Source organism: Entelurus aequoreus, linkage group LG05, assembly GCF_033978785.1.
Source record: "Entelurus aequoreus isolate RoL-2023_Sb linkage group LG05, RoL_Eaeq_v1.1, whole genome shotgun sequence".
NCBI classification, from domain to species: domain Eukaryota; kingdom Metazoa; phylum Chordata; class Actinopteri; order Syngnathiformes; family Syngnathidae; genus Entelurus; species Entelurus aequoreus.
In genome coordinates this window covers 74,823,158-74,895,246 of record NC_084735.1, presented here as the reverse complement: position 1 = coordinate 74,895,246, position 72,089 = coordinate 74,823,158, and the positions used below count along the sequence as shown (strand labels likewise).

The 72,089-nt window shown below is 38.1% G+C and overlaps 2 protein-coding genes across 2 annotated transcripts; one reads left to right on the top strand and one right to left on the bottom strand.

The window, feature by feature from the left end:
- Window positions 1-29,795: 29,795 nt before the first annotated feature.
- On the top strand, window positions 29,796-32,996 carry LOC133649848 (heart- and neural crest derivatives-expressed protein 1-like). The gene is made up of 2 exons (XM_062046524.1): window positions 29,796-30,498; window positions 32,626-32,996. Exons 1-2 carry the CDS (start codon window positions 30,022-30,024, stop codon window positions 32,719-32,721), a joined length of 573 nt encoding a protein of 190 aa, XP_061902508.1. The 5' UTR covers window positions 29,796-30,021; the 3' UTR covers window positions 32,722-32,996.
- Window positions 32,997-34,071: 1,075 nt separating this feature from the next.
- Window positions 34,072-56,054, bottom strand: LOC133649847 (histone deacetylase complex subunit SAP30L). Its single transcript, XM_062046523.1, has 4 exons — window positions 55,430-56,054; window positions 50,290-50,412; window positions 46,234-46,332; window positions 34,072-35,381 (listed from the first exon to the last, which is right to left on the bottom strand). Exons 1-4 carry the CDS (start codon window positions 55,613-55,615, stop codon window positions 35,253-35,255), a joined length of 537 nt encoding a protein of 178 aa, XP_061902507.1. The 5' UTR covers window positions 55,616-56,054; the 3' UTR covers window positions 34,072-35,252.
- Window positions 56,055-72,089: the final 16,035 nt, after the last annotated feature.

Genomic DNA, 72,089 nt, shown 5'->3' with positions numbered 1-72,089 from the left:
AGGGCTTTATGGGTGGAATAAATTCCAAGCCTCGCCTTTAACATCAATAAAATGACCATAATGTCAATGATCAGACTCAAAATGCACTAACCTGCAGTGGACATTTGTTGTTGGGCTAAAAGGTATATTTTCTTTCAGAATTTTGTAGTTGAAAAAAGAAACTAATGTCCACTTTCAGAGGACGCTTATTCTTTGGAGGTTAAACTGGTATGCAACAGAATTCTGGTGGCGCTAACCAACTTTTTAAAGAATAAACAAAACTACTGAAAGGAATAAGGCAGGAAAACGCCGACCAAGCAGCCTTCACAACAAATGTCCGCACTGTTTAGCCTGGGTGGCCAAGGTGGGCTAACAAGGCCCTCAAACTTGTGTTTTGCTAGACCCCAAAGCACCTAGTTCCAGGTAGAACTAATGGCCGCCTGACTGCACATCTGTGACCCATTCGCCGCTTTAATGAGCGTGCAACGCGACGTGTAGAGCGAGTATGAATGAACAAGCCGGGGACTTTAACTAGCTGCCTCCGCCATTACAGGTCATTACGCTCGCAAGCACAATGACCTCGAGAGTGTTACTACACGAGAGGCGTCACACGGCTCCGGCATTTCTTCCTGATTGGATAAATAACGTTGAGGAAAAGCGGCATCCGACTTCTAAACATCTGCACGGCCAATGACCTCTTAGTTTATTTACCAATTCCTGTTGAAGTCAGCGAGGCAGACCGCTTTTAATTATCTTATAGAATAAACATAAAACTTTCATTTACTGTAAGCTAGTAAGAAAATGCATGAGGATACAAAACACATTGAATGTAAAGAAGTTGCATATTTTTAAATGCTGTGTCAACAAATACAAAACACAAACGTTATAGGATAAAAGAAACAATTCATTTTTCCAGAGTTGCAACTTTTCAAACACTAAAAAGAAAAATTCATACAAAATGTTAACTACCTAAATCAGGGGTGCTCAAATGCTTTGCCTGCAAGGGCCAAAGTAAAAAATGTGCGATTTTTACCATGCAACAGCACCACTAGTGAATAATTTAGCCTTATATAAATATAAGTCACGTGCCTAATTCAATTAACATGTAACTCTGCATCTTTTATCTCCACTTTTAACCTCAAAACATTCAAAAAGGTCATTTTCTGCAGATTTTTGCCAATTTACGGGTGTCGTTCTACAGCCAGTTCCTCCGAGATATTTCATCAGATGGCTTTCAAACTTTACCCAGACAGATTAGACGTACGGAGGATGCAAAATTTCAAAGCATTTAGGTAGGTGTTCATTATAGGACGTGGGCGAAGCATGGTGACCAAGGTGATCCTTTTCTATGGACTGTCAAACAGTCACATCTTTACCGTACAGCAGGGGTTTCAAATCAAACACAACTAGTTAGCCTGTAAACATTTTTTATATATATATATGTATTGGGGAGGGGGGCGTGGCCTGCGGGCCTGCCGCGGAACGGGGTGTGCCAGGACCGGCCTCGAAGACAGCGACAGGTGCGTAGATGGCCCAGGTGGGCCTTGTTATCTAATCACCTGTCGCCTTTATTAGCAGCAGCCGGGATGAGACGCGTTGTTGGAGCTGGAGTGAAAGCGAGAGAGACACGGACACGAGAAGACAGTTTGCTGGAATGCAAAACCCCTGCAGTAATTTATGAAAATAAAACAGTGTTGCAACCCTGATCCGGGCTCTCGTGGCAGTGTTTGGTGGTCTGAGGAACCCACTGGAGGGTAACCTCAACATATATATCTATATATATATATATAGATATATATCAGTGGCGTGCGGTGAGGTTAATGTCTGGTGAGGCACTGCATCATCACAGTCAGATTTACAAACATATGAACCCTAAAGAGTATCTTATTCATCATGTGATTGGCAGCAGTTAACGGGTTATGCTTAAAAGCTCATACCAGCATTCTTTACACAACTGTAGCACACAAAAAAGCACATTTAATTAAAAAAAACATTATTATGGTCTTACCTTTCTTGCTGGACATCAACACAGCCAGCCTTTGCGTGTGTACCACGCCGTTTGAAAAGAACGGGTCTTCTGTCCCGAAGTCAAAAGCAAACCTTTTAGCTCCGGCGTTGGTCTACCTTTAATTATTACCTCCTGCTTCGATTGAAAGTCCAGTTTAGAAAACTGTTTTATTTTAGATGTGTAGTCCTCCATGTTTTTAATAAAAGTCCAGGCGAGAGGAAATAAACAATCGCTTGCAAACTTTTTTTTTTCTTTTTTTTTTCTTCTGCGGCCGAGGAATGATCTCTGGGATCACTACCGCCCTCTACCACCAGGAGGCCGGATTACTGCGAGCCTCAGCCAGTACGTCTTTTGCAGCAGATTTATGAATGCTCAGCACAAGAAATACGTTACACACATACAGTTGTTGACAAAATACACTGTACATTATATACCTCAGCTAACTAAAATATGCCATAGTTTAGTTAGCTGATATAATTCATATAGCAATACAGTCTCACTGCACAGCAGGCCAGCAGTTAGCCGAGTCATTGTGCACATTCCATGTTGAGGCACAACTGAGTGACGTGCCTCAACTGGCTGCTGATCACCGCACCGTCTCTTCTCAGTATTTGAACGGCAAATGTGAAAATAAAAATAAAAATAATCTAAAACTGGTGAAGTTAAATGGAAAATAACTTTAGTATAATCACTGGATACATATAACAATTTAATTTTTTTTTAATTCTTTTTACATTTTTTTTCTTTCCATGATGGCAGGTGAGGCCCCGCCTCCCCTGCCTCTAGTGACTGCACGCCACTGATATATATATATATATATATATCTATATCTATATATATATGTATATATATATATATATATATATATATATATATATATATATATATATATATATATATATATATATATATATATATATATATATATATATATATATATATATATATATATATATATATATATATATATATATATATATATATATATATATTACAAAAAAATAAAAACTAGCAGCACAGTCACCAGCATTTTTTCATTATATGTTGAATGTTTTTTTACACCAAATGACTGTAAATGGAAAAACTGTATCATTGTTGTCTTTACATAAAAATGGTGACTGGGCTGCTAGCTTTTTTTAAAAAATTTTTTACCATGAACTCAATGGTAATTTCTTCTACAGTGCATTACTAAAAATTGAAAAAGAGCACCGATTATTTTTATCGCAAAATTCTGGCTACTGAACTGGTACTTTTTTTTTGTTTTACTGTAAAATCTACATTTGCTGTTTTTACAGTGCATTACTATAAATGGAAAAATAGTACCACCGATGATTTTACGGTAAATTTCAGGTGACTGAGCTGCCAATTTTTTACAGTTAAATCTAATGACTTTTTTTTTTTTTTTTTTACAGTTTAGCCTGGTGAACATGCCATCAATGATTGTGCAGTTAGAAAAGAGGTCAGTATGAATATTTATTAAATTTGGTAGCCAACCTATGGCAGGCCAAATTTGTCCCGCGGGCCCCACTATGGGCATTTCTGGCCTAAATATTCCAAATACTAAAAAAGAAAAGTCGTAGGAAAATACTAGCGATTTATTTCAAAAATCGCAAAGTTTAAATTTAAGTTTTATTAAGGATCCCCATTAGTCTACACTAGTGTTGTCCCGATACCAATATTTTGGTACCGGTACCGAAATTATTTCGATACTTTTCTAAATAAAGGGGACCACAAAAAATTGCATTATTAGCTTTACTTTAACAAAAAATCTTAGGGTACATTAAACATATGTTTCTTATTGCAAGTGTGTCCTTAAATAAAATAGTGAACATACAAGACAACTTGTCTTTTATTAGTAAGTAAACAAACAAAGGCTCCTAATGCAGCTGCTGACATATGCAGTAACATATTGTGTCATTTTCCATTCTATTCTTTTGTCAAAATTATTAAGGACAAGTGGTAGAAAAGGAATTATTAATCTACTTGTTAATTTGCTGGTATTATCTGCTTACTTTCTCCTTTAACGTGTTCTATCTACACTTCTGTTAAAATGTAATAATCACTTATTATTCTGTTGTTTGATATTTTACATTAGTTTTAGATGATACCACAAATTTAGGTATCAATCCGATACCAAGTCGTTACAGGATCATACACTGGTCATATTGAGCGGACCGGTACTTTTCAGAGGCGGTATAGAACTGAATATGATTCATCAGTATTGCGGTACTATACTAATACCGGTATACCGTACAACTCTAGTCTACACCGCAGAGGAGACTATTCTTCCTGGGGTCCCGGCTAAAAACATCACACAATCACAAAACAAAAGATTACAATGCAGTACAACATGATCAATAATAAAATAATGTAATATAAAAAATAGCAAACAACAAAAAACAACAAATAATAACCTTGAGTTTACATAATAATATTCATACCAAATATAAAAAAGATCAATATAAAAATAGATATATATTTTTTGCAAAAATAAAACAAAGAACCAATGGGTTACAATATACACATTAGTGTACCAAAGACAAACAATATTGTAAGTGACGAAAAAGTACCATAATCAATAAAATATGACATAAAGTAAATACAAAATCAAGATAATATGAATATAAAAACGATATCAAGAAACAAGTAAAAATGTTTAGTAGACCTATACAGAAAGTTATTTGATAAATTTTAAGGTGTTCTCGAACACAAAAAGTTAAAACTTCCACTTAAGCTAGCCATTTAAAGGTGTCATGGTATGATTTTTTCTACATTAAAACACTTTCTTGTGGTCTACATAACATGCAATGGTGGTTCTTTGGTCAAAATTGTGCATAATTTATGTTTTGCAGAACATTTTAAAGCTACTTTCTGATCGACTCTTCAGGATGCGCCGTTTTGTTGAAGGTCTTCTTTAAGTGCCTCCATTTTTATTTTTTTTATTTTAGTAGTAAGTAAGCAATCAAAGGCTCCTAATTTAGCTGCTGCCGTATGCAGTAACATATTGTATCATTTTCTATTCTATTATTTTGTCAGAATTATTAAGGACAAGTGGTAGAAAATGAATTATTAATCTACTTGTTCATTTACTGTTAATATCTGTTTCTCTTTTAACATGTTCTATCTACACTTCTGTTAAAATGTAATAATCACTTATTCTTCTGTTGTTTGGATGCTTTACATTAGTTTTGGATGATACCACAAATCCGATACCAAGTAGATACAGGATCATACATTGCTCATATTCAAAGTCCTCATGTGTCCAGGGACATATTTTCTGAGTTTATAAACATAATATGAATTAAAAAAACAAACAAAAAAAGATTTTGTGATGCAAAAAAATAACGATGTAATCATAGTAGTATCGACTAGATACGTTCCTGTACTTGGTATCATTACAGTGGATGTCAGGTGTAGATCCACCAATGGCGTTTGTTGGGAATGGTACTTTTTAGAGGCGGTATAGCACCGAATATGATTCATTAGTATTGCGGTACTATACTAATACCGGTATACCGTAAAACCGAACTATATGTATTAGAAATGGCAACAGCAGAGGATACATGTGCATGTACGAGCCAGTCTGCCCCACAACAAGGGGATAGAGAAAAATCAGGAGCTTATTAAAAACAGCGCAGACTACAATGGCATACTAGCACAAAGTATTTGGGGTAAATTCATACCATATATGGATGACCAGCTAAAGTCACACTAGGGAAAAAAGTTGACAACGGGGAAAATTCCAAACGGCTCATTTCACGGAACTATAAAGGAAGGTAAGATTGTTTTTTTAAGTGCCTCTGCAATGCCTCCACGGTTTGATTTCAATTTCTCTGGACTTATGCCTATCCCAAACACACAACAGCAGCTACTGCACCAATAGGCAAGAAAATTTAGTTTCTTACAAATAAATTGTATGACCATCGTTAAATACGTGTTCTCTGACAGAAAAAGTACAACTATTTGTGATTATTTATAAAATGTAAAAGGCATTGTCGACTACAAAAACAGAAGTTGTACGAAAAGTCGGGCAACTTATGTTATGATGTTATTGCAAAATGACAAAAAGAAAAATAAGCTTGTACAAAAAGTTGTTGATGGTTAAAACTGAATTGTTCTTTTGAAAAAAGTTAGGTGATTATTTGGATGTTTATAAGCGTTTTCAAATACAAAGAAATTATTACTAATTACTCCGATATTGCAACGTGTTCTCAAATGAGTACAACTTGTAAGAAAAAGTTACGCGACATAATTTTACAAACACAAACAGTAAAAAGTTCTAAGAAAAGGTACTCCATTCATTCTTTCAAAAATAGATGTGCATTGTCAAAAACGAGAAAGTAAATGTGGAAAAAATTAAACGTCTTTCTACTCTTTGAAAAATGTACTTAGCCATGTCTAAAACAGAAAATAAAACTAAAGTTGCATGAAAAGTCGGGCGACTAATTTTTGCAACACTGCAACAAAAAAAGTGACAGTTGTGCAAAAATTCAATCAACTAATTGCTCCGATATCGCAACGTGTTCTCAAACGTGTTCTCAAACTCGATTCATCCTTTCAAAATGCACGCACATTTTTAACTATGAGAAAGCAAAAGTTGTAAAAAACATGGGAAAAAAAACGTACAAAAAGTGAAACGTGTTACTTCTATTTGAAAAATGTACTCAGCAATGTCAAATGCCCAAAAAATCTAATGTTGTATGAAAAGACGGGCGACTAATTATTGCAAAATTGCAACAAGAAAGGTAAGCTTGTAAAAAGTTATGGGATCAATTGTTTTAAAAATGGAAAATGTTCTTCAACACAAAAAGTAGGTGAAAAGTTAGGTGATAAGTTTGTTCAAAATGTAAAAACCTTTGTAAGTACAACGAAGTAGCAGTTGTGCAAAAATTCAAACAACAAATTACCGTATTTTCCGGACCATAGGTTGCAACCGGTTTATAAAGCGCACTGTAGATTAGCGGGTCTAGTCAGGTCTATTTTCATACAAAAGGAGCACCAGATTATAGGGCGCATTAAAGGGGTCATTTTTTTTTTTTTTTTTCTAAATGTAAAACACTTCCTTGTGGTCTACATAACATGTAATGGTGGTTCTTTGGTCAAAATGTTGCATAGATTATGTTTTACAGATCATCTTCAAGGCGCTTTCTGACAGTCCATCCCAGATGCGCCGTTTTGTGGGCGGTCGTATTTACGTGGCTCACCTTCGGCAGCGTCTTCTCCCCGTCATCTTTGTTGTAGCGGTGTTGCGTGCAAGGACGGGAGTGGAAGAAGTGTCAAAAGATGGAGCTAACTGTTTTAATGACATTCAGACTTTACTTCAATCAACAACGGAGCAGCATCTCCTTATCCGTGGCTCAATAATGCAACAACAACGCCGGAAATGTGTCCTGTGAAAAAAACGTCCGACCGGAACTCTCTAATAACTAAAGTTCCTTGGGTGAATAATGTAAACTCACTACACCGGTATGTTTTAGCGCTTTCATGGCGAGTTTACTGACAGATATAAGTAAGAACTTGACACTACTTTATATTAGAAATGGCAACAGCGGAGGATGAATGTCCCATAACAAGAAGATAGAGAAAAAGAAGAAGCTTATCGACCACTGCGTCGGCACCGACTACAAAGGCGGACGCACGCAAATTTTCAGGACTTATGCAGATCCCAAATACATATCAGCAGGTACCAGAAGGTAAGAAAAGTTGCTTTTGCATAATATTGCGAAACAAAACGCCAGATAATATGTCTTACCTTATACACACACCATAATAATACTTGTATGTTGAAGCACAGTACAATCCATCAAGCAGTGCAGCTTCATAGCTTACTAAAGTCTAAGTACTAAAACATTTTGATAGATTTGTGAACGCCGTATGTAATGTTCTATATTTTCAATGGAACATATAAAATATTGGTGTTGTTTACTTGAGTCATATTGCAGTCTACACGTATCTCTTATGTGTGACTGCCATCATATTGCAGTCTACACGTATCTCTTATGTGTGACTGCCATCTACTGGTCACACTTATCATTTCACCATGTGCCAAATAAAATAGCTTCGAGGTCGCTAAGCACAACCAAAATTATTCCGTATATGAGGCGCACCGGGTTATAAGGCGCTCTGCCGAGTTTTGAGAGAATGAACGGATTTTAAGTACGCCTTATAGTCTGAAAAATACGGTACTCCAACATTGCATCGCGTTCTCAAAGGAGAAAAGCAAATGCAACGTACGTGTTACGTGTTATCGAAGCAGATTCATTTTTTCCAACCAGATATGCATTTTCAAATAATAATAAGCAAAAGTTGCACAAAATCTTAAGCGCCTGATTATTCTAAATACAAAAAAAGAAAAGTTGAGTTAGCAAACGGAAAACGTATAACCATCCTTATATACAGTACGTGTTCTGGAATACAAAATGTTAGACGTAATTGGATTTACAAAATGTTAATAGGCATTGTCAAATAGAAACTAGAAGTTGCACGGGCAACTAATATTACAAAATTGCAACAAGTAAACTTAGTTTATACGGAAAGTTATGCGATAGATTGTTTTACAACGGGAAAATGTTCTTGAACACGAAAAGTAGGTGAAAAGTAAGGTGATGAATTCGTTAAAAATGTATAAGCGTTCGTACAAAAAAGTAACAATTGTGGGAAAATTCAAGTTACAAATTACTCCCAACATCGCGTCAAGTAACGAGAAAAGCAAACTTGCACAAAAAATGAATGCAACGTACTCTTACAAAAAATTGCAGCGTGTTATTGAAGCAGATTCATTCTTTAGAAGTAGACACGCATTTTCAAAGGAACATTTGTACAAAATACTAAGTGACTAATCATTCCAAATTCACAAAAGATACGTTGTATAAAAAGCTGCGTGACAAATTATTCCAAAATCGCAATATGTTCTCCGGAGGTGGCTCGAGTAGCCGAAAATTGTACTTAAGTGAGAGTGCCGTTACTTTAGAGCAGGGGTGTCAAAGTCACGGCCCGCGAATTATCTATGGCCCCTGGGATGATATTTGATTAGTATTAGAACCAGCCTGCAGGCCACAGCCACCTGCTGCCAATACTCCATCAGTGTTAGTGCTACGAATTTTCAAAATGGGGACCCATTAACTCATAAAAATGGGGTTCCACAGTAAATTTTTGGGGTCCCACTTTTTTGTAACCGTTTTGAAAACAAGTTATAAATGTATGCATTATCCTGTTATATCTCACAATCTATATTGTGCTTTGGAAAAAGGTTGTCATAAACGTTACTTAATTCATTAAAAAAAATAATACAAAAGAAAACACATTTTTATGCATATGTAAATTTATTCCATTATAAATATTCATTCACTTTCTTCTTTCCTTCATGGATCTAAACTTTACCGCTGCCGGTATTTTTTTTCTATATTTTTATTGTAATATTTTCAGAATGTGTTTGTTCTATTTTAGGCCAAAGTAAGACAAAGAAAAGAATCTGAAGTTGTCTTTATTTTTTAGTTTTAATGCCATGATTTTAATAGTCCGGCCCGCGTGTGCACAGATTTTCCTCCACGCGGCCCTGGAGCTAAAATGAGTTTGTCAACCATGATTTAGTGTAATATGACTTAAGTATAAGTAAAAAGTCATCCGAATAAATACTTGAGTAACAGTAAGTAAGTATTCTGTAAAAACACTCCTCAAGTATTGAGTAACTTGTGAGTAACATTTGATTTATTGAGTAGCTGTTTTTTTAATGGTTCTTGGACTGCAACCGTAGTTGTGTGTGAGTGTGTGTGCATGTGTGTGTGTGTAAAACATACAAAACATCAGTAAGTTACTGCAAAGTGTTTTCTCTAGTGGAATTCTTGTAGGCTGAAATGTGAACATTTCTATTCTAGACTACTGCAACGCACTTCTTGTCGGGATCCCCAGCAAGAACATCCAGAAGCTGCAATACATACAGAATAGTGCTGCTAGGATCCTGATGAGAGTGCGGAAATATGACCATATCACACCAACTCTCAAATCCCTTCACTGGCTTCCTGTTCCACTCAGGATTGAATTCAAAGTCTCCCTACCAACCCACCAGTGCCTCCATGGAAATGCCCCCCTCTACCTCAAATAACTACTCACCCCCAAATCCTCCAAACGACACCTCCGCTCCAAACAGGCTAACCTCCTCCAACTTCCAAGGACAAAGCTACGAACAATGGGAGACCGGGCTTTCTGCTCCGCCGCTCCCAGTCTGTGGAATGCTCTACCTGACCACCTGAGGGCACCACAGACTGTGGATGCTTTTAATAAAGGCTTAAAACCCCTTCTTTTTAAAAAAGCTTTTTTTTTTTAGATATATGCATACTAGTTCTAGCTATTTGGCTGTTCTAGATTTTATTTTTATTTATTTTTTTATTATATTTTTATTTTTATTTTTTTAATACACTATAGCACTTTGAGGTTATTTACTAAATGTAAACTGCTTTTTACAAATAAAATCTATTATTATTAATATTATGCTACTGACCCAGGTGACAGCGCAAGACAACATTTCCTAAAGTAAACATCAAAGAGTTGTCTGACGTCATGTCACTTTTTACAGTCAGTGAGTTTCCATGCAATAAGTTGGTCTGATTTGTCAAATATTTCAGTTTCTTCTATTTTCACACCCACGTGTGAAGTTGTAGTTTCCATACTCTTTATCTTTAATTCAAATGTAGGTCATACGCAGTGTGCCTCTCGTACACTAGGGGGCGATTGCGGTCATTTCAGCTTGATGAGCTGTGGGAACGTGAATACAGTAGAAGAAGAGAAGGCTACATGCTAATGAAGTAGCGCAAGTAACTGTCAAGCTCCGGATTGAACAGATAAGTACAACATTCCATCTTTTAATGAGTTTAAACGACTTTTGTGGTTATTATGATTGTCGGACACATATAAAGATTGCTATTTTGGTGAACTGTTTGACTACCGTATTTACTGTTAATTCTAACTACAAAGCGAATTCTTTACATGATAATGACCTTTTCAAAATTGTTGTATTTGAACGTTTAATTAACACTAAATCAAGTATGAATAACGATGTTTTTGTAGATTATATGAATTAATGAGATTAGTAAGTAAATAAGTTTTAGTGTCAAAACACGGCTGTTGAGAAGTTGCTGTCTACTGGTTGTCTTCATCATTAGCAGGGATGTGCTGGTGTCACGTCACATAATTAAAGTCTCTTCTTTCAGAACATTCTGACAATTGTTAAACAAGTCAGTTTTTACTTTGTCGTATACTTTTAAATTATTAATTTATTTCAGCTTCTATATCTGTACTTGGTGCTGAAACACTTCCTCCATCCTCTGGCTTATTCTTCTTCTGCGCCTGCGTATAAAGTATATAAGGCTGCGTTTGATTGGTGAAATGGGGTCACGTGTCACTAGTGCTTAAGTTTGATTGGTGAAACCGAGTCATGTGACAGTGCCTGCCTGAGGAAGGCTCGCTGACGAGCATTGTAAATAATATTATTGTTGTACTTTATTATCTTACATGTACTATTTTGGGGCCTACACTTATAAGCTATTACAATTTCCTGGGAGTTTCCCTTTTACAAAGCACTTACAAATCATATAAAATTGTTAAGCGTATGGACTTTTATAATGTTTTGTAAATAAAGAGAATTTAATTGAATGTAATGGAATGGAATAATAGTAATACAAATAAATGTAACGACTGGAATAAAACTAGTAAAAATAGTGGTTCGTCTTCACAAAAATAGTCAAGTAAAAGTAAAAATTATAAATATAGCGCGTTAACACCCACGTCTGATGTTCTTAAATGGAAAACGGAAACTTATACATTAAGTTATGTGATCGGTTGTTAAGAAACTTTCAACTTTCAAGCCTTTTCGAATGCAAAAAGTAAAAGACGGTCAATTAAGTTTTTCAAATTAAATTGATAACCATCTTCAAAAAACGTGTTCTTGGACACAGAGTGAAACGTTTTACAATTACTTAAAAAAATGTAAGTTTTACAAAAAGTTGGGTGACTATTTCATTGCAAAATCGTAACAAGAAAAATAACGAAAAGATATGCAACACGAGATGTGAGTGAAAAAAATTAGGTGATTAAATATTTTAACATTTATAAGATTGTTCAAATACGAAAAAGTAACCGTTGTGCAATAACGTAAGCGACTCATTTCTCAAACGAGAAAAGCACATTTGTACAAAAAATGTATGCAACGTACAAAATTACAGCGCGTTATCAAACACCAAAAGTAAAAAGTGCCACGAAAATTGCCGCTTTATTCTTTCAGAATAGATTAGCATTTTTAAATACGCAAAATGTTAAGTCGCTAATAATTCCAAACACCAAAAAAGAAAAGGTGTACAAAAAGTTATGCGGTACATTGGTCTAAAACTGGAATATGTTCTTCAAAACAAAAATGTAGGTCCGAAATTGTTCAAAATTTATAAGCGTTTTGAGAAATTTGAAGCAACAAATTACTCCAACGTGTTCTCAAACGAAAAAAGCACGGTTGTACGGAAGAATTACGCCATGTACGCTTGTAAAATTTCGGCGTAAAAGTAAAAAGTTGTTTGAAAAAATAGCCGATTCATTCTTTCAAAATATGCACATATGAATAAGCAAAAGTTGTACAAAATGTTAACGGTTGTTTTCAATTTAGTTATACGACAAATTTAACACGTAAACTACACTTAAAATGCTTTTAAAAAATAGCAGAAAAATGAAAATTTTACCTTTAAAACATATATTTCATTTAAAGATTTCCTGTAAATTTTTTGTTTACATGTACTAAAAAAGGACATTTTTGACCTTATCTATACAGTATACAATAAATAGATGAATTTTCAAACAACAGCAATATGTTAATTGCATTTTAAAAACGTTAAAAAAAAGACTTTTCCTGCTTGAATTGTTGTTAGGTTTGAATGTCCACTATAGAGGACGCTGGCTCCCAGGAGGCTATAGCTGAGAAATAAAATAAATAATAATGACTTTGATAGTTTGTTTCTCTCAAAGGTCGCCGTCCACCTGACAGACAATTGGCGCCCCTGCAGAGTGTCCAAGCTTTCTTCGGCGCTAAAAATGCTTTTAGGGACGTGGAGTCCCTGAACCGTCTCCACCTGGAGGTTTTGTCAGGGTCAAGCCTTTATGCTCGTGTTTTGACTGTCAGTCTCTACGCAATCCTCGGGGGTCGCCTGACACAGAGCAGCCACCCTCTGTTAAATCTGCTGCTGTGAAATCATTAGAGAGACCGACCCGCCGGTGGTCCACGGGACCCGGGCATGGACGACCTCGACGTGCATGTGGGACAAAACACGTGGATAACTACAGCTTGTCACTTTTACTGGAACTCAAACATTATACGCCGTTTTAGTGCCTGTTTATAACTTTCTACTTTAAACGCCTGTAAATATGTCACGGTTATTTATTTATGAAATGAAACATTAAACAAATCCTTCCACAATGTATACGTAGTAGCACAAATAAAAGCACAACATCTATGATACATTGATTTAATTATCCATTGTAGACTTTTTAAAGCATGCGCAGACTGAGGACACTGATCTTTTTTTGCGTGGAATTTGAACTAATTTCTAAAATTTTTCATTAAATTTTCATGCCAAACTAATAATTGTTATTCATTCATCACATCACATACTGTATTCAAAGAGACAATGTTATGCAGGTTAAAATATACAGGCAGTGATTTAAAGTGCCAAATTCGCCTCAGACTTTTTTTTTTAATCACATTTTTAAAATAAAAAACCTTACATTGTTTCAACTTGCCATGTATAGCCTGATTTTATTTTATTTTTTAAACTTTTTTCAATATTTTACTCCAAACTTTCTGAATGTGAGAAGTCAATGGATTACACCAGGGGTGTCCAAACTTTTTGACTTGGGGGCTACAGTGGGCTAGAAAAATTTGGCCGGGGGCCGATGCCAACTGCATGTAAAGTAACTATACAAATCTATATATATATATATATATATATATATATATATATATATATATATATATATATATATATATATATATATATATATATATATATATATATATATATATATATATATATATATATATATATGGTATAACTATATATATATAACTATATATTCACATATAGTTATAATATATATACACATATATATAGTTATAATATATGTATATATATCCATTAGGGCTGTGAATCTTTGGGTTTCCCACGATTCGATTCGATATCGATTATTGGGGTCACGATTCGATTCAAAATCGATTTTTTTTTTTTAATTCAACACGATTCTCGATTCAAAAACGATTTTTTTTCCCGATTCAAAACGATTCTCTATTTATTCAATACATAGGATTTCAGCAGGATATACCACCGTCTGCTGACATGCAAGCAGAGTAGTAGATTTTTGTAAAAAGCTTTTATAATTGTAAAGGACAATGTTTTATCAACTGATTGCAATAATGTAAATTTGTTTTAACTATTAAATAAACCAAAAATATGAGTTATTTTACAAACCCCGTTTCCTTATGAGTTGGGAAATTGTGTTAGATGTAAATATAAACAGAATACAATGATTTGCAAATCCTTTTCAACCCATATTCAATTGAATGCACTACAAAGACAAAATATTTGATGTTCAAACTCATAAACTTTATTTTTTTTTTGCAAATAATAATTAACTTAGAATTTCATGGCTGCAACACGAGCCAAAGTAGTTGGGAAACGGTATGTTCACCACTGTGTTACATGGCCTTTCCTTTTAACAACACTCAGTAAACGTTTGGGAACTGAGGAGACACATTTTTTAAGCTTCTCAGGTGGAATTCTTTCCCATTCTTGCTTGATGTACAGCTTAAGTTGTTCAACAGTCCGGGGGTCTTCGTTGTGGTATTTTAGGCTTCATAATGCGCCACACATTTTCAATGGGAGACAGGTCTGGACTACAGGCAGGCCAGTCTAGTACCCGCACTCTTTTACTATGAAGCCACGTTGATGTAACACGTGGCTTGGCATTGTCTTGCTGAAATAAGCAGGGGCGTCCATGGTAACGTTGTTTGGATGGCAACATATGTTGCTCCAAAACCTGTATGTACCTTTCAGCATTAATGGCGCCTTCACAGATGTGTAAGTTACCCATGTCTTGGGCACTAATACACCCCCATACCATCACTGATGCTGGCTTTTCAACTTTGCGCCTATAACAATCCGGATGGTTCTTTTCCTCTTTGGTCCGGAGGACACGACGTCCACAGTTTCCAAAAACAATTTGAAATGTGGACTCGTCAGACCACAGAACACTTTTCCACTTTGTATCAGTCCATCTTAGATGAGCTCAGGCCCAGCGAAGCCGACGGCGTTTCTGGGTATTGTTGATAAACGGTTTTTGTCTTGCATAGGAGAGTTTTAACTTGCACTTACAGATGTAGCGACCAACTATAGTTACTGACAGTGGGTTTCTGAAGTGTTCCTGAGCCCATGTGGTGATATCCTTTACACACTGATATCGCTTGTTGATGCAGTACAGCCTGAGGGATCGAAGGTCACAGGCTTAGCTGCTTACGTGCAGTGATTTCTCCAGATTCTCTGAACCCTTTGATGATATTACGGACCGTAGATGGTGAAATCCCTAAATTCCTTGCAATAGCTGGTTGAGAAATGTTTTTCTTAAACTGTTCAACAATTTGCTCATGCATTTGTTGACAAAGTGGTGACCCTCGCCCCATCCTTGTTTGTGAATGACTGGGCATTTCATGGAATATACTTTTATACCCAATCATGGCACCCACCTGTTCCCAATTTGCCTGTTCACCTGTGGGATGTTCCAAATAAGTGTTTGATGAGCATTCTTCAACTTTATCAGTATTTATTGCCACCTTTCCCAACTTCTTTGTCACGTGTTGCTGGCATCAAATTCTAAAGTTAATGATTATTTGCACAAAAAAAAAAATGTTTATCAGTTTGAACATCAAATATATTGTCTTTGTAGCATAGTCAACTGAATATGGGTTGAAAATGATTTGCAAATCATTTTATTCCGTTTATATTTACATCTAACACAATTTCACAACTCATATGTGAACGGGGTTTGTATCTTTGTGAAAATATTGGACACAGTGTGTTGTAAAGCTTATGAGATGCGATGCAAGTGTAAGCCACTGTGACACTATTGTTCATTTATTTTTATTTTTATAAATGTCTAATGATAATGTCAATGAGGGATTTTTAATCACTGCTATGTTGAAATTGTAACTAATATTGATACTGTTGTTGATAATATAAATTTTTGTTTCACTACTTTTGGTTTGTTCTGTGTCGTGTTTGTGTCTCCTCTGGGTGTTTGCTGGGTCGGGTTTGGTTTTGGAATTGGATTGCATTGTTATGGTATTGCTGTGTATTGTTTTGTTGGATTGATTAATAAAAAATAAAAATAATAATAATATTAATAATTTAAAAATAAAAAAAAAATTAAATAAAAAATGGATTTTTAAAAAATGAGAATCGATTCTGAATCGCACAACGTGAGAATCGCGATTCGAATCGATTTTTTCCCACACCCCTAATATTATTTATAGTATAGTTATAAAATATATATACATATATACATATATATAGTTGTAATATATACATATATATATATATATGTGTGTGTGTGTGTGTGTGTGTGTGTGTGTGTGTGTGTGTGTGTGTGTGTGTGTGTGTGTGTGTGTGTGTGTGTGTGTGTGTGTGTGTGTGTGTGTGTGTGTGTGTATCTATTAATATGATGGATATCTAATATAATGGATATATAATTAATATAATTGGATTTTAAGAGTATGTGAAAGTTTGACTTGTTTACTTCCGTCAAACAGCTAAAATACACCAGACAAGGATAATCGTGGAGAGAGTGTTTTACATTTTTCCCATCATGCACTCTAATAGATTTAAAGGGGTGTCATTTTTTTATGGTGTTTGGACGTTTTTCATAATATCCACAATGTTCAGTGAGCAGGTTGTGTAATGACCTTTATGTTATTTATTTATTTATTTTTGCACCAGGACTAGGGAAGGTTGTTTGGATAGTGGCATATAAGTGAATGCTGTGCTATTGTTTAAAAGTATCCCCAAGGGCCACAAAATGGCAGCAAATATGGATCAATCAGAGACCGCCTGGTAATTAAGATTGATTTGAAAACTATGCGTTGTTGAGCTTTAGACATCTTGCAGGCCCAATTGAAGAGGCTGGCGGGCCACACTTATTCCACGCCCCGCAGTTTGGACACCCCTGGATTACACAATGCGACAAGTATTTTATATGGCCATAATTGATCAACTAATAACGCAACTTTTAAGGCAAATGTGTCCCATGTCATACAATGCGCACATGCTATAGATGAGCCTATGTTGAACTGAATAAGAATTATGTTGATCAAAATTAAGTGCATTACTTTGCTGCAACCAGCAGAGGTGCTGTTGATTTAGTCTCAACTAGGTTACTTTTCGAAGAAGGACATGACATTTTTACTATTGGAAATAGTGTTGAGTAATAACAAAAAACGATAACTGATTTATTAGTTTACGCCATAATTGGCTATTTCCTCCTGAGACCCAGCATCTTTGTTTTTGGTGTATTTCTTTTCTCAGAGTTACTCATCTTGAGGAAGAAAAAAAAACCCAGCTATTTTCACATAACACCAGTGTCCACTGCACAGGACGTTGGTTCTCAGGAGGTTATTTTAAGTGAAATCTAGCAAAAACAATCAAAAAAGTCGTTAAATTCAACGTTGAGCCGCGCTTTACATGCCTGCTAATGACCACAAACACACATAAAAAGCTTCGACGAGGCGGTTACGGAGCGCGTTGCATTTTATGTGTCTTTTTACATTCCTCCATCTCCTCACTGTCACCTTCCTGCAGCGCATTCCAGCAGGCCGTCTGTTATCTTTATTGGCTGCGGACGGGCAGAATTACAGCAGCCGCAGGACAGTTCCTTGGAGGATCAGAAAGACAGACGCCAAGCCCTTATCAATGGCCCGCAGAATGAAATATACGGAAAGGAGAGATGATCCGCTGGACGACGTCGTTGATAGCGAGAGTGGCCTCGAAGGTGAGAGATAGCTGAGAGTGGAGTGGAGTGGCTGCAGTAAAACTAAATGGTCTGGTAAAGCCGCCAGATGAGCAACAGTCGAGCCTTTACGTTTCTCTGGAGAAGGATCAATCATGTGCGGACGACAGGACGTTAGCTTAGAAACACGTCCCAAATGCGACATAGTCCTAAAATATTGATATGACCGGGTGTTAAACGGCATCAGAATTTAGTAGGACGTCGTATGTCAGGGTGTCATAACTTGACTAGGTTTTGGTGAAATACTCAGTAAACGGGACAGAAAGTGCAACATTTTGCAACAATTCTCCATTTTAAAGGCACAGTGGAACCTCCATTTACAAACCCCTCTATTTGCGAACTTTTAGATAGCGCTTAAAACTGTACTTACAGTAGGTTTAAAGCATCCCAAAACTTAGACTTGGACAAACTTTAATGATCCACAAGGGAAATTGTTCCACACAGCAGCTCAGTTACAAAGGATGGAAAGGATAATGAACACAAGGGTACAAGAAGAGGGCGAAAACAAAAGGTATAAAGTAGATTAAAAATGTACCATAGTAGCACTATAAAATATAACATATATGTCATATTTACATATTATATATACAGTATATAATATATACTGATATATTATATTATATTTTTATATAATATATAACAAATCCCAGTTATCATGTACTATATTACAGTATATGTAACAGCTGCAGCAAAAAAAAAGGGCAGCATAAAATAAAGGATATTTCTCAACCCCCGTAGTCTTTTTTGAGTAAGCCTAAACAAAATACCCGTTTTTCAGTGAAAGCAACTTTTTGTACAAACTCTCTCTCTAAAAAAAAAAAAAAGTTTTTGGTCATTTTTAGTTTGTTAGGTTCAGTGGATTTTTCTTGAATTTTTTGAAGAAAACCCCCAAATTGGACTATCGGTGGCAATGTAGCAAAGCACTGGATCCGTGGTTCTCAAACTTTTACCACCTCAGAAAAAACACTTGGCTCTTCAAGTACCACCATAATGACCAACATTAAAATACAGTAGCGTAGTAGGCCTAAGTGTTCATTAAAAATGAGGCAGAGTTTTTATTTAACAAGTACATTTAATATTTTTGACCACTGTAAGGGTAAAAAATAACAGTAATACTGTGTTTGAACACTGTACCTAAATAATGAATCAAATACAATGATGGCACAAAAGTTAAAAGAACAATGTACTAAAATAAATATTGAAATAGTTTTTAAAGATTAAATAAAATGTACTTAAAAGTAAATAAAACTTAAATATGAAGTAAATAAATTACTGTACTTGATGTTGTCTACGACTTCCATTCAAAGCTGATTAACCTTTGATAACGGCTCCAGTCACTTCATTACAATAATTAAGTGATACTTTAGCGTACCACTAGATGGAGCCCATGTACCACTCGTGCTACAGTTTGACAATTGCTGCACCAGACAACCCTCTGCCAAAAATGCTAAAGTTAGCAACACAAACACTGCAATTTGCAGACATTTAAAGGTTGCTTAGTTTGAGATGCTTACAGATTTTTTTATTTAAAAAAATAATAATTTCGAGTAAGTTCCCCCAAAAATGCCAGTTTTCCAGTAAAAAAAAATCTTTCGAGTACAAAATTCCACTAAAATGTTCTGTGAGAGACTACTCTGTAACGTTACAATTTTATTGTGCTAATGATGCACAAAATTATGGCAATACACTTGACAAACATGGCTCAAATGTAATCATACAATTTGCCGTAAATAAGAATTTGTTTAGTTCAGGTGTCCAAAGTTTTTCGAGCAACTTTTGAAGAAAAAAAATTAAACTTAAAAACAGACAATACCGTATTTTTCGGACTATAAGTCGCAGTTTTTTTCATAACCATGGGTGCGACATATACTCAGGAGCAACTTATGTGTGAAATTATTAACACATTACCGTAAAACAGTGGTCCCCAACCACCGGGCACCGATTGGTTGTGCAAGAAATTAAAAAAAAAAAAAAAATGTATTTTTATTTTTTATTAAATCAACATAAAAAACACAATATATACATTATATATCAATATAGATCAATACCATCTGCAGGGATACAGTCCGTAAGCACACATGATTGTATTTCTTTATGAAAAAATTTAAATTAAAAAAAAAATTTAAAATGTTTTTTTTTAATTCCTCGTGGTCTCCTGCCGCCCTAGACACTTTCCTACCTTTTTGATTTTTTTGTTAGATTTTTACGTTTTTTTTGTTGTTTTATATTTTGACAATATGCTTTTTTTGCCCAACACAATTTGAGTTGCCCACTTTGGACACCCCTGGTTTAGGGGGTTAAGACATACATTCTCAAATAAACAAAAAGCCAGTTTATAGGTACAAAACCCCACTAAAAAACACTGGGAAAAGGCTACATCCATTGTAAGGAGTAGTTTGTAGCATCATGAGCGGCATGTCACGTTAGTTAGGCACAAAAACAGACAGATTTAACTTGGCAGAGCAGTTTCATAACATTACTCAAACATATTTTTTGAGTAAATCCAACAAAATGACAAATGTCTAAAAATAGCCTTTCCTTTTTGTACAAAGTCCCAAAGACACGTTGCGGCTGGCATGGGAATGCCAGTGGCTAGGGAGAGGGAAGTCTTAGGCTGCTGCCCCCGCGACCCAACCTTGGATAAGCGGAAGAAGATGGCTGGATGGATTTTTTAATGTTTTTTTAATCAATTAAGAATAGTTACAAATAAAAATTGTGATTTATTCGAAAATCTTTTTTTTTTTTTTTTACATCCCTATTAAAAACGTTACATTTTGTGTAGAAATGAGTCACAAAATGCGTCGTTATATCCTTGACTGCCGCGGTTGAGTCGTCAATATCACGGATGTTGAGACAATGTTGAGATAAGCAGCGCTCATGTTGTAGCGACGATCTGTGCAGCATCAAGGAGTTTGATATTCCCTTTGCATAATATTTAATCTATTGTTACTTCTTAAAAGTTGACATGGAAAGCTCATATATTGCATGTGAAAAATAAGGTATCTAAAAGCGTATTTATTTTGAACAAGGTTAAATACAGTTTCCCGTATAATACAATGAGAATGTTATATTGCTCAATTATTCTACCTTATTTCAATTATTGTGCAGAAATATGGGGAAATACATACAGCATCACAGCAACATAATGCCTTTATTTCTTTCACAGAAAAGAGCAATTTGTATCATTTTTACAGTAGGATATAGAGACCACACGAATCCACTCTTCATTACGTCAGGATTATTAAAACTAAAAGACATTGTAGAATTGCATACTCTATTAGTGATGTTCAAAGCTAGAAATAAAGTTCTTCCAAAGGACTTACAAAAGTTATTTGTGTTCACGTCTGAAGATGAGAACCACAGAAGGCCGTATGATTTTAAACATCCAAGAGTGCGAACAAATTTGAAGCAAATGTGCTTGTCTGTTGCTGGTGTGAAAGCATGGAATTATCTAGACAAAGACTTAAAAAGTGGCAAGAATATCTTTGAATTTAAAAAGAGTTACAAAAAGAGACAACTGGAATTATATCAAACTGATTTTTGATTTTGATTGAACGTGTCATTGTGCTTAAACAAAAATTAAAAGTATGTTGGGGTGTTGGTGGAGGGAACAGTGATAAAGTCATCTAAAATAATTTGTGTTAAAAAGGGGACAGATAAATATAAGAATAGTGTTCTTCCATCTGCTCCTTTCTGATCATGGAAATGTATAAGAAACAAAAAAACAATGAAAGGTACTTTAAGGATACAATGTTATGCAGAGGTGTACTTATAACAACTTCATAGACAAATGATACTATTTATCCAATGTTTTCTGTATTCTGGGGGGGCGTAACAGAAAATAATTGAGAAGGACTGAATTACCGTATTTTTTGGAGTATACAGTAAATCGCTCCGGAGTATAAGTCGCACCAGCCGAAAATGCATAATAAAGAAGGAAAAAAAACATATATAAGTCGCACTGGAGTATAAGTCGCATTTTTTGGGGATATTTATTTGATAAAACCCAACACCAAGAATAGACATTTGAAAGGCAATTTAAAATAAAAAAAAGAATAGTGAACAGGCTGAATAAGTGTACGTTATATGACGCATAAATAACCAAATGAGAACGTGCCTGGCATGTTAACGTAACATATTATGGTAAGAGTCATTCAAGTAACTATAACATATAGAACATGCTATACGTTTACCAAACAATCTGTCACTCCTAATCGGTAAATCCCATGACATCTTATACGTCTAGTCTCTTACGTGAATGAGCTAAGTAATATTATTTGATATTTTACGGTAATTTGTTAATAATTTCACACATAAGTCGCTCCTGAGTATAAGTCGCACCCGCGGCCAAACTATGAAAAAAACTGCGATTTATAGTCCGAAAAATACGGTACTGGAATTACAAAAGGTACAATACCAATTAATCAATAAACCTTACGAGCAAACAAACATTGCATCCCCATTAACCGCCCGTTCGCCACTCTTCTAAACTCCCCGTAGCTTTATTGGTTGTTCCTAAGCGGTCCGACAGCTCCTGTTGACCGAAGAAAAACGGCGCCACGAATAATCATCCCACGAGAAGTCTGAAAGTTTGCGACATTAGGAAAGATCTTCTCCTCTAAGGGAGCACCAGACGACCACCATGACGACATGACCCGCGTTTCCCAGAACGAGGAGGTAGCCGCCGCCGCCGCCATGTCTAATTGGACATATTGGATTGAATTAGCCTTTACGTGGCCCGGTGGCGACATACTGTAATAGTCGCCTCCCCCCCTCCTCCCTTGCCTAACTCGCACAATAAACCCCCGGGGGCTTGACCGCCTTTGAATCGAGGCCCCGAATATTTGTTTGGAAAGTGGAGGGTAAGCACTCTGAAGAGGAGGGAAGCGGCGTCCATTGAAAAATCGACACGATGACACAAACAATTAGGAGGGGACTTCATAACAGTGCCAAGATGGCTCCTCGTGGCCTATTTTGGTCAGCGGTTTGGAGCGAGGGGGGCGTGTGGGGTTGGAACTCTTTCAGCACCTCGGACTGATATCAAACCCAAAAAGATCAAGAGCGGTTCTGGTTTAAGTTTTTTTGGGGGTTTTTTTTGGTTGTTGGAGAAAGTGACGTAATCGGACAAAGAATCAAAGATTTTCTTGGGGGAGCGAAGGGGGTGAAGGTGGTGTTGTCGAGGGTACGACCAGTGTTGTATTTCATCCCTGCGTAGTGGACGTCTTAATCAACAGTGTCAGGTTTGCTTTCTGGACGGCCTCATGGAGTAGCTCAGCGCCTGACAAACGAGGAACGGGGACCACGCTGCAGCGGCGGGGGACTTCGCTCCCCAAAAAAAAAAGCTAGAAAAAACTTGTCGAATTTGACACCGAGTGTGCTCGCGTCCGAGTGACCTGCAGATTTGACCCCAGTGTTTGATTCCGCTGCCGTTTTAACAGTTGCGGCAACAAGTAGGACATGTCGTGTGGAGGCAACATGACTTTCACTAACTTCATTAGGAGGTGATTATGGGGGAATTGTGGATATAAAGAACACCACCGGGGCAGATGGTGGAAAATAAAACACATTAAACCACCACGGAGTGATTTGTGTTGTTTTTTTCTTTGGCCGACTTACTCAGTTTAGAAGCTTGGATGCACTTTTTAGTGCCTGTTGTCACGCATGGAGATAATTAAACCTTTAGTAATTAAAGCAGCGTTATTTGTTTTTAAGAACAGCAGCAAGGTGCTATATATGAAGAATGGCTTTGGCGTGTTAAATTAACGGTGCATTAAAGTGAAAGCAGCACTTGTGGAGCTTGTTAGTACAAGTGCAGTCAAGCACAGCTGTGCATTTCATGTTTCATTTTCATTTCATGAGGGGCGCTTTGAGCAGAATATTCACGTTTTGAATAAAAAATAAAAAAGTGGTGTCACAATAAAAACATGCAGTAAAAACATGTTGTATATGTTTTGGACTCTCATTGACTCTTAACTATACGATGTTTTGTTTATGTATCATTTTATGTATTTGTTTTTGTATGTTGTCACAGTTAAGTAGTAAAAATAATTACATTTATATAAAAAAAAAAAAAAGGAACTTATTAAATTGTATATGTTGACTATTTCTTCTGTTTGGGTTTAAAATTGTTTTTAATAATCACGTTTTGGGGGGTAAAACAAGTCTTTATACTATATGTTTTGTTTATGTATCTTTTGTTTTGTATGTATTTGTTTTTGTGAGTAGTACAAACAATTACATTTAAAAATAATACTTCATTAAAGTGTATATGTTGGCTATTTATGCTGTTTTATATTCATGTTTTAAATTATGTATTTTTTTTAAAAATTTTAAATATTCACGTTTTGGGGGTAAAACATAAAACAAAAATAAAGATTTAACTGGGTGTTGTCCCAGTAATGAAACAGTAAAACTAGGGATGTCCGATAATATCGGCCTGCCGATATTATCGGCCGATAAATGCGTTAAAATGTAATATCGGAAATTATCGGTATCGTTTTTTTTATTATCTGTATCGTTGTTTTTTTTTTAATAATTATTAAATCAACATAAAAAACACAAGATACACTTACAATTAGTGCACCAACCCAAAAAACCTCCCTCCCCCCATTTCTTTCTGTTATCAATATTCTGGTTCCTACATTATATATCAATATATATCAATACAGTCTGCAAGGGATACAGTCTGTAAGCACACATGATTGTGCGTGCTGCTGGTCCACTAATAGTACTAACCTTTAACAGTTAATTTTACTCATTTTCATTAATTACTAGTTTCTATGTAACTGTTTTTATATTGTTTTACTTTCTTTTTTATTCAAGAAAATGCTTTTAATTTAGTTATCTTATTTTATTATTATTTTTAAAAAGTACCTTATCTTCACCATACCTGGTTCTCCAAATTAGGCATAATAATGTGTTAATGCCACGACTGCATATATCGGTTGATATCGGTATCGGTTGATATCGGTATCGGTAATTTAAGAGTTGGACAATATCGGATATCGGCAAAAAGCCATTATCGGACATCCCTAAGTAAAACAACTTTTTATATATTTTTTTGACTGTACACGTTGACTCTTTATACCATCTGATGTTTGGTTTTATGTATCATGTATTTGTGTGTTGTCACGAGTAGTAAAAACACTTAAATTATTTGAGGAAATTACTTGATTGTGTATATTGACTATTTATGCTATTTTGTTTATGTATCAACTGTATGTTTTTGTTCAAATATAGATATGTGTGTGCGTGTATATATATATATATATATATATATATATATATATATATATATATATATATATATATATGTATATGTATATGTATATATATATATATATATATATATATATATATATATATATATATATATATATATATATATATATATGTGTGTGTGTGTATAAAATATGTGTGTGTATGTATAAGTATATATGTATGTATATACACACGCACACACACACACCTTTTTGGAATATTCACGTTTTGGGGGAAAAAGGCAAAACAAAAGGAATAACTAATGTGGTGTTGTCACAATAAAGTAGCACAACTGGTATAAGACCATGTTACATATGTATTTTATTGTATTGAATATGTATATTTATATATATATATATTTTTTTATCAAGTTATTGGCCAAGTCTTGAACATAACTGAGTTAATGTACTTTGTTTTTACTTATTTAAAAATATTTAACTAATATTATAAGGCTTTTATAACAGAGAGTCACATGCATGCCTTATTAAAACATGGCAAAGTTTAATTATTAGGAAAACCCTTCAGAATGACGCAATGCACTTGCTTCCACTACAATAATATATACATAAATGTTAAATATATTATTTCTGCGCCTAATTTCGACATCGGGTGTAATGTGTGCACTGCGCATGTGTTTATGACAAAACGCGTGTAAAACATGTAAACAAGAGTTGAAGCGCAGTTCTTCTGCAGGCCAACAGACGGTATATACATTATAAAAATAGTGACAGATGATTATTTTAAGGATAAAAAAACGTGTCTGGGACGCTGCGACCCGCGGCAAAGTGGCGCAGTGTAAACACAGCACGGCGTCTGCAGTGCTTTTATGGAATATACGTGCATGCATAACTCTGCCGGGGCTGATTTATGGCGGTATTTAGATAAAGCTCGGCCCCTAAATGGTTTCAAAATAGCGTCAGGGTCACGCAATGTAATGGGATAATGTTTTTTAGGTGGACGGAGATAAGGCGGGGAGCTGGAATTAATGCTGATAATGTTCAAAGACACTCTGTCAGAGTCCAATATTGTATTATTGTTGTCATTAATAAGCACGTACGGCTACAGAAAGTGCAGTTAAATAGTTTAGTGCTATAATAAATGGCTGATATGTAGACACAAATTATCAACATTTTTAAATGTTTAAAAAGGTGCAAATAATAATAATAATATAATAAATAAATAAATAAATTCCCTTGTGGATCAATAAAGTCTAAGTTTGTCTAAATCAGGGGTCCCCAAACATTTTGACCCGGGAGCCGCAATGGGTAAAAAAAAATGTGGCCAGGGGCTGGCTGTGTGCAGGGGCGCCGAAAAGGGGGGGTAAAGGAGACGGATTCTAGGGGCCCCATGATGGAGGGGGGCCCAGAGAGGCCCCTAATGATGATGAAATTATAATAAAGAAAAAATAATGACACTAAGTAATTAACTAACATATAATCACACATGTTTTATTTTCCATGTCCTGGTAACAATACATGCATCAAAAAATGTTGCCGCTGCGTTGGGGGCCCTGTAAAGATTCTTTTCATGGGGCCCAAAATCCCTAGCGGCGCATATATATATATATATATATATATATATATATATATATATATATATATATATATATATATATATATATATATATATATATATATATATATATATATATATATATATATATATATATATATATGTGTGTGTGTGTGTGTGTATATGTATGTATGTATGTATATGTATATGTATATATATGTATGTATGTGTGTATGTATGTATGTATATATATATATATATATATATTTCCCGGGCGCGGCGCCGCTGCTGCCCACTGCTCCCCAAGGGGATGGGACAAATGCAGAGGACAAATTTCACCACATCTAGTGTGTGCGTGTGACAATCATTGGTACTTTAATCTAAATCTTAATCTTTAATATATATATATATATATATATATATATATATATATATATATATATATATATATATATATATATATATATATATATATATTTATATTTATATATATATATATATATAATTTTTTTTTATTTTTTTTTTACTTAGGTATGTGTAATACTGTAAATGTGCTTTTATTGAACTCCTTCCCCACGCAGTTCTTTATTTTGGCCGCTAGTCGGCAGTGTTTACTTTTTGCATCTTATATTGAGTAAGTGCTATATAATTAGGGATGTCCGATAATGGCTTTTTGCCGATATCCGATATTCCAATATTGACCAAACCCTTAATTACCGATACCGATATCAACCGATACCAATATGTACAGTCGTGGAATTAACACATTATTATGCCTAATTTGGACAACCAGGTATGGTGAAGATAAGGTCCTTTTTAAAAATTAAAAAAAATAAGATAAATAAATTAAAAACATTTTCTTGAATAAAAAAGAAAGTAAAAAAATATAAAAACAGTTACATAGAAACTAGTAATTAATGGAAATTAGTCAAATTAACTGTTAAAGATCAGTACTGTTAGTGGACCAGCAGCACGCACAATCATGTGTGCTTACGGACTGTATCCCTTGCAGACTGTATTGATATATATTGATATATAATGTAGGAACCAGAATATTAATAACAGAAAGAAAAACAACCCTTTTGTGTGAATGAGTGTAAATGGGGGAGGGAGGTTTTTTGGGTTGGTGTACAATTGTAAGTGTATTTTGTGTTTTTTATGTTGATTTAATTAAAAAAAAAAAAAAAAAAACGATACCGATACCGATAATTTCCGATATTACATTCTCAAGCATTTATCGGCATCTCTATATATAATGATAGTGTGTATCTCTTAAAAAAGTTCAACTTTGACTTTCACTGCCTCAGGGTATCTGCGGGGTCTTAAAAAGTCTAAAAAAAAGTCTTAAATGCAATCATTTGAATTTAAGGCCTTAAAATGTCTAAAATGATCCTAAAATCTCATACAAGGTCTTAAATATGATTTTGAAAGGTCGTAAAAATCGATTGAGGTTACTTATATTTAAAACATGCATACATTTCAGTCTTTGGCCCTGCGATGAGGTGGCGACTTGTCCAGGGTGTCCCCCGCCTATACCGCCCGAATGCAGCTGAAATAGGCTTCAGCACCCCCCCCCCCCCCCCCCCCCACGACCCCATAAGGGACAAGCGGTAGAAAATGGATGGATGGAAACTTGGTTTCCCACGGCCCGGATTTTGGACACCGGCTGGCTGGATCCGGCCCGTGGGCCGTAGTTTCGAGACCTTGGTCTAAATAGTATTATATATTGACTATACTGTAATAATATTGGTGTTAAAAGTGCAACTTTTGAATCAAAGGGCAACAAGTCCACTTCATTATTATTATAATGTATATTATGATGTATATTTTTATGTAGAAATTAATGTATGCTGCCGTGCATAAATCAATTATTATTTTGTTGTTTTTTCTGTGTGTAAACATATTTTGACACTTTCCATAACCTACAGGAAGGGAGGAGCTGACCTGCACGCAGGTGCCATTTTAAGCCCTTCGCATATTCCAAAAATGTAATGACTTGATTATTAACATGAACTTTTATTAGATTTTACACTATAATAACACATAATCCGTGTTTTCTTCAAGTAGTTTAGCATTGACCTTTTTAGGATGGACAAAAGTGCTACCTTTTTTGTGTAGTAATTGATTATTATGACCAATATTGATGGAATAACCATACGGATCAAATATAATATATGGCGCGTTTGGGAGAGTGGCAGTGCCAGCAACCTGAGGGTTCCTGGTTCGATCCCCAGCTTCTACCAACCTAGTCACGTCCGTTGTGTCCTTGAGCAAGACACTGCACCCTTGCTCCTGATGGGTCGTGGTTAGGGCCTTGCATGGCCATCAGTGTGTGAATGTGTGTGTGAATGGGTGAATGTGGAAATAGTGTCAAAGCACTTTGAGTACTTTGAAGGTAGAAAAGCGTTATACAAGTATATAACCCATTTTAAGTGCTGACCTGCACGCAGGTGCCATGTTCAGCCCTTTGCATATTCCAAAAATGTAATGACTTGATTATTAACATGAACTATTATTAGATTCTACACTATAGTAGCACATAATCCGTGTTTTCTTCAAGTAGTTTATAGCATTGATCTTTTTAGCATGGACAAAAGTGGTCCCTATTTTGTGTGATAATTGATTATTATGACCAATATTGATGGAATAACCACACGAATCAAATATAAAGTCTGCCAAAAAAAAAGTCCTAAATAATTTTTTATTCAGATTTTTATCAAAAGTCTAATGTCAAAAGCAAGGTGCAGGTTGAACCCCCATTTATTGTGCGTAAAAGCAGTGCGTAAAAGCCCGGCCTCCACGCTGCAGCTTCCACTTGAGTCCCAATACGCGCGACTCCTCCCACCCCAAAGGCGCACTCTCCCTCCCCATTGGTTGGCTTCCGCACCAGGCTGACGCGCAACATGATATAAACCTGGGGGCCCTCGCACCTTCGCCGGGGTCAAATTTCTCGGGCTAATCGCTGCAGGATCGCCAAGAAAAAGTGGAGCTCAAGCGAGATTTTTTTGGGGGGGGATTTATGAACTTTTGGTTTGCGTGTGTTTTCAAATTAGAGATGTAAAAAGGGTATTCAAGTTGGATAAATACCTGAGTGAGTGGTGAATGACTTCCGCTGGCCGTGCGTCCTCCACCCAGCGACACCCACGGAGAGCGGCAGCAGCATCAGCCCGGCCGACATGAACCTGATCGGGGGCTACCAGCACCACCACCACCTCATGCACGAACCTTTCCCGTTCGTGCAGCGCTGCCACCAGGACGCGCCTTACTTCCAGAGCTGGGTGCTCAACCACGGCGAGGTGCCGCCGGACTTCCAGATCCAGGCTCCGTACGCGGCCGGGGAGCTGGCGCCGGCCGCGGCGCACGATGCCCGCCTGGAGAGCCTCCAGGCGGGGATGGCGAAGCGGCGAGCGTCGGGGCCCAAGAAGGAGCGCCGGAGGACGGAGAGCATCAACACGGCGTTCGCCGAGCTGCGGGAGTGTATCCCCAACGTACCGGCGGACACCAAACTGTCCAAAATAAAAACGTTACGCTTGGCCACAAGTTACATCGCCTACCTGATGGACGTCCTGGCCAAGGACTCTGGAGAGACTGAGGGCTTTAAGGCCGAAATTAAGAAATTTGAGAACCGGGATCTGAAAAGGAAGAGAGAGCTGGTAAGTTAGGACGTTTGTAAGATCCACATGTTAAAAAAAAGCATTGCTTTTTTCGATTAATAACTTTTTAAGTGAGGGTGTTCCTTAAATTAGCAGATTTTTAAAGGAAGTCTGGCATTACAATTGACGGTGTTCATTAATTAGCAGAATTATAAAGGACGTCTGGTATTACATGGTAGTGTTCCTTAAATTAGCAGATTTTTAAAGGAAGTCTGGTATTACAATTGACGGTGTTCTATAATAGCAGATATATTAAGGACGTCTGGTATTACATGTTAGTGTTCCTTAAATTAGCAGATTTTTAAAGGAAGTCTGGCATTTCCATTGACGGTGTTAATTAATTAGCAGTATTATAAAGGACGTCTGGTATTACATGGTAATGTTCCTTAAATTAGCAGATTTTTAAAGGAAGTCTGGCATTACAATGGGCGGGGTTCTATAATAGCAGATGTATTAAGGACGTCTGGTATTACATAGTAGTGTTCCTTAAATTAGCAGATTTTTAAAGGAAGCCTGGCATTACCATTGACTGTGTTCATTAATTAGCAGAATTATAAAGAATTTTTGGTATTACATGGTAGTGTTCCTTAAATTAGCAGATTTTTAAAGGAAGTCTGGCATTACCATTGACTGTGTTCATTAATTAGCAGAATTATAAAGAACTTTTGGTATTACATGGTAGTGTTCCTTAAATTAGCAGATTTTTAAAGGAAGTCTGGCATTACCATTGACTGTGTTCATTAATTAGCAGAATTATAAAGAACTTCTGGTATTACATGGTAGTGTTCCTTAAATTAGCAGATTTTTAAAGGAAGTCTGGCATTACCATTGACTGTGTTCATTAATTAGCAGAATTATAAAGAACTTTTGGTATTACATGGTAGTGTTCCTTAAATTAGCAGATTTTTAAAGGATGTCTGGCATTACCATTGACCGTGTTCATTAATTAGCAGAATTATAAAGAACTTCTGGTATTACATGGTAGTGTTCCTTAAATTAGCAGATTTTTAAAGGAAGTCTGGCATTACCATTGACTGTGTTCATTAATTAGCAGAATTACAAAGGACGTCTGGTATTATATGGTAGTGTTCCTTAAATTAGCAGATTTTTAAAGGAAGTCTGGCATTACAATTGACGGTGTTCTATAATAGCAGATGTATTAAGGACGTCTGGTATTACATGGTAGTGTTCCTTAAATTAGCAGATTTTTAAAGGAAATCTGGCATTACAATTGACGGTGTTAATTAATTAGCAGAATTACAAAGGACGTCTGGTATTACATGGTAGTGTTCCTTAAATTAGCAGATTTTTAAAGGAAATCTGGCATTACAATTGACGGTGTTAATTAATTAGCAGAATTATAAAGGACGTCTGGTATTACATGGTAGTGTTCCTTAAATTAGCAGATTTTTAAAGGAAGTCTGGCGTTACAATTGACGGTGTTCTATAATAGCAGATGTATTAAGGACCTCTGGTATTACATGGTAGTGGTCTTTAAATTAGCAGATTTTTAAAGGAAGTTCCGTGTTACAACTGACGTGTTCTATAATTGGCAGATGTATTCCTTAATCATTAGGAAATTTATAAAGAACTTGATCAAATGTTACAAACATTTTTCAGCAAGTCTTCAACAAGATTATTTAAATTTACCGTTGCTAGAAAATTCCAATTCAGACTGCAATGCATTTATGGAAACTAATAAAACTGTGGATGTTGTTTTATTTTTTAGTAAACTTTATTTTAATTTGTAATATATATTTACAGTATAAAGCGAGACTGTAACTTAAACTGTTTAATTGTTAAAAAAAATGAAATTTGTGTAGTTTCATTCCAAAAAAAAAAAAAGAAAAACAACAATTTCCACTAAGATGTCAAAATTAGTTAATAAAAAATAGTCTTATAATTTTGATATTTTCGTGCATGTTCTTTACTTTTTCCCCCTATACTATACGCTAAACTAATAACATAATGCAATTGTAAGATAAATTAATTTATGTAAAATAAAAATAATTTCTTGCATATAACATTTGATAGAACGTTTGCGGCCGTGCAGGTAAAAAATTGTTTATTTTGTCAGTAAAAAAAATCACGTGGGACTATGATTGTGGTTTTTGGTGTTTTCCACAGAATGAAGGCCCACAGGACTCCTTCGGTGCCGAGAAGAAGGTAAAGGGCAGGACCGGGTGGCCACAGCAAGTTTGGGCTCTGGAGCTCAACCAATAACGTAAAAAACCCAAAAACAGACAAAACCACTTGACTGTACGTGAACGCATCATCTGTTGGATCCCGCAGAAAAAAGTAAAGACAAAAGACTTTTTCCCTCTTCTTCTGGTGTTTATTAAATGTATAATATTTATCCCCTCCATGTTGTCGTCTTGGTGTCGCAAACATCCATTGCAAAAACTATATTTGACACTAAGTTTAAATTATGGAATAAAGTGGCGTGGAAGTGCATCAGTATATGTTGTAAAATGAGAAATTTAAATTATTTTTTTCCAGGTGCAGATTTTGTTTGTTGTTGCTTTTGCATTTTTGTTAATGCTGCATCACATTTTACTGTATTTTTTTGCAAAATAATTTGATGCTTATCTTGATTTTTTTATTATTATCCAATGGTTACAAAATTTGTGTTGGAACGAAAACTTTGTTTCATAAGTCAGGAACGACTGGTTATTGATTTTAAAGGTAAATGCAAAATATATTATGGCAAATCTGGGTCAAAGTTCATTAACCAAATAGCAGTAATTTAATTGACCATAATAAACATTGACTTTTTGTGTGAAGCCATATTGAGGCATAAACATATATTTTTAGTGGCTGAACAATTGTTAAATATGTGTAATAATATGTTCTTTGTTGTTGACTCAATCTACCTCAAAGTTTATATCCTGAAGACACATGAGAATGTCCCACTTGACGCACAGCAGCCTTTCACTCCAAAAAGGGCAAACGCAGAAACAAAAACATTTCATTAAATGGTTTATTATGTTAAATGTGGATGAAATGTACATTAGATGTGAAGCTATTATATAGAGGTCCGTAAATAAATGAATTATTTTAAGGCACCAAGGTTGTGTTTAAGTGTCTTGTTGTGAAACTCGGAACGTTTCAGATGTCAATATTTTAGGGATAAAAAAACCCATATAATATCGATACACCATTGCTGATTAGTTGGTTTATGATGTATAAATATGTGTGGTGAAATATAATTTGAATCGTGATTCACACAACTATGTTTTTAAAAAAAAAAAAAATAAGTCAGTGAAGTTATTTGCATAAAACTACTGACTTTAGAATTAAAAAACTTCATTTTCAAACCATCTCTTTTTAAGTATACTTTGAAATTATGTCCAAATATTCCATTTTAAAATGAGTTTTTATAATGTATTTGTCAGGTCGAACATGTGTGCTGACCTCTAGTGGCGATTAGCATTTAGCACTGCAATTAAAAACAGGTAAGTAAAAATCTAAATATATTTTTATAGGCTTGTAAGAAAATATATCTGAGTAAGCAGATTTTTAAATAAACGCCAGTCCGGTAAACCTCCGAGTTGTAGCACCCTCTGCTGGGCAAAGAGAGTAATGTTTTGATAGCGCTTGCACAAAGTAACTGTAGTGTAACGTAGAAGTGTGGTAAAACAAATATAACAAATGTATCACATTTTAGGCACAAAAAAGACAGACACAATGTTAGGCCTGTACATTTTTTATTATTAATATTAGGAGCAATACGCAGCCATATTTAAATATATGTAATTTCTAATACAACCGTTAGGACCTACAAGTGAATAAAAAAAAAAAAGGGTGTTACCTATGTGACGTTAACAAACCTACGAGCAAAAACTGAACATATGAATAAAGGGGGAGGAGAAAAAAAACCTGTGAGGTGGACGCATTCAAATATAAAATGATGCACAATAAAATAAGTGCCAAATAAACCAATGATATTAAGTGTGTCGAAATCATGCAGTCAACGCCATCAAAACACACAAGTGGGAGTTGCAATTTGAGGCTGCTACAGCAGTGCAGTGACATTTTAAATGCTTATCATGTTGGATGTCAAGGTAAAAGGGGCCCGCTTATCGCTCGTTTTTAAAATAAATCATTTTTTTTAACTAAATCAAAAGAAAAATGTTCTTAAAGAGGGAATAAAATAAAAGCATCTCCCAACACCTGCAAAGAGTTTGTGGAAATGGAATTGGACATCTGACGATGACAATCGCGTCGCTTGTGGCGCCCTCTGTTGGCAAAAATGTTTTGAATCGGTTGGATTCATTTACATCAAGGTTGTTGCTTCAAGGGCTAAAAAAAAAAAAAAAAACATGTGGTGAAGAAAACGTTCACCTGATTTGTTATATTTAATTTGAATCTGCGTTTTCGTGTAGTCGAAAGTACGGGGCGACAGCGTACTTCTGGTATCTGGTCCTTGGGTGCTACATGTTGGCAACTCATTGATCTGATCCTCCACGAGTTTGTTTGGAGAGGTCTTCCACATTTTTCTGTGGACAGCAAAAGGGACATCAAGGGGGTTGACTCTTAAGGCAGCTCTTCTATGTTACAGTGTGATCAAGTCAGTGTGGCGAAGTGAGTCCTGGTGCACAGTCGCCAAGACAAGGACGTCCGTGGAGCGTCGGTGACTATCTGGTAAAAGTCCTCCAAGGAGACCAAAGAGTCTTTGGTTTGCTCGGAGATGTGGGGCTGTGGGGTGTTGCAAACTTTTGCAGTTTTGTTTGTGGGGTTTTTTTTGTTTTTTTTTAGTCCAGAGGTTTGCCACCGTCTCCTTTCTGGTCCAAGCGGCTCTTGCTGCTCTTCACCATGTAAATAAAGTAGGTGAGCGTTTCCTTCTCGTTCACCGGAATATTCCTGAAGTGCCGACTCACCGTCTGCAGGGAAGACGGGTTGAAAGGTGAAAGGTTGATCTTCAAAGACATGCTGAAAGCAAAGAGCGCTCACTATTTAGTTTTGTTTTTAGATGGTGATGTCGGGCCAAAAATAATAATCACGATTCCATCCATCCATTTTCTACCGCTTATCCCTTTTGGGGTGGCGGGGGGTGCTGGAGCCTATCTCAGCTGCATTTGGGCGGTAGATCATTTTTTAAAATTAATTTTGAAATCACGATTATTGATAAGGATGATTTACTATGTTATGTAAAACATTTTTATTGCACTTTCTAATTTAAACAAAAAGTATGTGAACTTTAATTTCAAAATTAAATTTAAAAAAAAGCATCGGTTATCAAATAAAATTTACAAAAGACAAAGGGCTAACTAAAAATAAATATGCCATTGCACAGTGCGATCATAAAGTGCAAACAAGTGAAAAAATAGGATCATGCGAACAAAGCACATTACTACAAGGATTACAAGAGTACTGCTCACAGTAAATATAGGTGGGTTGCAATCACGTGACCTAGAGGCACATCCGGGCGTCTCCGGGTTTCAGGCGATGGTCTAGAGCAGTGGTTCTCAACCTTTTTTCAGTGATGTACCCCCTGTGAACATTTTTTTAATTCAAGTACCCCCTAATCAGAGCAAAGCATTTTTGGTTGAAAAAAAGAGATAAAGAAGTAAAATACAGCACTATGTCATCAGTTTCTGATTTACTAAATTGTATAACAGTGCAAAATATTGCTCATTTGATGTGGTCTTTCTTGAACTATTTGGAAAAAAAGATATAAAAAGAACTAAAAACTTGTTGAAAAATAAACAAGTGATTCATTTATAAATAAAGATTTGTACACATAGAAGTTATCATCAACTTAAAGTGCCCTCTTTGGGGATTGTAATAGAGATCCATCTGGATTCATGAACTTAATTCTAAACATTTCTTCACAAAAAAAGCAATCTTTAACATCAATATTTATGGAACATGTCCACAAAAAATCTAGCTGTCAACACTGAATACTGCATTGTTGCATTTATTTTCACAGTTCTTTTTGACAGACATTTTTAAAAAAATTCACGTACCCCTTGGCATACCTTCAAGTACCCCCAGGGGTACGCGTACCCCCATTTGAGAACCACTGGTCTAGAGCCCCATTAGGCTACTGTTTATTTACCGGAATCAGTTAATATATATTTTGAAAAGTTTAGAGGCAAATATGTAAGCGATCATGAAACAAATATTTAAAATGGGATGCAGTGGATCTTTACACGCTTAAGAAAAATATTTTTTCAAAAGATTTAAACCATTTATCATCACCAAGACGTTACTGCTCGATATGACGTCACTTCATCTGACACTCAGAGAAGTCTGAGTCTAAGTCTAAAAGATTAGAGGCACATCATGTCTTTACATCTCAGGGGTCCACAAATTAAGCATTAAGCGTATCGAATAAAGCACTTGGCTTTCCTGCACAACAACAACTAAGCTTATAGTTTCTGTTATGAAAATGGACAATGAAAATATGGTGGATTGGACCAACAATCACAATATTTATTACCAGGACTTACCACAACGTTAGTTTATTTGCACAAGTAGGTCTTCGTAATTATATTTAGGCATAGCAACCACAAAAGAACACAAACTAATGTGATCTATTGTCCTTTCTTTACGTGTAGTTCTGCTATCAAACACTACTAATATAGTAGGGAATAAACTTGATTGAATCACAGAAAGTTTCTCAAGCAAATCAAATGTTCAAACAAACATTTTCAAAGTGATCGCTGCAGACACAAGCGGTCCGATTGTGTTCCACAAGATGATAAAAGTGATATTTTTAAGAAACATTTCCTTCGACGCACTTTTCGGTTTTTTCTATGACTTTATAACCTTTATGAACCACTTATTTTGGGACTCTATGAAATCTATTTCATATCTCTCTATTTGAACAACTGGAACACCCAAGATCAGAACAGTAGTACGGCATTTTCTGCTCAAACTCTACACTCACGCGCACTTGTTTTAATGCTACGCTCAATCTTCTTGACCATCATGTCAATTAAACCGCAAAGATGAAAAACGGATGTGACGTCATTTGCAACCCAGCTATAGGACATGTCTTTGCCAAATAAAACGTTATTACATCCATTACGCGTTTCGTTGAGAGGTGGATGGCTCAGTGCACGGTTGATGTTACAGTAGTCTGTACTTTTGGGCACCCTCGCTTTCGCGCGGCTCGTTCTCTGAGAAACCATAACTCAGATTATTGGCTTTACGTCATGGGCAAACGATGGCGGTTGAGGAAAGAAGGGAAGTGTTTTTAATGCAAAACTTCTCTCCGCAACTCGATACTTTGTTTAAATGTGCACACCAACGCAGCTTTGCCGTGCAAGTTGTTGTAGCGTTTGTTGTTTTATACACGCACAAGCACTTCCGGGTTTGGGGGAACGAGCAGGAGAGTGCCTAGAGAGTGGTGAGGCATGCGGGCGTGTTCCAGTGTTAAAATGCGTACCTGTTAGCACCCTGTGGGTCACTCTACGGGAGTGGAAGGCACCGATGTAATAATGTATCTATTTTTCCTAATATTTTGGGAACTACAGGCAACCAGCTGATCAACTGTGACTGTCAATCACCCTCCGTTCTCATTCACTCCCACTCACATGAGTTCACCGTCTTTCGGTCGCCCCCTGGTGGTTGGCTGACTGTTTGTTATGAAAGTGCTTGAATCGATATGCAGTGGTAGCGGTCAAAATCGCGATAACGGTTAAAATTCAATTAATTGTGCAGCTCTATGAAGATGGCAGCCTGTTCAATGGGAACATGGGATTGTGGACATGCTGTTCAAATAAATCACTTAGATACATGTTTAGGTTATTGGCTGTTTGGAGGCTGGGAGTTCAAGTGTTTCTAATATTTGCTCAACAGTCAGCAAGTAATTGCCAAAGCTTAGCGGACAAAGTAGTTGAAAGAAAACCGTGCTTTCTGAACGGGACAGGGACACTGGGACAGCTGTGACTGGTTGTCGGCTGTTGACCGCCACTTTATTAATGACGTGGGGGTCTCATTAGGACTTATAGAGTCTGGAGAAAATTTTTACTTGCATTAATGCTCAGCTCACATAGGACGCCCCCACGCGAGTCCCGTGTCGCATACAGGAGGTTTTTATAAGAAAGTCTGGGCGCAGCTGCATAAAGTCCACCTGTCGATTTGGCAAATTAGTCCAACAATATCTCAGTTAGCAATTATGGCCGAGTAGGAGCTGCAACACTGCATATGTCAAAGCAAATGAGGACAGCGAGTCTACAGTTGACAATCGGGTAACACCTATAATGAGGTCAATGTCAACATGGCAAAACGTCCAATAATATGACTGTGTTGCCAGGATTCAAAAGGAAAACCCTGTTTATTGTGGTTCTTTATGACATCAATTAGCCTTAATGCTAAATTAAAACTATCGTAAATTCCGGACAATAAACCGCCACTTTTATTTCCCTAAACTTTGAACCTTGCGGCTTATAAGACGAAGCGGTTATTTTCTTCGCAGTAATAAAAATACTTTTGTTTAAAAAAACAAAAAAGCAAACACACTTAGCGTGTGTTTTATTGTTTGTAGCATGGTGCCATCTTTTGGACAAATTCGCTCACTGCAGGTGCTTGCTTTATTTTTCCCACCCTCAACCGGCGTGCCTTTCAGTCTTCTAGCCGTCCATAGTGTTTCTAATCCTATGGATTCTTCATTTATCACTCTAAGCAACGTTTGTAAGTTTAACAGTATAACTAAAACTGTTTATACTTACTAAATCGTCCTATGTGTGATGTCTGTAGAAGTGTCTTCATGCATATTTGTAAGTGCTATCATAATGTAATAACACTAGCATTAGCTAATAAGCCAACACATATATGATTGTCTGTGTTAGTATTATTAACTTACAATGGCATTCTTTTGGTATTGTTCCAGTTTTACAAACTCTTCAGTAAACTCACCAAAACGCCATCGTGGAGTTATTGAGTCTGTTTAGCTGATAGGAGAGCTAGCTTCCGCAGCTAGTGGGTCCAAGATGACTTCCGTTTTGTTTGATAAGCCCTTTTACTGCCGCGTTACAGGCCCAGTTTGGAAACAATTAAGGTATAAACATTTACAGAATCTTTCCGTGTAAATAACTAATTTTACAACGTATATATCTGGGGCTTACAGTCCGGTGCGGCTAATATACGGAAATATTTTTTTCTTCTAAAATTTAGTGGGTGCGGCTTAGATCCCGGTGCCCTCTATTGTCAGGAAAATACGGTTAATATACAATAAAACTACAGTAGCATCAACATTCAAACCAATGACTTTTAAATCTCTAGACCGCAGCTTTCTGAGCATCTAGTGATATTAACCATGTAACCAAAAATGTCCCAAAAGCGGACATAAACACTAGTAACCAGACCGAAAAAGAAGCTATCGGTGCTTAATTTTGTTGCTAAATGAATGCACTCATCCACCGGCATTAATAGTTTGAAATAGTGTAACTCATGTCCTCTAAGTAATGTAGCGTTCCGAACGAGGATCTATACAGGGCTCGAAAGGTCACGTGGTTTCGTACTGCGTTGTAGGGCCACAGTAGCCATTTTTGTTGGCTAAAGCTTTTGTTTACAAGGCTGTACTGTACCCGCCGTAATGGGAGAAAGAGCAACAAACTGGATTAAAATGGATCTTACGAAAAATAAATCAAGGGACAGTACTGTAACAAATTGTATCCTATTCCAAAGGCTCGCTACCTCAAAAAAATACGGTATTTTCCGCACTATAAGGCGCACTTAAAAACCTCCAATTTCCCCAAAAGCTGACAGTGCGCCTTATAATCCGGTGCGCCTTATATATGGACCAATATTGAACAGGTCTCGCAACTACGGTAAGCAGCCGCCGACTTCATTTTGCCCCATAGAAGAAGAAGCGCTTCTTCTTGTACGGGGAAAATGAAGTCGACGGCTGCTTACCGTAGAAGAAGAAGCGCTTCTTCTTGTACGGGGGAAAATGAAGTCGGCGGCTACTTACAGTAGATGCGAGACCTAAACTTTATGTAAAGACCCAAAAATGGCTCCTATTAAGAGACACGCTTACGACGCGCAGTTTAAACTCAAGGAGATCAGTCACGCAGTAGAACACGGGAATAGAGCAGCAGCGAGAGAATTTAACATTAACGAATCAATGGTGCGGATGTGGAGGCAGCAACATGATGACCTGCGCCAAGTAAAGAAGACTAAACAGAGTTTCCGAGGGAACAAAGCGAGATGGCTACAGTTGGAGGACAAACTCGAACAGTGGGTTGTTGAACAGAGAGCAGCAAGTAGAAGTGTCAGTACAATCACTATTTGTTTTGCTGACATTCCCTTTAGCGCAGCTCCATCTAATGGATGCATAACGTAACCCCAGCCTCTACTGTAGCGTCTATTCCAGGGGTCGGCAACCTTTACAACTCAAAGAGCCATTTTAGAAAGTTTCACAAATTAAAGAAAACAATGGGAGCCACAAAAATGTTTTGAAAATTTAAAATGAAAAACACCGCATGCAAAGCTTAAATTGTTTTGCGCTATGTTAACCAGGGGTAGGGATGTGCGTATCAATCCTGTGGTATCGATACTCACACGCTACTCATTTGGCATCACTTTTCTGAAAAAAGTATCGATATAAACCAAAAAACGGCGTGTGGGGGGTGCAAGCATCACTTTCAGATGTTTTTGATGACTTACTTAACTTACTATGTGCTGGGACACCCCTGTACCTGGCAGAGTATAGAGCTGGCCCAGTCACGTGACAGGAGACAGCGAATGAGCGTCGTCAACGTGCAACACACACACAGCCAGCCGACAGCGATGCAGCCAGGCATATCCAGTGTTGTCCAATTGTTGACTTAAAACAGGCATTGTTTTTTTTTTTTTTAGTAATGTTTACTGAATATTTTTGTTTTAATGATTATCCTAAATTCAAATAATTTCCACACAGGGGAATTTACTGTTAGTTGAAAATTGCTTGAGTATTTAAAACAAGATAAGAAAGAGATACAATTTGGAGATTCTTCATCTTTGCGTTACAGTTTTATTTTTTTCCAAGAAAATCTTGAATATATGATTGAATGTGATTTTGGTTTTAATCTGTAACATGATTTCTTACATTTCGAAAACATTAGCCTAATTATATCACAAACTTTAAAAAATAACTGCAGCTTCTTGCAATTCGGATTTGACTGTTAATTGGAAAGCCCTAATATTTAATTATTATTACATATAATATATAGTTATTATTATATATAATATTTAATTTATTTTTCATATTTATGTTATTTATTTTAATTTTACTTTTATTATATATTGACCATAATAAATGTGGTATAAATGGTCTGTATTTGTCTTGTGATTTGTCTTAAATAATAACAATAGTAATAATATTTTTGACTGACAAAAAATTGCCAATAAGAAATTATTGGTATCGGTATCGATGAAAATGCAAGAAAAAGTATCGGTATCGTATCGAATTCTAAAAGTGTGGTATCGCCCATCCCTAACCAGGGGTCTCTGACACAGGCATCGGCACGCATCTTAATATGGAAATTTAATGTTAGTGCGGCCCGCGACTTTTAATTGAATGGCGCTTGATAGCGTCTTTCTTGCCAAACCTCTCAATTTTCCGGGAGACTCCCACATTTTAGGACGTGCTGGCAGTGCTTTTAGCGCGCTCTACAGCCTGCCCAAACAGCGTACCTGCTTGGCCACATGTTGAATGCAGCTTTTGCTTGCTCGTAAGTGACAGCAAGGCATACTTGTTCAACAGCCACACAGCTTACACTGACGGTAGCCGTACAAAAACAACTTTAACACTGTTACGTTACAAATATGCGCCACACTTTGAACCCACACCAAAAAAGAATGACAAACACATTTCTGGAGAACATCTGCACTGTAACACAACATAAACACAACACAACAAATACCCAGAATCCCATGCAGCCCTAACTCTTCCGCTCAACCGACGCACAGAGAGGGGGGTGGGGGGTTGATGTGTGGGGGGGTTTGGTGGTAGCGGGGGTGTATAATGTAGACCGGAAGAGTTAGGGCTGCATGGGATTCTGGGTATTTGTTGTGTTGTGTTTATGTTGTGTTACGGTGCGGATGTTCTCCAGAAATGTGTTTGTCATTCTTTTTTGGTGTGGGTTCACAGTGTGGCGCATATTTGTAACGTAACAGTGTTAAAGTTGTTTTATACGGCTACCGTCAGTGTAAGCTGTGTGGCTGTTGAACAAGTATGCCTTGCTGTCGCCTACGTGTGCAAGTAAAAGCAACATATAACATGTGGCCGGGCTGGCACGCTGTTTGTAAATGCTATAGAGGACAATTAATGCAGTGCCATTAGGGCATGCCCTTGATTAAGTAATTAGAGTGAAAATAGGATAATATTTGCCCTGGGAGATTTGTAGAAGAGGCAGTCTCCTGGGAAAATCGGGGGGGTCATTACGTATACTGGGAAAACCGGAAGGGTCGGCAAGTATGCAGCTGAGCCGCATCAGAGTGGTCAAAGAGCCGCATGCGGCTCCGGAGCCGCGGGTTGCCGACCCCTGGTCTATTCTATGCGCCTTATAATGCGGTGCGCCTTATATATGAACAAAGTTTTAAAATAGGCCATTCATTGAAGGTGCGCCTTATAATCCAGTGCGGCTTATAGTGCGGAAAATACAGTAAGTAAAATTGGTGGAATTGATCTATATGAGCACGTCCAATTGACAAGAGGTTTAAGGAAGCTGCCGCCATTGTCGAAGACAAACGTGTGTATATCTTGTCAACGGAGTCAGTTTTTATACCGGTGAAGAATTTCAGAATGCAAAGTCTGTTAAGGCTAACTGTCCTCCATTCAAATTGTGTTTAATCTATGGCTTTCATCTCTTAAGTGTCCAAGATGGAGCGAGGGTGCCAAACCTAATTTCACGAGCGGGTTTCCCTGAAAAAACAAGCCCATTATTACTTTCAAATAATTTGAACACTGCGCTACTTCTCCGAAAATATTAATTTTTGTGCTTACTCATGACTAAAAGTAAACAGACAGCATTTTTTCCCAAAATACTGTATGTTTGTAAACCGCCACTAGCTTGACTAATGCTAACAGCCGATTAATTGCTACATCCATCCATCCATCTTCTACCGCTTGTCCCATTCGGGGTCGCAGGGGTGCTGGATGTGCATGTGTAACTGGATAGAACAAGCTTTGATTCAAACTAACCAGTCTGAAAATGCTGTGAAGACACCAACATGTACCAGGTGATGGCGTTAATAGTGATATCTGATTGTCTTGCGGCTGCTATCTATTTATTAGTTCCTTGGGTGTGCCTTCATGCTGGAAATGAGAACAATCACTCCAAATCGTTTTTTTGTCCTGAAGTGATCATGACAATTGTGGCAGTTAATGATGCTGCACGTTCGCGCCATGTTTTGAACTAGTTAAAAAAAAGAACTAAACTTTAGCACAGTTTTGCATTTAGCTGTGTAAATAAGCTACTCAGAGGCCTGCGAGACCCACAATGTATTGCGTTACTACGACACACTTTCAAGCCCTATTCGACGCGCTTTTAAAATGTTATTGCCATATTCAACACGGCAACAGCAGTCTTTAGGTCGAACAGCGCAAACATATTTTGCCATAGTGTTTGCCAGACCCAACCTTTGCTTGTTCTGCACCAATAACGGTCAGAGCGGTGCCTTCATAAACCTTCGAATTTTTTACCAAGAAATCTGCAACAAAAGAAGATAGTGGGTTTTTTTGCACATTCTCTTTGTTTTATATTGCGGCAACAAATTGTTGTGGATTTAAATTTATATTTTTGAAATTCATTACTTGTCTGTTCAACTTGCATGTCACAAAATTCAGTAAATATAAAAAGTTATTGTTTTTAAACAAACTTTGTATGTTTTCCATTTCTTAAGTAACAGTTCTAATGCAGTTTATGGACCGGCACCGTTTCATAAGTACTCATTTGGCATCAGTATCAGTATAAAATAGAAACGATAACCATCCACAATGAAAAAGGTGAGATGTCTCCTGGGACATAACTGGTTTATGGTGGCAAAGGTATGAACGTGTGTTCAAGTTAAAGAACACAGCAGTTTGTTTTCCATTTGGTAGATTTCATAAGCTGTGGCAGCGTCGGTGTAAGTTATGAATCGGTTTCACTTCTGCTTTTAATAGCCCAGGGGTCGGCAACCCGCGGCTCCGGAGCCGCATGCGGCTCCTTGACCACTCTGATGCGGCTCAGCTACATACATGCCGACCCCCCCTATTTTCCCAGGAGACTTATGGATCTCAGTGTCTCTCATAGATTACTCCCAGGGAAAAAATAATCCTATTCACACTCTACTTACTAAATAAAGGGCGTGCCCTAATTGCACTGCAGTAATTGTCCTCTATAGCATTTACATACAGCGTGCCAGTCCAGCCACATGTTGCATGTTGTTATTACTTGCACACACAGGAGACAGCAAAGCATACTTACTCATCAGCCACCCAGCTTACACTGACGGTAGCCACATCAAACAACTTTAACATTGTTACGTTACAAATATGCGCCACACTGTGAACCCACACCAAAAAAGAATGAAAAACACATTTCTGGAGAACATCCCACCGTAACACAACATAAACACAACACAACCATTACCCAGAATCCCATGCAGCCCTAACTCTTCCGGTCTACATTATATACCCCGCTACCACCAAATCCCCCCACACATCAACCCCCCCCCCCTCTCCGTGCGTTGGTTGAGCGGAAGAGTTAGGGCTGCATGGGATTCTGGGTATTGGTACCGTCAGTGTAAGATGTGTGGCTGCTGAGGTAGTACGCCTTGCTGTCACTTACGTGAGCAAGCTGAAATTGCATTCCACATGTAATCGAGCAGGTACGCTGTTTGGGCAGACTGTAGAGGGCGCCAGATGCAGTGTCATCACGCTCTGATATTCGGGAGTCTCCCGGGAAAAATGAGAGGGTTGGCAAGTATGATGCCATCAAGTGCCATTCATTCGAAAGCGCCATTCATTCGTAACTCGCGGTCTGCACTAACATCAAATTTCCACATTAAACGAAACTCGCGGTCTGCACTAACATTAAATTTCCACATTAAAGTGCGTGCCGGTGCGTGTGTCGGAGACCCCTGGTTAACATAGCACAAAGCATAAAGCATTTAAGCTTTGTATGCGGTGTTTTTCATTTTAAATTTTTTTTGTGGCTCCCATTACTTTCTGTAATTTGTGAAACTTGCCAAAATGGCTCTTTGAGTGGTAAAGGTTGCCGACCCCTGTAATAGCCCATACAACTGTGATGCGCTCAAAGATCGCTGACCAAACTGAAATCCTAATGCTTGACGAAAACCATATCAATGAAACAAAGACAAACATGAAAAAATTGTGGGCTTTCCAACCGAAACTCTGACATACAGTAAATTCCTGTATCGCTCTTATCAACAAGAGAGTTCCTCGCCCATTTAAAAGCATTTAAAGGCGTTTTTATGACATAAAAAAAAGACGAGAAGTGACAGAAGAAAGTTAAGCTGTAGTTTTAAAACATATTTGTTGGGCTTTTTATGTTTTTATTCACTTCCTGTTTCCCAGAATGTTATCCCTTCTCTCTACAAAGTATATTATATGTAAATATGTCAAGACTAACTATGCTAATAAGACGATGACGCCCCCGCCACATATAGATTGTAGCTTTGTGGGAAAAACTCGAAGGTACTGGGCTTCATGTAATCAAGCAGTATAAGCCGTACCCTTTAGTTGCCAACAAAATTAAAAGATGCACCACTAGCGCAGAAGGGGTGTGTCGTTACCTCAGCCAGCTGGGCCTTGTTGAGGCCGGGCCTGGTCTGAAGCTTAAAGTGTCGCTTGTAGCGCCGCAACGTGTTCACCTGCAGCTGGAACAGGTCCACCTGGAAAGACATAAGGAGTCAGTCTGTTAGTTCTAAGTAATCGATCCATGCTATAACACCGTTTAGGATATTTCTGTTGATGGCACAAAAGAAAGTAAAGTAGTCAACCAGGTAGTACAAGCGTACCATAGCCAAGTACCGTATTTTTACACAACCGTATTTATACACAACTATAACGTGCACTTAAAATCATTTCATTTTCTAAAAAAATCATCAGTGCGCCTTATACACGGATTAATTCTGGTTGTGCTTACTGACCTGTGTTGGTGTAAGAGTGCCTGCTGGACACGAAACACTGCACCAGCAGAGTGTGTCAAATACAGCAGCACAATTCTACTTTCACAAAATAAAAGCATGTTTTATTGTAAGTTTATGAGCTTGAGTATGTTTAGGACTATATACAGTAGGGCTGGAACAAAAAATTATTTTGATACTCGATTAGTCAACAATTATCTTAATGATTAGTCAACTAATCAGATAATAAAGCGTACACATATTTCATGGCTCTAATTTTTCAATCAACTTCCAAATGCAGTGTAAGTTATTTTAGGCAAGTGTTTACTAACAACAAAGATGACTAATTAATTAACTCATGACTAATAAATATTTATTTATACTGTAATTGTGCTGCTCATTCAGCTGTTCAAAAATGTAAAATGACTTGATAAAATGTTGTCCATTTAAACCAAAAAAAATAGGCAAAGTGCTAAAAAAAAACTATTAACCTTTTTATGTATCAAACAATTCAAATAGCAGAAACAAACAACAAAACACAAAATCTAAATTCCTCAAAAAGAAATAAAACATTGTGAGATATTTAAAAAGCTGCACATTGGTATATTGACTATTGATTAAGTTTTAGCACTCTAATAGACTCAATGTGTTGAATTGTATCTTTGATTAATTCGTAAAATGTTGGTGCCTGTCTATCGTTATGTTTGTGTGCGCAGGAGTTTGTTAAAGTGCCTTTTTGACGGCATTGCAAATAGACTCAATGTGTACAATTCTATCTTAGATACATTTTTAAAATGTTGGCTATTTAATAGATTGTATGTTTAATCTTGTGAGGCCCCCGCATTGGTGCCCTTATGAGTATATGCGCGCTTCGTGTTTGTTAAACTGCCCTTTTTTCGGCATTGCAAATTGACGCTGCTTTAAAACTTACTTAAATTGGTGTAGACAAAGTTTAACTGGCTAACTTTGGCTAAAGTGATAGTTAAAGTTATTTTTCACACAACTTTGTCTCACATTTGTTAGCTAGCTATCAAGGTAGACGCTAACACTCTTACCGAGGCTGTGTCCGCATCCTCCCTCCAAATGTCCAACATCATGTCTCCGCTTTAAATGCTCGCGTATTACAGATGTACTGCCTTAAAAACAAGGCCCGCTTTGCAAAATGAGCATTGTATTTATGTTTTTAACAAGAATATTAGGATATATCCTCACAGTTTACATGTTATCACTGGCGATGTTTTAGCGAATGACCCACTTTCGCCTAGAAAAACAGTTGTAATGACGTCACAACTATTGTCGACAAATTTTAGTCGACGACAAATTTTATTATCGACAAGGTCGACTAATCGTTGCAGCCCAAATATATAAAACATATTATTTTTGGTTTATTTAGTAAGAAAAAACTAAGGTCAAAACAACAACAATTGCATGCATCCGGGCACAGCTGCACACGTCCTTGGTAGAAGTCATGGCGCCTGTTTTTTAGTTGGCCATACTCTCTTTATACACAACTCAGACATGTGTGGACTAGGGATGTCCCGATCCAGGTTTTTGCACTTCCGATTCGATACCGATGTTGTTTTTGCACTTCCGATCCAATACTGGCCGATACTGGCCTATCTGAGCATGTATAAAGTTTAAAGTTTTTTAGCCTACTTAGTTGTCAGATTCATGTTGAAAAGGGTTTTAGTACTATTAATAACAACTAGCCAGCTGAATTAGGTGAGTTTGAATAATACACAATGGAAGGTAACGAGAAACTAACCTGTTTATTCAAGGATAAACACAAAATAGACAAAATTATACACGACAGAAATGGCATCATTGAACTAGGGCTGGGCGATATGGCCTTTTTTTAATATCACGATATTTTAAGGCCATATCGCGATACACGATATATATGTGGATATTTTGCCTTAGCCTTGAATGAACACTTAATGCATATAATCACAGCAGTATGATGATTCTATGTGTCTACATTAAAACATTCTTCTTCATACTGCATTAATATATGCTACTTTTAAACTTTCACGCAGAGAAGGAAATCACAACTAAAAAAAAATCACAATTTTTTTCATAAGGTGTTGATCTGGAAATGGTTGCCTCTGCATTTTGATGGTGTGGGTGTGTGGCACCGAATGGAGATGTTAACATGCGGAGTTTCAAACACTCTTCATTCTTTAGCGGGGGACTTTTCAAATGATGCTACATATTATTTTATAGCAACGCTTTTGCCCCACACTTGACAAATTACGGTTGTCTGTTCGACATATTCCCACTTGAAGCCAAACCACCGCCAGACGATGGACCCCCTGCTGTTTTTCTTGGGAATTAATTAATTCTTCCTTCATTATTACCGCTCACACGGCTACGCTAGCATCACAGCTAACGTTAGCCATGCTGCTACCTCTCTGCTGGGAGGGGGCGTATACGTATTTGACGTATGACGCGACAGTATGTGACGTATGACGTGACAGTATGTGACGTGTGTAAGAAGGTGCGCTTGCTGTCTGTGAGAAGCAGACACAAAAAGGAGTGAGAAGAGCCTGTCGTGTAATGCCAGCAGCTAAAAGCAACTGCGTGAGAACGTATACTCTAATATCATGATATAGTCATTTTCTATATCGCACAGAGACAGCTGACATTTTTACCGGTAACTTTTAATTCACATGGCCGTCTTAACGGTTAGGACACAGACCTGTGGATGTGTTGAAGGTGTGCTGGAAAATGCGGAACGGAAATTAGGGAGCAGCAGAAAATGGGAATGTATTATTTAAATCGGTGCGTTGGAAAACACGGACCGTAATTTTTTTTAAAACTGGATCTGGATCGGCATTTTCTCATGCCTTGCCGATACGCATTTTTTGGCAAATATCGGCGGCCGATCCGATCCAAATATCGTTACGGGACATCCCTAGTGTGGACTGCGGGCTGATGTCTGTTCAATAAATGACTTGGGCAAGTACAGGTTAACAAGCAAGCCTAAAACGTTGATGTTTAATTGAGAATATAGAACATTACACAGAGCAATCAAAAATATGTCAAAATGTTTTAGTACGACTTTGGTAAGCTACAAATCTGCACCACTTGATGGATTGTCGGCACATTACGGCTAATGTAGTCAGACGTGTTGTGCTTCAACATACTAGTATTATGGTGTGTGTATAAGGACCCCACAATGGAATCTATTAGGAGACATTATCTGGCGTTTTGTTTCAACCTACTATGCAAAACCAACTTTTCTTACGTCTTGTATCTGCTGTATTTGGAATTTGCATAAGTCACGAAAATGTGCAATTGTAGACCGCGCCATAGTCAATTAGCTCCTTCTTTTTCTCTATGCTCTTGTTTTGGGGCATTTATCCTCCACTGTTGACATTTATAATACAAAGTAGCATAGGTGACGGGGAAAATACGCTGTCAAAGTGGAGCAATGTAAATAAGAGTGCTCACAAAACGGCGCATCCTGAGGAGACAGTCAGAAATCAACTTGAAGAAGGTCTGTAAAACAATCTATGCAACATTTTGACCAAAGAACCACCATTACATGTTATGTAGACCACGAGGAAGTGTTTTTAAATGTAGAAAAAATAATAATAATATAACCCCTTTAATGTGCCTTATAAAACGGTGCACCCTATGGTCCGAAAAATACGGCAAGCAAATCCCCAAAATGTTCCTATTGGTAAGAAAAGTGGCTTAACACAAGATTTGATAGATTACCTCCGGCACCTCCACGTCATGATCCGGGGACTCCCCTCCATCATCACTTGTCTTCCTCTTCCTTTTATTACGCACACTTTGGATGAAGTTCTTGTGAAAATCGCAGATATACAAATGACGCACCTACAAAAACACAAAGAAAAAATCTGTTCAAGTGCAGTTCACATGAATGCTACCATCTTTTTGGATGACTAATCCACACATTTAACACTGTAGGTGTACTCAGACTGCAGCAGCACTGAAACATTATCATGCACACTTAAAGCAAGAGTTGTAATACAGTGGCTTTAGCAAACAAGCTCAAGTGTCTGAAGTCATGGTTTTATGTGTATACACGTGCTTAAGCTAAATACCTACTAGAATGTTCCTGTAACACTGTCCTCCTGCAAACTTGTATGTGCATGTTATTTCTCCAACATGGCTGATGGAGCTCATGTTCTTCAAAGTTAGCAGGTCTGGAAAGCATCTGGTCTGCAGAGAGACTCTCGGTTGAGTCTTTGAAAGTAGGCGAATTTTGGGAAAAGCAGCACAAATGTGACCCTGAACTACAGAGCACATACGTGTGTTCATGGTGTTCTGAACCTTCCCTATGTATGTTTACAGCAACGTTGTACTTATTTCTACATACGGAGGACAACTCTTCATATAGAAACAATACCTGACAACATTGACTTACAAAAATAAAATATTGGAAAAGTGATTTGCATGCCAGGTTACTTGTTAAAAAAACTGGAATCAAATCCAAACCACACGAACATTAAACCTGACCACCAGCCGGTCGTGACAGTATGAATTGATATATATATATAGCCTATTATTTGCGCACTATTGACAAGTGATGTACCGAAAACTCGACCACCGAAAAGACTGATTACAGAAAACATTGCAGCCGAACCTGGACATAAACAAGACGCACGCCACTGTCTGGAGCGTTGTCAGCTATACGTAACCAGATATACCCGTGGACAGAGATCTACAAAATGTGCAAATATTAAGAGGACAGCGGCGGCGGTCCCCTCCAAGGTTTTTCATTGTATCCCATCGGGCTGAGTTTTTTCTTGCCCTGATGTGGGATCTGAGCCGAGGATGTCGTCGTGGCTTGTACAGCCCTTTGAGACACTTGTGATTTAGGGCCATATAAATAAACTTTGATTGATTGACATTGCCCGCATTTAAATCGGTGTTTAGAAGGAAATGACACAGGCTAAAGCACAACAATGAATAAAGATGAACTCGTAATTTTCTCCATATTTATTTCACTTTGCTACGAAGCAGCTCCAGTTGCCACAATGTGCCATCTCAGCACCAGCCATGTACCCAAAGTGAAAACCTTCTCATTTGCATTAAGGTCTATCTTGATGTAATTTTCCTTTCAAAGTTTGAAACCTTTGCCAACCTAAACCAAAGTATGTCATATTGGTCCCTTCTTCCTAGAGCTAACTTTATGATGGATTTGTGCTGCAAGTTTGTTGTGATTTCTCCCTAAACTGTCAATTTATTTATTTATCTTGTTTTTCATTTGCATATTTATTCCCCTGAAGAAAAAAAATAAAGTATTATTCAGTAAACACACAAGAACGTTGCTACTAAAAATATTGCGAGACTATCATAGTTACGTTACCAAACTTACCTTGTTGGCAATAGTTAAATACAGTTTGCGTAATGATAAAAATTTGCTTTTAAAACGCTGCGCAGCAAAAAAACAAACAAAAAACAAACACTTGAAGTTTGCTTAAGACAGCAAAAATGTAGTAAATGTCAAGTTAGTGTTGAGTCGAGTTTGAGTTTATTTCGAACATGCATGCATACAACATTATACTTCACAATTTCCAGTTTCTCTATTCAACATGTTCGAAAAGGAGTAGGAAGAAGCAGAGCTTATTTAATCCTACCCCTTTTTCCTTTACATAGCAGTTGCTAAAACGTTTGTTCACTTCCTGTTCTCAATTTATTCACAATATACTCCATAAGTAATAACAATAAAAATAAATAAATAAATAATACTCAGTGAAGTAAGTTACATTTCATATAGTGAGATGAGCAAGATTATCTTGAAAATGAATGGATGGATGAGATAAATTCAGAATGTTTATCATGGTTCTTCTTCTTTGTAAACACTTTAAGTTTGAAGAGTTTCTTGAAGTGGATTATATTAGTACATTGTTTTGATTTATTTGCGAAGGAGACCCTTCCCCTAGTGGAGGAGTTTAAGTACCTTGGAGTCTTGTTCACGAGTGAGGGAAGAGTGGATCGTGAGATCGACAGGCAGATGAGTGCGGCGTCTTCAGTAATGCGGACGCTGTATCGATCAATCGTGGTGAAGAAAGCAAAGCTCTCAATTTACCGGTCAATCAACCTCATCCTCACCTATAGTCATGAGCTTTGGGTTATGACCGAAAGGACAAGATCACGGGTACAAGCGGCCGAAATGAGTTTCCTCCGCCGCGGGGATCTCCCTGAGACATAGGGTGAGAAGCTCATCCACATCGAGAGGAGCCAGGTGAGGTGGTTCGGGCATCTGGTCAGGATGCCACCCGAACGCCTCCCTAGGGAGGTGTTTAGGGCACGTCCGACCGGTAGGAGGCCACGGGGAAGACCCAGGACACGTTGGGAAGACTATGTGGCCTATGACCATTCCACTATGTACCTACTCAGTGGCCTAGTGATTAGAGCAGGGGTGGGCAATTAATTTTTACCGGGGGTCGCATGAGCAACCCGAGCACTGCCGGAGGGCCACATTGACAATATTTCAATTAAATTTTGTTCAATATTATTTTTGATATATACCGTAAGATAAATAATAATAATAATAATAATAATAATTAATAATAATACTTTCATTTAACCTAACTTAACTTTATACCAAAAGCACTACTTTGGAAATCATTTGTACCCCTTTCAGAGATCACATTGAATTCCCCTTAAACATCCTCATGTTGCACAATGAAATGTAAGTATAGGATGAAGTGTGCATTCCTGTAACTTTCTCTAGTAACAGCCTTCCATAATTAATATCAATAAATTAACATTAATAATAAATTACAGTAAAATAAGCACACGTATGACTGAGGAGTCATAGTGTAACTGTGTGGTGTTTGAGTTGTCCGACTTTTTGTGTGGCCATAAACGCACCAGTGGTTTAGTGGTATGCGTATTGGTGACAGATGACAAGTTGGTTTTGGCCTGGTTTGTACGGCAGAAAATGACTAGTTTTTCAAGATAGAAGTTTTTTACTCATGTTTTTGGTGTGGTTATGGCCCAATATAAACAGTTTTGCTCAATAAAGTGATCGATATAATTCCTGTCCTCCAAGCATCTCGATAGACGTTACAATAATTGAACGGTGTTCAATTGAACGGTGTTGACGAACACCGTTAGGGCCGCTTGTTGTCACTGTCACTCAGAGTTGCATTGCAAAATTACACAGAATAAATGTAAACGATAAATGGGTTATACTTGTATAGCGCGTTTCTACCTTCAAGGTACTCAAAGCGCTTTGACAGTATTTCCACAATTCACCCATTCACACACACATTCACACACTGATGGCGGGAGCTGCCATGCAAGGCGCTAACCAGCAGCCATCAGGAGCAAGGGTGAAGTGTCTTGCCCAAGGACACAACGGACGTGACAAGGATGGTAGAAGGTGGGGATTGAGTCCCAGTAACCAGCAACTGTCCGATTGCTGGCACGGCCACTCTACCAACTTTGCCACGCCGTCCTGTGTGTTTATTTTGTTTAGAATTCAGGTGGGTTTGATTTGGTGCGCGGCATACATTTGCTGTGCGCAGAGGACGCTTGAGCAGTGCGCAATTGCGCAGGCGCGCACCTTAGAGGGAACGTTGCTTGGCAGTCCATGTCTTGTTGAAAACACGCCATTCGTCATCAACTTTTCTCTTTTTAGCGTCTCAGGAGTAACCGTGCATCACTTGTCGCTGTGCACCTTCACTCACAGGTTACACCCGGACATACGCCCATAAATAACACTTTTCAAAATAAAAGCAGCACAGTTGTATTGCGCGCACGACATAGATATTTTTTCAACTTTATTTTGTAATTTGTGATTGCAGCTGTTCCCATTCACTCACAATCGCGCACGCACGCGCATACGTCCACACGGAAGTAATACAAATAACGCTTTTCAAAACAAAAGCAGCACCGTTGTATTGCACACTCGACATAGATACTTTTTTAAATGTATTTTCTAATTTATGATTGGCCTCACACGGGCCGGACAGGGACGCACAAAGGGCCGGATGTGGCCCGCGGGCCGCAGAATGCCTAGGTCTGAGTTAGAGTGTCCGCCCTGATATCGGTAGGTTGTGAGTTCAAACCCCGGCCGAGTCATACCAAAGACTATAAAAATGGGACCCATTACCTCCCTGCTTGGCACTCAGCATCAAGGGCTAGAATTGAGGGTTAAAACACCAAAAATTATTCCCGGGCGCAGCCACCGCTGCTGCCCACTGCTCCCCTCCCAGGGGGTGATCAAGGGTGATGGGTTAAATGCAGAGGACAAATTTCGCCACACCTAGTGTGTGTGACAATCATTGGTACTTTAACTTTATGTCTACCGGCTGGCCTGGGAACGCCTCAGGATCCCTCTGGAAGAGCTGGACGAAGTGGCCGGGGAGAGGAAAGTCCGGGCTTCCCTGCTTAGGCTGCTGCCCCCGCGACCCGACCTCGGATAAGCGGAAGAAGATGGATGGATGGAATTAATTCCATAATTTAACGACACATACTGATACACTGAAGGTCGTAAGTGTTGTACGTGCGTACAAATGTTTTAAATTACATTTTTCTCTCAGATTATATTTTAGTGTTGGTAAAAGCCGGGGTGCCCAGCTGCCAACTCCTCCTTACTTCAAATCACGCAGGGTTGTCCCATGCGAGTGCTAACGCGGCTAACTCTAGCATAGCGTCTAAAACTCTTTAACTTGAGGAAATGCGAGAGCTTAATACGTGAAGAAAAAATAAATGAAAGCAAACATGCGAGCCTAGAACATACACAGAATATCGGAACGCAACACGGTAACTTGTGAGGCTTTTAAACTGCAACCGAGCTAAATTAGCATTAGCTGTCAGCCGGGGGAGTGACATGGGTCACAGCGAGAAAGTTCGAGAAGAAAAAGTCACTCACGCTCTTATCGATGTCGAGCTTGAGCTTCTTCTGGGAAATGCTCTTCTGGATCCTCTTGCTGAAGGAGGCGTTTCCAGCCGAGCGGCCGCAGCGCTCGCCGTCCTCGATCAGGCAGCAGCTCTGGCCGTAGAAGGGAGGAGCGGGCGGGCCGTCATGGCTGTCCTCCTCGGTGCTGAAACCATTCATCCTTGGGGAGAGCCTTTACCCCAGGCGGTAAAAACAACCAGTTAAATTAATTTAAAAAAAGACTTCTCCTTGGAAGGTTGAGAACCTTCTAGATGTTTAAAGCGGACTTATTCCGAACCGAATCGACGTTAAAAACATAGTTCTGCTGGTGCCCATTGGATTTTGAAGGCTAGCTAACGTGTGCTAGCTGGCTAGCATAAACGCAAGGTGGATACGCCAAGCTACCGACAATCCCTTGTTTGAACAGCTTTGTTGGATATGGCAGCGACGCCGAACGGCTACTGGCTGGAGGCGAAACGCGATAAAGCAACTTTTAAAAAACCCCAAATGTGTAGTTTTAAACAGATTAAGTCTAAACAATCGGTAATTTCGCCGAAACGTCGTACAATGGACGAGTGCTGTGAGTGTCAGGGACGGAAGTTTCCCTCCTTGCCGAGGATTGGACACTTCCAAAAGAAGGCGGAGTTAGTTGGGGATTTCTGCTATTTGATTGGCTGTGAGAAACGCCGGTCTTTTAGTGGGTTGCAGTGTTGCCTACATGTCGTCGTAGTTAGACAGCAGCTAGACATTCAACTACACACCTCCAGCTAATGCACTATGGAGGTCATTTGTGTATTCTATATTATTTATTTATTCTTTTTGACACTGAATTTATGTTACTGAATTTTTAGCGTTTGAGTTTTATGAACTGAATATGTTTTTTATTTAAAGGCCTACTGAAATGAAACTTTCTTATTTAAACGGGGATAGCAGGTCCATTCTATGTGTCATACTTGATCATTTCGCGATATTGCCATATTTTTGCTGAAAGGATTTAGTAGAGAACATCGACGATAAAGTTCGCAACTTTTGGTCGCTGATAAAAAAGCCTTGCCTGTACCGGAAGTAGCGTGACCTCACAGGTTGTGGAGCGCCTCACATCTGCACATTGTTTACAATCATGGCCAGCGGCAGCGAGAGCGATTCGGACCGAGAAAGCGACGATTACCCCATTAATTTGAGCGAGGATGAAAGATTTGTGGATGAGGGAAGTGAGAGTGAAGGATTAGAGGGCAGTGGAAGCGATTCAGATAGGGAAGATGCTGTGAGAGGCGGGTGGGACCTGATATTCAGCTGGGAATGACTAAAACAGTAAATAAACACAAGACATATATATACTCTATTAGCCACAACACAACCAGGCTTATATTTAATATGCCACAAATTAATCAGCATAACAAACACCTGCCCCCTCCCGTCCATATAACCCACCAATACAAATCAAACACCCGCACAACACACTCAATCCCACAACCCAAAGTACCGTTCACTTCTGCAAAGTTCATACAGCACATATATTTCCCCAAAGTTACGTACGTGACATGCACATAGCGGCACGCACGTACGGGCAACCGATCAAATGTTTGGAAGCCAAAACTGTACTCACGGTAGCGCGTCTGCTATCCAACTCAAAGTCCTCCTGGTTGTGTTGCTGTAGCCAGCCGCTAATACACAGATCCCACCTACAGCTTTCTTCTTTGCTATCTCCATTGTTCATTAAACAAATTGCAAAAGATTCACCAACACAGATTTCCAGAATACTGTGGAATTTTGCGATGAAAACAGACGACTTAATAGCTGGCCACAATGGTGTCCCAATATGTCCGCACAATCCGTGACGTCACGCGCAAACGTCATCATACCGAGATGTTTTCAGCAGAATATTTCGCGGGGAATTTAAAATTGCACTTTACTAATCTAACCCGGCCGTATTGGCATGTGTTGCAATGTTAGGATTTCATCATTGATATATAAACTATCAGAATGTGTGGTCGGTAGTAGTGGGTTTCAGTAGGCCTTTAAAATATAACTTCCTCTGATTATAATCCCTCAGCTATCAAGGCAGAAAGGAAATGTCAACACAAGCATGGAAAACACTCAAACAATGTCAACTAAATAGTAAAATTACATTGAAGACTTAACAATAACTTCTTAAAATGAAGGAATATGTAAGAAATGCTTCATAAAGTGTAAGAAAATAGTGCTATGTGTGAAAATGTAAAGATGTGGAATCATGAGAAGAAGTATTTTCTGCAGGTTTAGTGGCAGGAAGTTACAGCTGTGCTCTAAAGGGTGAGCTAAGGTGGTGTGGTATTAGGGCTCTTGCCTTGCATCATGTACAGACCACATTGGTCTGACTACGGTCCCTTTGAAAAATACAAAAAAGTGACTTTTACTCTTTTATCCACAATTTCTTCATTTTGACTTTCTCTTCTCACTCCATGCAAAGAATCAACCAAACTTGATAGTATATATTTGTACCATAAATTGATTAACGTGGACCCCGACTTAAACAAGTTGAAAAACTTATTCGGGTGTTACCATTTAGTGGTCAATTGTACGGAATATGTACTGTACTGTGCAATCTACTAATAAAAGTTTCAATCAATCAATCAACCAATCAATCAATTTATGCTGACAATTTGATTGTGTACCAATTTTGTCAGCAGTTTGTTAAAATGTGTTTTTAAAACTTATTGTGTTATTTAGCAGAGGTGTGGACTCGAGTCACATGACTTGGACTCGAGTCAGACTCGAGTCATGAATTTGATGACTTTAGACTCGACTTGACAAAATGTAAAGAGACTTGCAACTCGACTTAGACTTTAACATCAATGACTTGTGACTTCACTTGGACTTGAGCCTTTTGACTTGACATGACTTGCTACTTACCCCAAAACCTAAAGTTTAAAAAGTTATTTGGGAGCGCTCCGTATCTTTCATTTTGTACGTGTCTGTCTATCAGCGTGTGTGCTGCCTGTCAGCGTGTGTGCTGTCAGTACAACAGCCAATCAAATTAGATCTACATTGTTTTCATCACACGGCATTCAGCCAATCAAATTGCAGGACAACCAATGAACAAGAGTTGTCAAACAACGCGCCAGTGAGAAAGATTTATAACAAAGTTGGTTTCGTTCGGGTATAAAAACTACGACTTGGTCAACAAAAAACGAATTGCCGTATGCAAATCACGCAGTTCGAATATTACAGACGGAGACGCAACAACTTCCAACTTCGTTCGACATTTGAAGTTGCACAAAGAAGGGTAAGTTTTGAATGTAAGCTAACGTTTATTGGCTAAGTAACATGACTTTTATGTGCTGTGTAGTTAAATCAGTGAGGCTGTAAACTCACTGCTAACGTCATAACCATAGACATCTTATAAGTAGACGCAGCATCGAGCGCTACTGCCTACTGGCGCAGACGAGACGCGGGGCCGCCATCTTGGAGTGGTGATCCGCTCCACTCAGTGCAATTCATTTGGCAGGAGCAATGAACTGTCAGCGCATTTAATTCATCTTACCTCACTGAATACCACTCATTTTCACGCGCTTTTTTGTCATACGCTATGATAACGGACACATGTTTTATTATTCATAGTTTGCTTAACAGTAATATAATATTCTTATATGCTATAAGTGACCAGACGTCCGAGATCAAAACTGGGAATATAAGCCCAGAGAAGGGGGAAAAAATCGGTCAGCTATTTTTAAGTTGAAGAAACAATATAATTACGTTATATATACATGCGTATATCCTACATAAACAATGTATGAATACATTAGATATCTATATATCTTATAGACCGTATCTCTGTTGCTGCAGCAGCAGAGAGTTTATTCTGTCTTGACACTTTGTATTGATATTTTGTATTACATTCTTCCCTTAAATGATCATGTTTACAGTGATTGTTATACATGTATTTTTTATGTATGTCGCTTTGGATAAAAGCGTCTGCCAAATACTTAAACATATATAAACACCTGAAAGTCTTTATATCAGCTAAAACCACCAATCTGTTTCACTGGATTCAGAATAAAACCAAATGCTGTCTTACCCAACAATGTTAGTATTTGAATATTGTTACTTGAAGACTTATTCCTGGTTACAATTATACTGTTAAGAAAATATTGTCTTATATTTTGCCTAAAATGAGAATGCATCATAATCAGTGGCGGCTGGTGAATTTTGTTTTAGGTGGGGCTGAAAGTTTGTAAACCAAACCCCTGTAGGGGCGTCATCCTCCCCCAGAAGATTTATTTGTGATTTTCACATACAAATATTGAAGATCTTTGCTCCTTCTTAACTCTGTGGTAATGTTATTTTCATAAAATACAACCAATAGTACATTAATGTTAAATCTTACTTGTGAAAAGTAATCCCCCGATTCCTATTTTCAACAGTCCGCTCATTTGAGCAGGAAAACGCTGAACACCAGCCCGGCATCTTTGTTTTCTACCTGTCAACTGTCAGTTTAGGCTGCTCGCCGGCTCCTCATCACCACTTCAAGATGCAATTTGCTCGCGTCACAGCAACCAATACTGCGTCTACTTATAAGATGTCTATGGTTATAACATGATTTCAAACACAGCTATATGTTGCGTCCACTGCAGTTTTCTACCTTATTCATACTTTTTGTCAAGTGATTTTTTTAAGCAGGGTTGCATGAGGTACCTATACCTAACGTTACGTTAGTCAATGTATCACACACAGTAACATAACGTTAGACGGCGGTCAGCAGCACCGCGTATTTTAGCCACCTACAAAAAGACAAACATAGTCAAATAAAGGTCAGTTAAAATGTATAGTATATTAAGAATATGTGTACATATTGCATAGGGCCCTGACATCTAAAAAGTACAACTCTGTTCATTGTTATGTTCATGTATTTGTTATGTTTTTCATGTGTACGCACACATCAACACACATACAGTATGAGATGAGATCAATGAGATAAGGTAAGAACAGAATAGAAACTGCTGTGGAACTAGTTACAATGCAATATGCCATGGAAATACAATGTTAACACTTTTGTACAAATAAGTACAGTTGCACTTGTTTTTGCAAATGTGTTTATTCTGTAAAGGAATGAGTTAAATGTTTAAAATTGTTTAAACTATTAAAATGACTGGTTAATAGTGCTATAATGAATTGCAATGTCAGTACTATTTTTTTTCCTGCTATTTCAAATGCACTTGTTTTAATAAATAAATACAGCGGTTTAAAAGCATACACAATCTGTGTAAAAATATTAGTCTGTGGTTAAAAGGACTTGAAAGGACTCGAAACTCAAAATGCAGGACTTGTGACTTGACTTGAGACTTTCCAGTCTTGACTTTGGACTTGACTCGGGACTTGCCTGTCTTGACTCGGGACTTGACTTGAGACTTGAGGGCAAAGACTTGAGACTTACTTGTGACTTGCAAAGCAATGACTTGGTCCCACATCTGTTATTTAGAGTAAAACAGAGCAGAATATTTTTTTAACACACAGACCGTACGCATTGAAAATATACAAACAAATTAGGGCACTTCCAATTCCGTACAAAACTTTAAACATTAACAAGGTTGAGCAATCAACATTTTTATGTAAACAGATACAACATTAAAAAGTAAGACACAACACAAGTAGATTAACAACATGAAAATAATAGGTTAAAACTGAAAACAAATATATATATATACAATTGGCGTATCTAAAACATTCCTCTAATAAGGATAATCATTTAAACATGTTTCTACTTTTTACCATCTTCCAAGATTTTATAAATAATTTGAACTCAATAAACTCTTTAAGAAATCGAATTCTATGTATGAAAAATTTAGCTCGCCACATAATATTAATACTCATTTCAAGGATGCTATCTTTTATAAATATTCCAAATAAAAAACTGCAGAAAAATTCGTTGCTTCAAAACGTAAAGATTCACTTCCGGTAAATGAAGGAATCGCGCTTGTCTCAGAACCAGCCAATTAGGTGCTTTAGCCTTCAATTACCGGAAATAGGTCCTGAATTTGGAAGCAGTATTTCTGCACTGAATTTTTATGCACTGATTTTGTTTTTACACTGAAAGTGTCACTATAATTTGATGGACAAAAAAATCAGTTCACACAATTCAAACACAAAAATTCAGTTACATTAATTTAGTGTCCAAAGAAAGCTTCCGTATTAAGGACACAAATTAAAGTCCATAATAAACGTTTTCACTTTTCAGAAGGCTCCAACTATATATTATATAGTGCACAAACATATGATCATTATTTTATATAGTTTATAGAGCACAAACATATGATCATTCCAACTTTAAACAACCTAATTAATGCAACATTGACATTTTCAACCACGATCGTAACCCCTTTATCTTGCCTCAATCCCCATTTACTAAAATGCCTTCTTGAAAATCCAACTGGAGAGACGTTTTAAAATATTATAATACTACACGTACTGCACACATGCGCTGCTGTTGACATACGTCATGACGTAGTGCTACGTTTGACCACACGGGGGTGACAGAAACCAACATTTTGACTCCTGATGCTCCATTTTGAATCAGCTCGATTTGCTTGACGTCATTTATCATCTGTAATATTCCAAATAAGAACACACATTATAGGTAATATTTGAAATAATGCTCTTTCAAAATAAAATACTAGCTAACATAATGCTGGGTTGCAACCACGTGACTTAGAGGCCGCCCCCCCTTTCTTGATGAATGGCAAACCTTCACACTATTGGCTCCTCCTATTTACCTTTAGCAGCGCTGATGTGAGTGCATTTAAACGTTTAGTGACGAAATACAATACGTGTAAAATAAAAAGTAGCTGAATATGATGGAGTGGGTACATTAACATTGTGCGAAACCCAAAACCAGTGAAGTTGGCACGTTGTGTACATTTTAAATAACAGAATACAATGTTTCGCAAATCCTTTTCAACGTATATTCAATTAAGTAGACTGCAAAGACAACATTTAATGTTCGATCTGAGAATTTTTTTTGTTGCAAATAATCATTAACTTAGTATTTAATGGCAGCAACACATTGCAAAAAAGTTGGCACAGAGGCATTTTTACCACTGTGTTACACCACCTTTCCTTTAAACAACACTCAGTAAACATTTGGGAAGTGAGGAGACCAATTTTTGAAGCTTTTCAGGTGGAATTCTTTCCCATTCTTGCTTGATGTACAGCTAAGTTGTTCAACAGTCCGGGGGTCTCCGTTGTGGTATTTTAGGCTTCATATTGTGCCACACATCTTCAATGGGAGATAGGTCTGGACTGCAGGCAGGCCAGTCTACCCGCACTCTTTTACTATGAAGCCACGCTGTTGTAACACGTGCAGAATGTGACTTGGCATTGTCTTGCTGAAATAAGCAGGGGCGTCCATGTAAAAGAAGTTGCTTGGATAGCAACATATGTTGCTCCAAAACCTGTATGTAGCTTTCAACATTAATGGTGCCTTCACAGATGTGTAAGTTACCCATGCCTTGGGCACTACTACACCCCCGTACCATCACAGATGCTGGCTTTTGAACTTTGCGCCTATAACAGTCCGGATGGTTATTTTCCTCTTTGGTCCGGAGGACATGACGTCCACAGTTTCCAAAAACAATTTGAAATGTGGACTCGTCAGACCACAGAACACTTTTCCACTTTGCATCAGTCCATCTTAGATAAGCTCAGGCCCAGCGAAGCCGGCGGCGTTTCTGGGTGTTGTTGATAAATTGCTTTCACTTTGCATAGTAGAGTTTTAACTTGCACTTACAGATGTAGCGACCAACTGTAGTTACTGACAGTGGTTTTCTGAAGTGTTCTTGAGCCCATGTGATGATATCCTTTACACACTGATGGCGGTTTTTGATGCAGTACCGCCTGAGGGATCGAAGGTCACGGGCATTGCCGCTTACGTGCAGTGATTTGTCCAGATTTTCTGAACCTTTTGATGATATTACGGACCGTACATGGTGAAATCCCTAAATTCCTTGCAATAGCTCGTTGAGAAATGTTGTTCTTAAACTGTTCGACAATTTGCTCACGCATTTGTTCACAAAGTGGTGACCCTCGCCCCATCCTTGTTTGTGAATGACTGGGCATTTTATGGAAGCTGCTTTCATACCCAATCATGGCACCCACCTGTTCCCAATTAGCCTGTTCACCTGTGGGATGTTCCAAATAAGCGTTTGATGAGCATTCCTCACCTTTCTCAGTCTTTTTTGCCACTTGTTCCAGCTTTTTTGAAACATGTTGCAGGCATCAAATTCCAAATGAGCTAATATTTGCAAAAAAATAACAGTTTACCAGTTCGAACATTAAGTATCTTGTCTTTGCAGTCTATTCAATTGAATATAGGTTGATAAGGATTTGCAAATCATTGTATTCTGTTTTTATTTACCATTTACACAACGTGCCAACTTCACTGGTTTTGGGTTTCGTAGAATATTACCATAATACAACTACACAGTACAGTAAATCTACTGTAACAACACATATTTTGCTAAAGACATACTGTACATGACAATGTAGTGTTATTTTTGACCACACAGGGGAGACACAACCCAACATTTTGACTTGTGATCTTCCATTCTGGCCCACAAGTATGCACAGGCGCATTCCTTATGAGACTTATTTGTGCTCCTTTTATTTGTTGTTATTTATCTCCTTTAATATTTGCTCTGCCTCATCACGTTCTCGCAATAGCTCACATCAAAGATTCTGGAGGATGAGTTGATGCAGAAGGAGAGTGCACTGCAAGGACACCGTAATAAAAAATAAAAAAAAAGTACCATACAAGAAAAGTAAATTGGATTGTTTTTTTGGTGATGTTCTCGGCTTCTAATATAGTACTGTAGTGGCTCGGAATAAAAGTGATGTTGTGAGGGCTGATTGTAAAATGAGGCGGTAGGATATGTATCCATCCATTCATCTTCTTCCGCTTATCCAAGGTCGGGTCGCGGGGGCAGCAGCCTAAGTAGAGAAGCCCAGCCTTCTCTCTTCTTCCAGGTCCTCCCGGTGGATCCTGAGGCGTTCCCGGGCCAGCCATGAGACATAGTCTCTCCAACATGTACTGGTTCTTCCCCATGGCCTCCAACCTCCCCAGGGAGGCGTCCGGGGGGCATCCTGACCAGATGCCTGAACCACCTCATCTGGCTCCTCTCGATGTGGAGGAGCAGCGGCTTTACTTTGAGCTCCTCCTGAATGACAAGAGCTCCTCACCCTATCTCTAAGGGAGAACCCCGCCACCCGACTAAGGAAACTCATTTTGACCGCTTATACCCGTAATCTTGTCCTTTCGGTCATAACCCAAAACTCATGACCATAGATGAGTATGAGAACGTTGATGGACAGAGAGCTTTACTTTTTGGCTCGGCTACTTCTTTACCGCAACGGATCGATACAGGGTCCTCATTACTGCTGACGCCGCACCGTTCCGCCTGTCCATCTCAGGATCCACTCTTCCCTCATTCGTGAACAAGACTCTGAGGTACTTGAACTCCTCCACTTGGGGCACGATCTCCTCACCAACCCGGAGATGGCACTCCACCCTTTTCCAGGCGAGAACCATAGACTCGGACTTGGAGGTGCGGATTTTCATCCCAGTCGTTTCCACACTCGGCTGCCAGCCGATCTCGTGAGAGCTGAAGATCCTCGGGACCACAGCATCTGCAAAAAGCAGAGACCTAATACTGCAGTCACCAAACCGGATCCCCTCAACGTCCCGACTGCGCCTAGAAACTATGTCCATTAAAGTTATGAACAGTAGTCCAACCCTCACTGAAAACGGGTCCGACTTACTCCCAGCAATGCGGGCCATGGTCTGACACTGATCATACAGGGAGCGCACCGCAACAATCAGAGAGTACCAATACCCCATACTCTCTGAGGGAAATGGGAAATGTAATTAAACTCAAATGACATGCTAACAGTCGATATGCTAGGCTGTAGCAGGACTTAATACAAAAAGTGCATAGCTAGAATAGAATGCTAACATGCTAACATTTTGCTAGTGTAGTATAGAAAGGGCCAGCAATAGATAGTTAATACTTTTTAATGAACATTCTTGGTAACCAGATACTAGTTCAGGTGATAATGCCTAAAATGCTAACAGTTGCCATGCTAAAAAAGATAGTAAAGTCATGAAAGAAAGTCCCACTAGTTAAGATTTACACGGTTTATCAAGGCCCGGCAACATTTTACCAGGCTAATTAGACTGATAATGACTGGCATGCTAACAGTTATGTTACCATGTATTGTCGCCAGATACTATTTCCGATGAGTATGGATAAAATGCTAACAGTTGCCATGGTAGTTTTCTGTGATGTTTATTTATTAACTGCCATGGCCAAAAGGGACAAGCAGTAGAAAATGGATGGATGGACGGATGGCTTGCAAATGTTCTCTGGGCATGTCCCCGCAAATTAAGTACTTAACTTTGGAATCCAAAAGTCTTTGAGAAAGTTTTCTATTTAAAAAAATAGTGTAGGCATCATTTTACCCTGAGCCTTAAACTTCCCCCGGGGCTGACTTTTTAGCTGATATTATAAACAGGAAAAGTTCAGCTTAAGGTCTCACAAAATCTTATTTGGCCCGGCTGATGTTAATGTGAAAGAGCAGAAAAATGGTCCACATTTTGTGACTGTTAAGTGCCAAGAGTGTATAAATATTTAGAAAAAGTGGAATTTATTGAGCAGTGACATACGTAACACTCTGACATCCTGCTTTGTGATATTATAATTCTGCAGGATGTTGCTTTCATATTATATAGCTATTCCTATTTTAGGTCCCATCCATGTCCCTTAAATACACACAGCCCATGGATAACAGGGCATGCTTTGTGCTCAGCAGCAGCATGACACAAGTCCAAAAGAAGCTCAGCAGACCACAATTTGTCTGCCTGAATGCTAAAGTATATATTCTGAAGGTTAAATGATGAAAGTGTGAGAGTCAGTTACTATAAAATACCCAGTTAGTCATTCAGGGGAGCTAAATATAATGCATTTCATTTCCACAGAGAGAAGAAAAACATATGAATCACTATTTTGTGAAGTCCAGGTGTGGAATATATTATATGTTGTGTCAAACACCTTCAAAAAGGCAATTTCTGTAAGATTTTCAAAGACCATTCGTCTGAGATTTATACTAACAAAATGTTCCAGTTAATACAAAACTAATAACGGCATTACTAACGTTGATACTGTTTTCCAGTAAGGGCTAATCAAATAAATACTATTCCTAACGTCATACATTACCGTTACTGCCGGTGAAATGTGGTGTGTCAATCAACCAATCAATCAATTAATCAATCAATCAAAGTTTATTACATAGCCCATAATCAGTTTTTGCCTCAAAGGGCTGCAAAAACCACAACAGCATCTACTGATCTGAACCCACATCCGGGAAAAGGAAAAACTCCAAAAGACCAAAATGGGGAAAAAAAAAAAAACCTTGGAAAGGGACTACAGATGAACATGAACTGATATCTATATCGACGATCTGGATCAGTCGTCATTGTTCACTCTTACTACACAGGAAGTTAAATAAATGAATGAGAATTGTGGTTGCTTACTCCCAGGAAAACACTGCCCACTAGCGTTTTGGCATACTTGCCAACCTTGAGACCTCCAATATCGGGAGGGGGCGAGGTTTGGGGCGTGGTTATTTACAGCTAGAATTCACCAACTCGAGTATTTCATATATATATATATATATATATATATATATATATATATATATATATATATATATATAAAAAATAAATATATATATATATATATATATATATATATATATATATATATATATATATATATATATATATATATATATGTATGAAATACTTGACTTTCAGTGAATTCTAGCTATATATATATATATATATATATATATATATATATATATATATATATATATATATATATATATATATATATATATATATATATATATATATTTTTTTATTTACATAGAAAAAAAAATAAAATACTTGAATTTCAGTGTTCCGGTGGCTATCCATTAGATGGCAGTATTGTCCTGTTTAACTTCTCCGTTCATGATGAGTATATCATTTCGGCCACCGTGTTCAATGGAGAAGTCTGTTCTACAAAATTTACAGGCAACATACACCTCCCCCTTCGAACTGTCCTGGATGAACTGACATTTTTGTTTCCATTAGTTTTGGAACTTGCAAGCGTATTTCTTCATCTTGCTCGTCGACGGCGTCGCCATGTCTGTAATTTCCTCGTTCTTCTGCTTCGTCTCCTTGTTGTGTGCGCAGTTGTGCACTCTACTCTCTAAAAGCCCTAGATGTTATGACGTCATTGGGCAGGCAAGCTGTTTATATTGTGGGAAAGCGGACGTGAGAACAGGCTGTCCCCACTCAGTCTCAGGTCCGCATTGAGCTGGAGGGGGCGTGGCCTCCAGCTCCGGCTGAATACCGGGAGTTCGTCGGGAGAAAATCTCTGCCGGGAGGTTGTCGGGAGAGGCGCTGAATACCGGGATTCTCCCGATAAAAACGGGAGGGTTGGCAAGTATGGTTTTGGTGAGGAATTGCAAGTCTCAAGCTCAGCCGTCAGCCAGAATCTTGTGAAACTTCTCTCAAAGACACAAACCACTGTGAAGCTAATTTCAAGTATTTGTTTACATATTTGTGTTACGACCTGTTTCATTAGGTCGTTATTTGTTTAGTTTATGGGTGTCTTTCTCGTGTTTTTTTGGGGTTTACTTCCTGTTTTGTGCTCATATTTTGGTTCATTGCACCAGTCGCCCAGAGGGGAGAGGGTCCCCACATCTGCATGTTCTCCCCGTGACTGCATGGGTTCCGTCCGGGCACTGCGGCTTCCTCCCACCTCCAAAGACATGCTCTTGGGGATAGGTTGATTGGCAACACTAAATTGGCCCTGGTGTGTGAATGTGAGTGTGAATGTTGTCTGTCTATCTGTGTTGGCCCTATGATGAGGTGGCGACTTGTCCAGGGTGTACACCGCCTTCACCCGAATGCAGCTGGGATAGGCTCCAGCCACTCTCGCGACCCCGAGAGGGACAAGCGATAGAAAATGGATCGATGGATGTAGAAGTTGAGATCATTGTTTAGATCCAGAGAAACCAACTCAGGGGTAGTGAGAATGTGCCGACTCTCCGATTTCCTCGAAGAGCGTTCCAGGTGAAATTGCGACGAGGAACCCGGAAATTCCGACTTCCCAGTTCAAATGAAATGCACCGGTAGAGGGCTATTCAAACCAGTATCCCTTAGTCGTTATGTCAGCCATTGTAAAAGTTTGGTGTCATGTTTGTCGGAGGAAGTTTCATGGTTGGTAGCATTTTTTGACTTCTTTTTTTGCATTTCTTTGTGGTTAGCTCTATTGACCTATTTTTCATTCACCGTTTCTTTGTGCTTCTTTTGTGCATATCCCTGTTGCACTCTACCTTGGATTTTGGCATTGGCGTTGTTAGGCCTATTTTAGGGGGGCTCAAGACCCCCTAAAATGTTCTTAAGCCCCCCCTAAATAATTTAGTGTTAAAAAAATAATAAAATAAAAATTTTATATATATATATATATATTTTTTTTACAAATACATGCCGACATATTCATTATAAAGTTGCCCGAATATGAGTTTAAATAAATAATCATATAACCGGTCATTATTCACTCAGTTTCCCCTCACTTCATAGCGTAAGGTAGAGAGCCCCTTTAGTGCGTCGGTATCCAATCCATTCCACTTGTTCATATAGAAAATGCCCACATCACTCAAAATCCAGCCTGCATTTTCTCTGCGACCTTGCTTGCGGTCCTTGGACTTGTTCATATAGAAAATTCCCACATCACTCAAAATCCAGTCCGCATTTTCTCTGCGACCTTGCTTGCGGTCCTGCAGGTGTACGAAGCACATTAGCACACAGCACTGCAGAACAAGAACCTTGTGTCTGCAATTGTTAATAATGTAGTTTTTAAGTGTTGTGTTTCTTGTGGAATCTATATAAAGTAATATACATTAGCCTATTGTTGAAATAATGAAAACAACATCATTAAATATATTTGTTTCATTGTATTGTTACATTAATAGCTGTTGTATTATTATAGGATGGCTTGTTAAACATTTTATAGGATTTTCAGAGGGTGGAAAAACCAAGACATTTAATATAAAATGTAAAATGAATAAATACATAAAAAGAAAAAAAAAAAAAAAGGTTAAAAGCCATCGTCCCAGGGAGCATTTAATTTTGTCCCGTGCATTTTTTTTACCGTCCCCGGGACGACGGGACTACGTTACTCTCAAGCCCTGGAAGTTACATTTTATTGTTTGCATTATTTCTTTCAGCATTGCACTTTGAAGATGGTCCCTCAGCTCTTTGACAGCTTTGGGTCTTTTTCAGAACAGCAGACAGACTTTAAGTCTTTCTTATTTACAGTATATATAAAAGTTTCTCATTTCTATTCAGACTTCCATATATATTTAATTTCCTTAACGGCTTGCCATAAAATATATATATAAATATATTATGTACAAGTCAAATTATCCTGATCCAGATATTACTTTAATTCAAGTAATCAAGTAATATTTCCAGGGCTTGAATTTACAACCATTTTAGTCACATATGTGCCCAAAATGTAATCTGTGTAACTTCAAAATATTTGGGAACAAACAATTATTGTATTGTGAGCTAAAGTGGTGGTATTAGCCTCTATGTTGTGAAGTAATAACATAGAGGCTAATGCCATGACTTTCATTGTGTTTCAGTGTATCTTGAAGGATCATGCAAGTAATTGTTTCTTGTTGATGCTGTAAACAAAATGTCACTGTGCAAACCCATGTTTGTTGTTCTACTGAACACACATTGAAAATAAACCCACTGAAATAATAATAATAACAATGAATAATTTCTAAGTCTTTGTTAGCCGTTTGTGAAGTTTTGTGCTCGTGCGTTACGTTTGCTCGCATCCTGTGCATCTCCTGGGGGCTAAGCCCCCCCTGTCCTTAAAAGCTAGTGACGCCCCTGGATTTAGGTATTTTTTGACACTAAACACTAACCCTGCAAGCTGCCTGCTGTCTTCTGACTTTTTGAGGCCACGACCTCTACTAAAGAGCGCTTTCCTGACAGAATGATCCCACCAACTACAGAAGTGTTTCTCGCAAAAGACGAGAAGTGAAAGATAGTTTTTTTTTAGGAGAACGAGGAAGTGGAGGACGAGGAGGTCATCTGTCCCGAGGGTGTTGTGGCTTGAAACTGGTTCGTGTCCAAAATAACAGATGCAGAGAGCAGGCACCTCTCTCCGGAGATTGACGCATGAGGAAGTCGTCCCCTGCACTCTTCCCGTGGGGATTTTCTTTCCCTGAAATATGGACGGCTAATTTTCTGTCACCAATTCAGCCCGAGCCCAATATGTTGGACACACACCTGGCATCTGAGTCACGTGCAGGGCCATGCTCCACCCCTCGAGACTAAAGCTCCGGCTCCACTTCCTGCTCCAGCACCGCAATCTACTGTGGACCCTCCACAGAAGTACAGTGCGGCGTGGATGGACAAGTGGTACCGGAAGGTGGCTGGAAATGGAGGATCAGCTTCCTGTGACATCACCGCCAACAGCCAAGCTCGCTCCAGCTTCAAAGCCTGCCAAAGCCAAGCTTGCTCCAGCTTCAAAAACTGTCCAGGCCATGCTTGCTCCAGCTTTGATGCCCGCTCTTCTACCATCCTCTCCTACGCCACTATTCTCTCAAGTTGTTCCGACGCCACCATCCTCTTCAGTGGGTCCTCCGACGCCACGATGCTCTTCTCAAGTGGGTCCTCCAACGCCACGATTGCTCTCCTCAAGTGGGTCCTCTGCCGCCTGTCCTACGTCCAGCGAGGCCGCCAGCTCCTGCATGGCCGCTGTCTGCCCTACATTCAGCAAGGCCGCTGCTGCCAGTCCTACATCCAGCCCAGCCACCTGCTGCTCCAGGTCGACCTTCAGCTCTACAGTCGGTTCAAATTCTAGCCCAGCCGCCTTCTGCTCCAGTCCTGCAGCCAGCTCAAGCATTGCATCCATTGCAGCCTCCGCAACTTCCAGCTTGCCTGCCGCTCAAGCGCCTGTCTAGCGCTCGACTTCAGATGTGGCCCTTCCGTGGACGTCTGCCTCGCCTGCTGCAGTGGCGTTCCACTCGCCACCACCACCAGACCCGTCACTGGTGGCTTCAGGGACACATGGTCTGGCAACCCGCCGCCAACTCCTCCCTCTACCCTCCCATGATTTTGGACTTGTTTTTTTTTTGGTGGGAGGGGTTATAGACATATATACAGTATATACATACATATATATACATATATGTATATGTAACCGGTGGTCTTTTCCTCTGCGTTGTGTGTCTTTAATGGAACACGACCGACACCATGGATTGCTCAGCTGCACTTTACTGACAATACAGAACATGCAATTGTCGTCAATAACTTTGTTTCCATCGTCAAGTCCCTCTCCCGTTATCGTGGACAAAAAGGCGGTACAACAGTGAAATAAACATACCTGACAATACAGAACATACAATTGTCGTCAATAACTTTGTTTCCATCGTCAAGTCCCTACACAAATATAATACAGAAAAACGTAGTGAACTTAAATTCTTAACATGACAATGTTTCTGTCGTCGCATGCATGCCTACCTCTCCCGTTATCGTGGACAAAAGGGAAGT

Bases quoted from the DNA above. Each gene is read 5' to 3' on its own strand.
- LOC133649848 (XM_062046524.1), top strand. From the start codon at position 30,022: ATGAACCTGATCGGGGGCTACCAGCACCACCACCACCTCATGCACGAA. The intron at 30,499-32,625 runs GTAAGTTAGGAC...TGTTTTCCACAG, and splicing joins TGAAAAGGAAGAGAGAGCTG to AATGAAGGCCCACAGGACTC.
- LOC133649847 (XM_062046523.1), bottom strand. From the start codon at position 55,615: ATGAATGGTTTCAGCACCGAGGAGGACAGCCATGACGGCCCGCCCGCT. The intron at 50,413-55,429 runs GTGAGTGACTTT...GTGTTTTTGTAG, and splicing joins AGCTCGACATCGATAAGAGC to GTGCGTCATTTGTATATCTG. The intron at 46,333-50,289 runs GTAATCTATCAA...ATGTCTTTCCAG, and splicing joins ATGACGTGGAGGTGCCGGAG to GTGGACCTGTTCCAGCTGCA.